The sequence below is a fragment of the Arvicanthis niloticus genome, chromosome 29, assembly GCF_011762505.2.
Source record: "Arvicanthis niloticus isolate mArvNil1 chromosome 29, mArvNil1.pat.X, whole genome shotgun sequence".
Lineage (NCBI taxonomy): Eukaryota > Metazoa > Chordata > Mammalia > Rodentia > Muridae > Arvicanthis > Arvicanthis niloticus.
In genome coordinates, this window is record NC_133437.1 from 19,538,281 (window position 1) to 19,609,860 (window position 71,580).

Here is a 71,580-nt window from a genome sequence, read left to right on the forward strand (position 1 = left end):
CTCCAAACCATTTCTTAATAGTTCTAAGAAATATAAATTGATTTCTAATGCATTTCCGAGAATTCCCATAGGAAGGAAGACAGCCTTATTTTTTTTTTTTTTCTGCTTCCAAAACATTGGTGCAAACATACTCTGGTGCAAACATAAACTCTGTAATTTATGTCCTTAGGGAGATCTCCTACATATTTCCCTAAAAACCAGGTAGCTCAGATAGCTGACACCTTGATTTTGACCTCCAGTCACTAACCATGGGAGAATACATATCTGATGCATTAAGTCATTTCATTTATGAAACTAATAAGCTCAAGTTTACATAGCCTCGTTAGGAGCTAGGTCAAAATTAGCAAGAGAACAGCTCGATATATACACTGGGTCCTAGCTGTTCTGGGATGCAGTGTGCCAGGACACTGTGACATCACAGAAAGTTTCAGGATCTACAGAGAACAACCTGAGGGATGCGGAGGACAGTGGTGAGGGATGCCATCACAGTACTACAGCTGATAGAGAACTTCATGGAGGTGTTCCTCAAGGTGTCTCACCCAGGCAGACAGTATGACATCAAAGGACAGTTGAATAAAACCCTATGTGGGAACCAAATGAAAGAGAGCATGTTCCTGTCAACTGACAATAAAAAAGGACTTGAATGCTATGGACAGCCATACCCAGCACACAGAAGTGAAATGGACAGGTCCCCAGAAGATCCAAACTACCAAAACTGTCACAATAATAAACAAACTACCTAGACCTGAAACACATGAAGAGATTTAACTAGTACTTTAAAAAATGAATCAATTTTATTCTTCAAAGATGGGCAATGCTCTTCCCAGAAGTCACAGGCTATTAAAGTCCCAGTACCAGGTGTGGGATAGCTCCCTTCAGAGTCGTTGGCCGAGCAGGTCCGAGAAGCCCCCTTGAAACAATACAAGCTGTTGCCTCTGCTCTTGGTCATCCATTGGTAAGACCCCGTTGCTGAGGCACCACTGGCATTGGTTGCAGGACATGGAGGAAACACGGAGCTGAGCTGGGAGTCCCTCCTCCTGGTTATCTCTCTTGTGCCAGAAGGTGCTATGTGGACTGTTGTAGGGGAGAAAAGATCAACAGTCTTATGCATCTGTGAACCCTGTGAGCTACAGTTATGAACTACTAGGCAAGATAGGCTAATTGGTACACTCTTGGCATAACTGTTATAAGGGTAACCTACTGCTTTGTGATTAGATTCGAGGTCCGTTGCAAAGGGGTGAATGCCTATTTGGTTCTGTAAACCGGGGCAAGAGTCTGCGGTTTGGGAGGTCATAGGTTGTAAGCTGGAACTAGGACTACTGTCTTGCTACAGGGTCCCATGGTCAAACTTCTTCTAAATCCTCGTGTTTATACCCATAGATTAATGCTGCACCCAGCCTTTGGGAGAGAATCTCTTTATGGCAATGAGTAGTGGTTAATGCGGAAATGCAGCCGTGATGGTGGAGTGTTCAGCCCAAATAGGACCACTATATCATCCCCACCAAGGACCAGAGAGCATCATCCAAGAGGAGGCGAGAACACAGGAGCCAGAGGAAGAGGAGGTGTGTAGCTAAAAGATGTCTTCTGGATACTTTGTAACCATTGCACTCCGTAACTAGCTGAAGCTGTGGCTATTTATACGAAACCTTCAGAAGACTGGGCCCAATACCATTTCTTCAGGGTTGTGGGCAGGACTCATGAGGCTCCACCTCTTCCTGTCTTATGGTTGCTGGGAGAAGCAGTCCGTCACTTTCTTCAGTGATGTTTTCTTCAGAAGATACTCGTGCTCCAGTAAAAGGTCCCACCCACATTCATGCCAAGAACTCTAAGGAAACTCAGTGGGTGGCCCACAAAGGCATGAAAGAGAAGCACTTGGTAGGATGAGGGTGTCAGTAGGAGAGGGGTGGGGATGACGCAGGAGAATGGGAGGTTGAAAACGATTGAAACTCAGAAAAGTGTGAAAGTATCAAACAACAATAAAACGTGTCCATACGGAAATGGCAAGACCCAGACAGCCTCCTCTGTTTACAAAAGATATTCTTCACCATTTAAGCATTTTCTGTGTCTTAAGAAATCTCCATAAATAATTTTCTCAAGCTGTTTTTTTTTTTTTTAAATAAAGATTGCACAGCAGATTTTGAGCTATTTCTGGCATGTATCTGGAGTATTAACATTCTGCCTTAACAATGAAATTCAGGCCTCTACTCTTTGCCAGATTCCAGAGCAGCAGACAACAATGAAGGATTTTCTTAAATGAAAATTAGATGCTATTTATATATTAATAGAACAATAAAAGTTAGAGGAATTGACCCTACAGATACTGTAAGCAAGGTGAAGTGAAGCCACCATGTTAAACCACTCCTTGGGTAGGAAAGCAGTTTATTGGGAGACAAACTGCTGGGCTGCCTCGGAGATCAGAGAACAGCTTGTTGGGAAAGCAAGCAGGTTCTAGATGACAACAGATGGGAGGATTTGAGTGGGCTGTTCTAGTTAATCAGGAACCACATGGACTTTGCCCAAGGGAGTCGACCACTATGGCCAGAGAGGGGAAGTAACGCTTTTCTGGCAAACCAAAACTTACCTCACTGGAGTTTCTGAAGAATGCTGAGTTTAGGTTTCTTTTTACATGGTAAAAATTCTGGTCTGGGTTGGGACTTATCTCAGGCCATTGTCAGCAGCACTGCCACGGACCTAATAGATATGAACTGGAGAATTTTTGTTTTGGTTTGGTTTGTTTTTTTGCTGGCGCATCAAGGAAAGCAGAGTTTGAGTTATTAGTTATTTTGATACATATTTTACCATTTGCTTTGAAAATTAATTTAAAAGTACCAAGAAGAGAGCTGTCTGACTATAGAAACCGTTAAGTATGGCATCAAAACCAGGAAAGACTTTTTCCTCAGGCCTTAAAAAGAAGCCCCCCCCCCCCCCCACATACACACATCTTGTTAGAATAACAAATCCATAATGCCTGGAGATCAATTCCCACCTCTGCAGGTCTCAAAACTCTATCCCTTTCACATGTCTCTGGCTGTTCTCAGTTCACTGCAAGGCTGGATTCTTCCTCCTACGTCACAGCTGCTCTTACTGGAGCTACATCTCCCTCAGCTGTAATCCTGAGGGCAGCCTTTATGAAACCGAACTTCTACTCCATTCCCAAGGTCTGCTTGTTAGGCAGGTGTCATGGTGTGGGTTTACAATCTCAGCTAATAAGCATGCGAAAGCAGGCGGCAGACTGACCAGGTAATATGGCAAGACTCCATTTGGAAACATCATGAAAAAGATAACACTAGGTGTGCTCACAGCTGTAAGCCCACTATTCTCGACATGGAGACAAAAGGATCAATCGCAGGCTCCAGACCAGCATGGGTTTATAACAAGACCAATTCTAAAAGAGGCGGGAAGGGGTTTGCCAGTGATGTGGGCTTAGCAGGATAAGAGATGGAATCACCAACCCTGATGATTTGAGTTCAATTTGTGCAACCCACATAGCAGAAAGAAGAAACTAACTTTGGAAAGTTGTCCTCTGACCTCTACACACCCCCCCCCCACACACACACACATACCCACACACATACAATAAATAAATAATTTTAAAATCTAAAATAAAGAGAGAACACTATTCTATAAACTAACAAAAATACCATATACCTCACTTCAAGACCAGTCTGATGCCAAATGACTGAACCCTGTGCCTGCTACCATTCGCCTGTAGCCCCAATCTTTTCAATTTTATTTTGAGGAAGAGTCTGGCTACATTGTTCAGGCTGACATAGAACTTGGACTCCTTCTGCCTCTGCCTCAGTTACAGTGTTTGCCACCAATCTGAACTGAAAAATGGATGTGCTGGGCATTCAAACAGGAACACCTGGAGCTGGGGATTCAGCAGAGAAGCCATGGGTCCCATCACCACCTCTGAAACTAAAGAAATAAATGAGACAGACCTCTTACTAAAAGATATACCAAACACAATTATTTCATTAACGCAGGAAACATAAATGAAAAGATGGCTTTAAGTGTATTCACTTGTATTAGATACCTTTCTTTTCATCAGGGTGCTTTTGTTAAAGCAGTGGGAGGCAAGCCCACTCCATGAGATGGAACCCCTACTTTTAAAGATGCTAAGAACCTGAGACTACCGAGGTCATGGCCCAGAGACAAAACCTACTACTACGATTCTGCTAAATTAACACAGCAATAAAACAACTCCCAATGGCATATTTTTTACAGCCATATATGAAATCAGTACATCACACAACCTTCACCTTCTTGCAGTAGACGCTAATCAACACACACCCACAGCTGGACAGCTCACAAGGAGTAAGAGACTTTGAAGCATTCTATCCTAAAAGGAATGTCCCCATCACATCCTCCCCTCTCCTCAGGGAGCTATGTGGGAGAGGAGGTGGGGACAGTGTAAGAGCAAACGGTGTGGCTGACTCGGAGGAACCCTATATTCCAGACGCACCAAGGCTGACACAGGTGACACACAGAGACTGTGACAGCATGTATAAGACCGGCAAAGGGGCAAGCCAGACCAAATCCCAGCGAGAGAAGTGGGTAAAGTCCCCACTCCTAACAAAGAGCTGGTTGCAATCTACCCCTGCAGGGAGAAAAAGGGAAGGTAAATTTTCTCCAATGGAGAGATACAGTGTATCAACCACACACCAGGGCAGGCCTGATGCTCAGAGTAGTTGGCCAATACAAAACTGTCTCCATGTGTGATGGCTATTCTTGGTTCTCAACCTCAGCGCATCTGGAACTAACTAAAACCCCCAAAATGGAAAACACACCTGTGAGGGATTGTTGCCTAATTTGAAGTAGGAAGATCTACTTTTTTTTTTTTTTTTTTGGTTTCTCGAGACAGTGTTTCTCTATGTAGCCCTGGCTGTCCTGGAACTCACTCTGTAGAGCAGGCTGGCCTCGAACTCAGAACTCAGAAATCCACCTGCCTCTGCCTCCCAAGTGCTGGGATTAAAGGCGTGCACCACCACCGCCCGGCACTAATCAGAATCTTTGAGGTAAGAAGACACACCTTTAATCTTTTGAGCCTGAAAAACCCACCCTCTAATCTGGGCCACGCCTTCTGCTGGAAGCCTATATAAGGACATGGAAGCCGTGAGCTTTTGCTCTTTGTCTCTGCTCGAGTCTTGCTGGCAAGCTCATCAACATTAGAGCCCACTTCTGCGGGATTACAGCCTCTACTGAAGAGCAGCGGAGACATCCAGCCTTGTGAGCTGAACAGCTACTGGATTCTTGGACTTTCCGTTCATAGGCGGTCACTGTTGGATTAGCTGGAACACAGCCTGTAAGTCATTCTAAAAATTCCCGTTTCTATATATATATATATAGAGAGAAATTCATTCTGTAAATTCTGTTACTCTAGAGAATCCTAATTTTTTTTAAAAAAAAACTGGTTTGCTGGATTTAAAAAAAACAATCAAAATATATTGTATGAAAAAAAATTAAATCAAACTTTAAAAAAGGGTAGGGACTCTAATAATGAATTTCTCCATTACAAAATTATTCCTTTTGAGATACCAAACAAGATTTTTCTTTCCTCTGAAATTCTTGGCATAGTAAAACGTCAACAAATAAATCTATCAGGTTAAAAAACAAACAAACAAAAACGTAAGGAGGGTTATAATAATTGATCCATGGTAAAACGTGTTCTACATGAGCAAGGCCGAAGGTTCATCCCCAGCACCTCCTCCATTCGTAAACCACTTGAACCAAAGCAGTTAACATGGACTGTCTTACTTACAAAATAATTTCTTGTTTCTTTTATTTTTACTTTTTATTTTATTTTATTTTATTTTATTTTATTTTGCTTGTTGTCTTCTGGCTAGCAAGGCTTCGCGCCCATTACTCATGTGACTTACTTTGACCAATAGAATGTGAGCAGAGCAGTACGTGGGCTAAAGAGGCGATTCAGTGGGTTTTAAAAAAAAAAAAAAAGTCAGTTACGGACGAACGGACTGATCCATCGCCCTCTTCTGGATTCCACTGACACTGCACCCATGCATGCACAGACCCACCACCACCACGCCAAAGCACTAAGCTAAAAAGCAACAAATTAGCGAGGGTTTTGTTCTTGTATTTTATGAATGCAGAATGGCAGAATGTGCCAGCTGTGCGTAAGAGCTAACTGGTGCATTGACTTTGGCAAGTCACTTCCTTACGACTATTTGTAGATTAAAAATCTGTATGGTGGGGAATATTTGTACGGCTGGGACAGCAACCGCTACACAGCAGGATTTCCCCTCAACCTGCAAAGCCCCAAAGCTCTCATCCAGGCGGGTCTTGAAAAGGTTTCTCTTTCCACCAGGAGCGTGGAATCCAGAAACCCGCTTTAGAACGCAGCTGCTGGCGGCTGATGTAATTGTTGTAAATCACGCAGACGCTGTTGCTGACTGTAATGAAGACAAAAGTAGTCCCCCGTGCTGGTGGTTTTAACACCCTTTCCTCCTTAGACCTTGATTGCAAGGACTTCTGACTTATGCCACATCAGAGGCCTTAAACTGAAAGAATGCGAGCGAGCAGTGTGCCCAGCTGAGGATCTGGACCAGCTGAAGCAGGTCTTGGAAGGTTAACGCAAACGTGCAGAGGCACGGTTAAAACGGTTCTGGCATCCCTGAGCTAGTATTGCACCATTTAAAAACAAAAAAACAAAAAAACAAATTTCAATTCGTTAAACTAGTTCTCCATCTGTTACTCTAAACCCCTCCCGGACCGGATGGTTTAGCAGGGGCGCCCCGGCGTCCAGACCACGCGTCCCCGCCCCCCTGGACGCCCCCAGACGCGCGAATTGAGCGCTGTGTCTTTAAGGGGGAATCGGCTCTTTCCGTCCGTCCGGGACAAAATGTCTGCGAGGAGCGGGGAAGCGAGGGGCGACCATCGCGGCGTCCGGGTGAGCGTGGCTGGCTGGGGCTAGGCGGCCTGGCGTAGCGGGAGCGACCACGGGGGCACCGGGGGCTGCAGTGGTCTCGGGGGTCCGCGGGCTGGAGGGGTGCGGGGGACCGCCACGCGGGGCCGTGGGGACTCCGGGAGCCCCCAGGCCGTGTGCTCCGGGATCTGCGAGGGATACCTGCCACCCCGGCTTGGCGGAGAGGCCCAGCCTGTGGGCTTCCAGAGCCATCTGGGGCTTCCTGGCTCTCTGTGGTTAACCCTCTCCGGAGGGAGAGGGAAAAAACTGTCCCCATAAAGTTGTCTTGGGTGAAGACTGACTTTGAGCCCAGCCTTTGGCTGGATGCCTACCAGGGACTCCAGCGCTCGTGGGGACTTGGTTAACGTTTCCCACCTGTGCGGGGGAGAAAACCGGTGTAAACCAGAATCCCCTCCTCCACTAGACACAAACAAAAGAGTTTGCGGATCCTTTCCCTGCACACTGGAGCCTTTGGTTGTGCAAGCCTTCTGTGGCCGGCTCAAAGCGTTACTAAAAAGAACGGAATGGGTTTTCCTTCGTTGGAAGTAAAAAAGTACCTGACATTGCTGAGCTCCAAAGAGAAGGTGTTTAGAACAGCTGTTGAATTAGTTTCATAAATTGAGATATTAAAGACAAGGTCTCACTGTGTCCATGGGAGACCTGGAACTGGCCTGTGTGTAGACCAGGCTGACCTCGATCTCACAGAGACTACCTGCTTCCCAAGTGCTGGGATTAAAAGCATGGGCCACCATTCCTGGTAATTCTTGTACTATATTATTAGTACGCCCTTTAGCCTCCAAAATAGTTCAAAGGAAGTGACCGTAAAAAGCATAGGGAATTGTGGGGCTTTTAAAAAGTGTTTAAGAATCCATACCAGGTAATTCTCAAATGTTTTTAAGTTACAAAAGCGATTTATGTACATGTACATATATATTAATATAGAGCTGAAACAAAGGCGCATAGCGCGTTGTTTTAAAATGCATTACTAGTGCTTTGGTGGCTTTTAGCTAATGGTAGGGATAGCTGAATTCAGCTTAAAGCTTTCAGGTAGTGTTTTTGCTTCACTAAATAGCTATGGGTCCAGTACTTTTTGTGTGTTTTTTCTTAACAGCCCATGGAAAACCTTTTTTCTGAATATTTCCCACGTAACCCTTTGTTTCAGAATACTTTGCAGTCATTTTTACTGACTTAGCCATTTTTTTACGTGCATGCTCACACTCCCACCGGGTGTGTGCATACACGAGGATGCCTGTAGAAACGGGTGTCAGGTTCCACAGACCTGGGGTTACAGGCAATTAGGAGGAGCAGCTGGACCTGGTTGCTGGGAATGGAGTTCTGGTCCTGTGGAAGAACAAGCGCTCATGACCACTGAGCCATCTCTCCAACCCCTTTACCAGCTTTTAATTTCACGGATGCCTTCAGGCTAATAATTTTTCTAGTTGTCTGGGTCTGTTTATGAATGTGAGTCCATGGCAGGAAACTAATAAGGTGAGCAGAACTGGACAGATGATAGGTGAGTGGATTATGGCTCCTTGGCACTGCAGCCCTGAAGGCTAGTTACTCAATTATGTTTGCTTTGAATCAAACCACTGTTGGATGAGATAAACGCAAGTGCCGTTAGCGCTCCACATAATCTGTGAATTTCATAACGTCAGTTTTTCACGTTAGATCCAGGCTCAATCAACACACCCCTGTTTATTACTCTGCCTGGTAAATCCAACTGAAGTGATTGCCCTTGACTACAGAAGGACAAAGGGGACTGCACCTCACTTGGTTCCTGGGTTCTTCGGCCTCTAACCTACCCAGTTCTTATGTGTGCAAACATAAGTCATGGGTGGTTTGTAGTGACCATATGCATGAAACAAAGCAAGGTAGGTCTGAAATAAGGTGCTCGTCACAGCAGGAGGCTTTAGAGTGAATGGAAAATGAAGCCATGGTGCCTGCCCCTAGGGATGGTTGAGAAAGTTTATTGTGGACCTGAGAGCACAGCCAGAGGCAGCTGGAAGGCCCTAAATGAAGGGATCCCTGAGTGAGGAGTGAGGAAGAGAGAGGCACTAGGGACTAAGAGCCAGGAGGGCAAGAGGCCAAGAGACTTGAGTAGCTAAAATGGCCAAGTTGTATAGAAATCGGAGGCGGAGGTGGAGGCTGGGGGAAGGGAAGTCCGGCCCTGGGGCAGGAGCCTCTAGGGTAAGGTGCTAGGTACTGAGAAGAGCCAGGACTCTTAACAGGTGTTGGGGAAGCTGATGGAGACGAGTGGCCATGGTCTGCTTGACATGTTAAGTCAGCCATTTGTCCTGAGTTTGAGACAGAACAGTCTTCTTCCTTTTTTCTTTTCTTTCTCCATTTATAGGGCAGGAGCTCAGTGGTAGAGCACTTGCCTAGCATGTGTGAGATAGTGGGTGCAGTCTACAGCAGCACAAACAAAGTAACCAACAAAAGAATTAATAGAGATAGTACATCTGCTTGTCTTAAAATAAATTTTATAGTTCTATAAATATACCTGTATAGTCATACATATTAGTGTGTAAGACCATAGTTACAGGTTTAAGAGTTTTGCATTTGTGTACTCGTGAGTGCCCATGTGTGTAGAGGCCAGGACAATCTCTGCTTCGACCATGTGAGTCCCAGCGTTCAAACACTGGTCATCAGGCTTGGTGACAGGTCCCTTTACCTGCTGAGCCATCTTGATGGCTCCATATTTTCAGGTTTTAATGGCTTCCTTCAGCCTGTGTTGGTATTTGGGGAAGTCATACTGAGGAGTCTGGATTTAACTTGATAGGTTTCTAGTGAACTTCGAGATAGTCTCAAATGTGGGGATGATCCACCATGGGAATCTGTTATCTCCCACGGACAGTTATCACTCCTTCCAGAGAAGACCCCCCCAAGTGAAGTTCAGCCATGGGAAGGTTTAGAGGCACAGTGCCGAAGCCGTGGTCTCCCTTACCATGAAGGCTTGCAATTAGTATTTTCACCTCGTACTTTCCTCTCTGAAATTGGACTCAAAATTGTCCATTAGTAAGTTGATTTTATCCTAGCAGTACTTTAAGTAGTTTAAATGTGTTTAATTTTAAAACAGGAACTCAGAAGCCTAGTTATTTTGCATAATAATGGTTATGCATTGTTATCTGGTGCTAATTAATGGAGATGTGGACATCACCCCGCCTGGGCTAGCCCACCTTCTCAGCGTTCCTGGACCTGAGTGAGGTCTGTCTCTATGTGAAGGTCCATGTAGGAAGTGAAAATAGTTTGAGGAGCCATATCCTGGGTCTCTGATTCTTTCTGGTTTGCTTTGAGCATTATGACTCTCTTAGGATTCCATCCTGGGTGTCCACCAGGAATGCCACAGTGCTGCTCGGCCACTGCAGTCTCAGTGCAGGTGCACCTGAGCAGGGGTGCCAGTCGCTCCTCTCTGGTTCTCTGCATGATGCTGGGAGGTTAGCCAGCCCCCATCTTAATTCAGAGAGATGTACCTATGGCAAACGCAGCCAGGTGTCTGCTCTGTCGAACAGAGGAACAGGTTGAGCTCTTAATCCTGTCACATCCTCTGTTTCTTGTGGTCACAGAATCTCCTGCTTGAGCAAGGCACAGGGGAACCATGTCCTCCCTCCAGATGGCAACTCCCTGTGCATGTGGCTCTCCAGGTGTCTCCTCTCAGCAAAGGCCTTGCCCTTGAGACTGTCTTCCTCCAGCCTCCTTAGTGTCTGTTCCCACCTGAACTCATAGCTGAGATGCCAAGGGTTGTTTATTAAAAGTTGCTTTTTATTTCCATATCGATCTTGCCACATACATTGTGGTAAGGCGTAGGCGTAGACCCCATATGCTTTCTTGGAGGGTTTCTTTGGCTTTTTAATACTTCCCCTCCTCCACCTCTCCCATCGCCTGACACCCCAGCTGTTGTGTGTCTCCTTACTTTCTTAGCCTAAATCTGTGGAGACGCCTCCATGTAGGAGTTTTGGGCACTACGATGGGGTCCAAGTGGTAGGCATTCAGTAGAAGCCACAGTTTGAATTTTGACACGTGACCTGGCTAGCAGCACACAGCACGGGCAGCTGGGCAGAAATGTCAGGCGGCAGCTCTTGGGAGCCTTGCCGTCATGAGAGGAAACGGCCGATGCTCCGTAATGCACTGCAGTGCTGGGCCATGACTGGTAGGCTAACTGTATTAAAGCCAGCTTCTACTTGCAGTATTCTCTGTCTGGTGGGTTCATTAGGATGTAACTACATCATGATTAAAGAACATCTGCATCTTTATTTTTAAGATTTAGTTATTTTATTTATATGAATGAGTACATTGTAGCTGTCTTCAGACACACCAGAAGAGGGCATCGGATCCCATTTCGGATGGTTGTGAGCCAGCATATGGTTGCTGGGAATTGAACTTGGGACCTTTGGAAGAGCAGTTAGAGTTAGTAGTGCTCTTAACCACTGAGCCATCTCTCCAGCCTAAATATCTATCTTTACAACACTTTACGACACTGTAGTAATCTGGTATTCTCTAGAAATGATGGGATTTTATACACACTTTACAGTATCTAGTGCCCCCCCCCCCAAAAAAAACCTTCCTCTAGGACACCTGGCAGATTTCGCATCCTGTAATGACTGCAGTAATATCCCCTGCTACACAGACATTATGTACTCAGCTATAGTTCCCATTCTAAATGATGATGAAATAACTATCCTACCACATATGACTTCATGTTGTGGTACCTTTAGTTCTATGTTTAATGTAGAAAGTTCCAGATGGCTTTCCTCAAAGCGCACAGATCTTGGTAGGAATCGAGTGTGCCCGTTTCTGCCCCCTTCCCGACTTTGAAGGTTATGCTTGCCTACCTTGGTTAGGGTGGTGATGTAAAATGACACCCTTGTCTCTTGCCCGCATAGCGTTTCCCTGACAGAACTGCCTTTCCACAGACATTTGAATTGGCCCTGAGGCCATTTGCCTACCCAAGTTTCTCGATTAGTTTCCTATTGGATCTTTTGCTTTTTAAAAATCTCATTGTGACAGCTGGGCAGTGGTGGCGCATGCCTTTAATCCCAGCACTTGGGAGGCAGAGGCAGGCAGATTTTTGAGTTCAAGGACAGCCAGGGCTACACAGAGAAACCCTGTCTCAAAACAAACAACTAGAATCCCGTTGTGAGAACTCTTGGTGTGTTCTGTGGCGACGAGCAGCTAGGTGGGTGAACCTGGGCTTTCTGTTGTGCTCCAGGTGAAGCTGAAATAGGCTCGGGCTTGTATGTATTGCAGGGCTGGACAGGTGCATGGACGGGGTTCCACCCTAATATAAAGTCACATCTTAGAGCCAGGATGCAGCCCACTCTGGAGGACTGAGAAGGTGGAACAGTTCCATACCATGCTGGCTTCCATTGGTTAAGGCCTCCAACATTAAAGGGCTGACAGGCAAAGAATATCCTCTCCACCACCGTGGAGGGGCAGAGCTGTGCTGGCCCACACTGTAGTGTTGCTTGTCCCCACTCTCAGGTGAGGAGTACTGTGAAAATCCCATGTTCTCCTGCGGTGCCCACCTTAACTTCCAGCAGACCACACATGTGCCTGGTGATCTCTCAGCATCCCAGAACTTACAGGAAGCCCAGCTTGCAGCTCATAGGGGTGTAAACCCTTGATGGGTCACCGCTGGCGCTGTTAGAGGGGCATAAGCCGTGGGGACCCTGAACCCTCCACACAAGTGGGGAAAAAAAAAACACCTCACAAGCTCACATGCCTGTCAGAATGGCAAAGCAGTAATCAAATCATTTTAAATTTATGAAATAAATTATAGTCACTATAATAGCATCCCATCCTGTGTCTGGTAATTAAAAAGAGCCCTGAAGGATAGATCAAGGCAGAAGGAAATGGAGTTAACAGATAGGATATATAGGAAATCTTAGATAACGCTAGATATTAAACTGTTTCTAATATACAATCTTGTTCTGTGTACTCTCTAGAATACTTGGGTGAGGAGACGTGGGTTTCCCCGACATCTCCGTGCATAGCTGTATCTCCACAGTTTGTTCTTTCTCTTGCCCCCGCCCCCCATCTAGCTGGTCTCCTTTGCCCCCTAAATGGTTCTACCTTCTGCTCCTATGATGTGTGAATTCCGTTACCCTTTTCTTGTCCCCTCCCTAGCCCTTTAGACTCTTTTTCTCTTTGTACATTCGTGTCCTACAGATGCATACACTGTGTATAAACTTTACTTTCTGTATGTGAAGGGGAAGTGGCATTTGTCGGAGTCAGGCGTAATTCACTCTACATACAGCTCTTGGTTGCATCCACTTTCCTGTGATGTCATATTGTCACTTGTCTGTGTGTGTGGTCCTCTACCTCATCTGTTGATAGACATCTAAGCTGGTCCTTTTTCCTTGTGTGTATATGGGTGTGTGTGTGTGTGTGTGTGCGTGCGTGCGTGCATGTGTGCGTGCGTGCACACACAGAAGTACCCCGGGAGCTGGTTGTCGCACAGGATGAGGCTGAGAACTTAAGTTCTCTGTGAGAGCAATATGTGCCCCTAGTGCCCCTAACTGCTAAGTCGTCTCTTCAGCTCCTGGTTCTGTGTCTTGACTATTCTGAATAGTTCAGCAAGAAACATGGTGTGCAAACATTCTGTGCTGTGTTGACCTTGACTTGTTCAGGCATACTCCCGTGTGATTCAGATAGATCATACACTATTGATTTTCTCAGTAACCTCCCCAACACTCCACACGTGAGCAAAGCTATCCCCAACAGCCTTACAGAAGGATTGATGCCTTTTTCTCCATGTGGAGACAAATAGCCACCATTTGTTGGTGGTTTCCTTCATGACAGCCATTTTGATTTAGGTAAGGCTCAAAGCGGTTTTAATTTCCTTAGTGGCTGTGAATGTATGTTGAACGCCATCAAAACATTAACTGGCCATTTGTATCTCCATTCAGTTTATTAACTGGATGCTTTTTTGGCAATTTTTGGAGTTCATTATGGATTGCAGGTATTAATCTCCTGTTGGATGTGTAATTGACAACGCCTTTCTCTTCCCCTGTAGGCGGTTTCTTCACTCTGGTGTCGGTTTGCCTGGTGGTGCTGAAGCCTTAGCTTCAAGCAGTTCCAGTCTTTGGCTCTGGCATTGTTTCCTGTGCCATAGACCTCTCTGAAGTCCTAGCTTATACTTGTCTTAATGTTTTCCTCTGGCAGCTCCAGGGATACTAAGATCTTGGATGTGTTGTGAATTGAACTTGTGCACCCGGTGAGAGACGGTCCAGTTTCATTCTTTGTACGTGGATATGCAGTTTTCCTAGCACCACTTGTTAAAGAGGCTGTCTCTTTTACAGTGTAACGTACAGCAGCTTTGTCAAAGATTGCGTGGCTGTAGCTTGTGGGTTTGCTCGATCAGTCCTCCATTCTGCTCACTGTTCTACAGAGCTGTCTGTGGACCTACTGCACTGTCTTGTTTCTATGGCTCTGTAGTTCTGTAGTATAGGCCAGTGCTTCCAGTGCTGTTCTGGTTTGCTTTGCATTGAATTGACTATTAAGAGTCTTTTGTGTCCATATGAATGTTGGGTGTTTGTTCTCTAGTTCTTGGAGGTGATTGCATTGACTCTGTAGATAACTTGATGACACAGCCATTCCCACTGTGTTAATTCTGCTAAGCCATAGCCCGGGCACTCCTTATCTTCAGTGTCTACTTCATTTTTTTTCAATATTTTAGTTTTTATTTTATTAATAGAGGTCATTTCACCTTAGGCTTTGGGGCTTTTGTTTTGTTTCTGTTTTGGTATTGAGAGTGGGATATTTTTCCCCCTTGATTTTTTTTTTTTTTTCTTGGCAATTTTATTAGTGTGTAGAAAAGCTACTGATTTGGGATGCTGAGTCTGTTTTCCTCTTACTTTCTTAAACTGTTTTCTGGTGGTGGTCTGAGGGTCTTTTCAAGATCCTGTCATTTGATGAATAATCTCACTAATACTTTTCCTGTTTGTTCCGCCTTTCCCTCTCCTTCCCCACTCTGCTGAACAAGAGCAGAGAGGATGGGCACCGTCTTTAGAGAAAGTGCTTTTAGTGTTTCCCCATTATGTATATAGCATTGGCTACTATTTTGTCCATATATAGCAAGAATGATTTAACATAAAAACTCAATACATGTAAGATACATAAAGTAATTAAAGTCAACCACATGATCACTTCAATAGGTACAGGAAAGACCTTTGAGAAAGTTCAGTATCCCTTTACCACAACGCCTTGAAGGAATGAGGGACAGAACACACCTCAGCACGTGTTGCAACCAGGGATATTGGTCTGTAGTTTAGTTTCTCTCTTGTGTCCGTATCCAATTTTGGCAGAGAACCTGCTGCCTCTGTAGAGAGTTTAGTGGTGTTGCCTTTTCTGTTTTATGGAATGGTTTTGAGCACATCAGCATTAGCTTCTTTTAAATGTTTGGTAGAATTCAGCAGCGATCTGGCCCCCCTTTGTTGGAGACTTAATGCTATTGGCTGTTCCAGGGCTGTTGAAGTTGTTCATTTCCTCCTGCCCTTAGATCTGGCAGGTCATAAGCAGCGGGGAACTTAGTCATTCCTTGTAGGTTTCACAGTACTTTGGAAAACATTTTAAATATTTGCTAATTTCACAGGGTTTGTTAGCATCTGATGTGACAACCTTCAGTTCACCTCTGGTTTTATAAACTGGGATATTCTCTCATTGTTTTGGTTAGATTGGCTGGAGGGTTTTCAATCTTAAGGTTTTTCTTTCTTCAAAGAACTTGTTTTTATATATTACTCATTTAGCTTAAATTTCATTATTGCTGTCCCTGTCATAACTTCCTGCCATCTACTCCTTTGGCATTTGACTTGATCTGTTAGACCCGGGGTACATCACTGGTCCATTTATTGTGACCTGTCTGGATTTTTAATGTAAGCATGCATAGCTATAAGTTTCCCTCCTCAAGCTGCCTAGGCTGCACCCCAGAGCTTCTGGTGACTTTTGCTTTCATACTCACTTGGTTCTAGGGATTTTTAAATTTCCTTCAAGATTTTCAAAATCCACTGTTTTTGAAAATGTGTGGTCTAATTTCTAACATCTGGGTAGTTTCTTAGTTGCTCTTGCTGTTTTCTTCACTGTGCTCTGCTGATTCCTTTGTATTAAGGTTCAGTGGGCTACTAAAAAGAACTTAGAGCTCATGTCTTTCGGGTGGATATTCTGCATGTGTCTATAACTTACAGTATAGTTTAACTCTGAAATTACTTTGATCTTTAGTTTGTGATCTGTCTGAACATGGGAAATGGGTATTGGAAAAACCCACTGTCATTTCTGGCCTTTTATGCCCATTTTTTGTTTTGTAAAATTGGGAACCCAAATCTCTCCCTGTATACATATCATGTACATATACAGATGTTATATTTTCCTGGCCTTTGTCTTCAGTTTTATTGATTTAAAAGATTCTGTAATTTTATAATCTCTACTGCTCCCCCCTCAGCCTGGCAGAATGAGCAGTCGCTGGCTGGCTCACCAGGCTTGGCTCTCCGTGGCCATGATGCTTCCTGAGATAAGTCATCAGAAGAGTCAACAAGTCTTGAGCATTCTGTTTAACTTTCAGATATTTGTCTAGATCCACACAATCTGGTCCATTTCCGACTTGTTCCAACTTATTCCAAATGCCACTTTTTACAGTTTTTTTGGGTGGAGGGGCAGGGAGTTGTGTGGGTGAGTTGTCTTAGTCATTGAGCCAGTGTGATGGCTCAGCAGGTAAAGTACTTGCCATGTGAGCCTGGTGGCCCGAGTTCAATCCCCAGAACCCCTGTAAAGATGGAAGGAGAACACCAATCCCACAGGCAGGTTATCTGATCTCCACACCCATCCTGTGATGCCTACACACGTATTCGAGACTTGGCGATTACAGTCCTGACTCTGTGTTTGGGTCCCTCTTGTGTAGATACTTTAGCAGACAAAGCATACACCATTAGATTTCTTCCCCAGTCCTGTAACTGAAGTGTCAACCTTTCTGTCTTACTATGAGAGGGGCCATTAGTTAGGATGAGCAGTAAAGACTGTTTGCGCATGTGCTGGTACCTATGAAATGGTCAGGAATAGAGGGGCCTCGCTAGGCATCCACTAGTCATTTCCTGCTAACTAGGCTGTTCCACAGCACTTCTTGTGGGTGTGTGTCGTACAAACTCCGATATCATCCCGAGGCATCCTGTACACATCTTTCTACTTTGGAACCTAGGATGTTCAGAACCTCAAGGTCATTGAGAGAGACCTGGCCGAGCATCAAATGTAAAGGCACACGTCTAAAGGCTCTGCCTTACATGCCTACTTCCTAAAATGTACATACTTCGAAAGCTTATGGTTTCCTGTATGACCAGTTTTCTTATAAGTACATTGTATAATCCCCACTCTCAGTATGTGGTGCCGGGATCAAATCTAGTCACTCGTGCATGCTGGGCAAGCAAGCTACCAAACTACATCTCCAGCATTTAGCTCAGTTTCTTGATACACGTGGTACACAGAGATACTTGGTCGGAAGAGAACGCTTAGCACAAGGACTAGGTATTTCTAACATTCTTTTCTTAGACATTGGCATTTAATGTTTAGTATTAAGGAGGGGAGGAAAAAAAAAAACATATCCACAAGGTTTGTAGCACAAAAGAAAGGTAGTTTGTCCTCAGCTAATGTTTATAGGATCAGTGTGTATTACAGTATTACAGTAATGATTACTGTTACTCTCCCCACCCCCATGCAGACACTGCAGAAGGAATGAAGAATGAAAAGGCCCTGAAGATCACCATGGAAGACAGGTGGCCTGATGACCCTGCAGAACAGGGAGGCCCCTGTCCTGTGCCCGCGGGGCCATCATACTCCGAGGCCTGGGGCTACTTCCATCTGGACCCGGCTCAGCCTAGGCACCTGATGATGAGCGCCTGGGCCACCTGCCGCCTGTGCGGGGAGCAAGTGGGCGGCCTCCCCAGCTTGCAGATGTGGACGCGGGCGCTGTGGCGGCACCTGAGTGATGCGCACCTGCGGGAGCTGAAGAAGAGCGCTGCTCCGAGCGCGTCGCTCGCCGCGTCCTGCCCGCCGCCGCCGCCGCCGCCGCCGCCGCCGCCGCCCAGCCCCACCATGGCTGCCGAGGGCGACTGGGCACGCCTGTTGCAGCAGATGGGCGCGCTGGCCATGCGGGGCAGCCGGCGCGAGCTGGAGCTGGAGCGGCGCGAGGCGGCCCTAAAGCAGGCGGAACTCGAGCTGGAGCGCAAGCGCCAGGCTCTGCAGCAGGAGGCCCAGTCCTTGGCGCAGGCGCGCTGCCAGCTACTGGAGGAGCGTGAAGCGCTGAGTGAGTGGATGAAGAAGCAGAGCTCCAGTCCGAGCTCCAGTGCACAGGTCCCGGCGCCATCCTCTCCTGTGCTTCCCAAGGAAGACCCGGACACCCACGACGACAACGACGACTGTGATCCCCAAGGCCCCGCTGTAGCACAACAGCTCCATGTGTAAACCTAACCATAGGGTGCAGGCGTGGCAGTGCCCCCAAATCCAGTAGTCTGGTTCGGGTACACAGGATGGTCCTTACAGCTACCTCCTAGTAGTGCCTTAGTCCTGAAGGCTTTTTAAGCCAGAAGGTTCTCTAAACACCAAAGACTCATCACACCACGAGCCTGTCAGGGGAAGGGGCATGAAAACAAGGATAAGGTTATCCAGGAACTCGTTCCACTCCTTTCCAGATACATAATCTTGACCCAGCACCACCATGTTCAGAAAGGAACCTTGAATATCACTGACTCCATGGCTCCCTGCCTTCAGCATCTATAGAACCCACACCGGGCCAGTCCCAAGAGACCCCTTTTCCTGTCCCTCATGTGGCTAACCCAAGGCAATGCGCACCCTTTTACTTAAATCATCTTTCCCTGGATCAGACCCAGTGACAGGCGCATTGTCCCATTTTCTTGTCTTGCATCTTGATACCTTATCAAGACATCTGTCCCTAGGGAGAATAGTTGCTTGCCTCTATTCTGACCTCCCCCTGAGCCAGAAGAGACACCAGAGGCCACACCGCCCCACTGCCTTAAAGTCAACCCCGGTCTCATTCCCTTCCCTTCTTCAGCCCAGTTCCTGAAATGCCTACCCCTGAAAGTCGAGAACTCCTCATTGTTCACACTTGCCACTTCGCACCCCACCGTGTTTGTCTCATGTCTTATTGCATGCTAAGCTACCACCCAAAAACCAAATATGGTTTCCCCCAGCCCTTGACGTTTTTAAGTCCCTCCTTTTGGAGGTGGAACATGCTTTCCTAAAGTTGTTTGTTTTGTTGAGATAAGGTCTTTTTTTTTTTAGGTATATTAAATGTAAATGCCTTAATAAAAGTTTGGAAGGGCAATCTGACCATTATATTTTATAAAAACCAAGTACATTCTAGAACACATCTCTGCATTTGACTTGGGAAAGAAATGTGTTTCTGACTGATATATAACACTGACAAATTAATTTCATGAAATACTTTCAATTTTGCAACATACTCTTGGGTTTTTTTAATATGTATATTCATTGGTATTTTGCTTGCACGTATGTCTGGATGTGAGGTTTGGGAACTACAATTGTGGGCTGCCACATAGGTGCTGGGAATTGAACCTGGATCCTCTCAGAAGAAGCAGTCAGTGCTGCTAACTATTGAGCCATCTTTCCAGCCCCAGTTTTTTGTTTTTGAGTTTTTCTTTGTTTTTGCTCTGTAAAGCTTCTATTTTCCTGAGTGAGTTTGAAAACTAGGGTCATCCTTGGCACTTGAGCATAAGAAAGCAAGTAAAGTAAATTATTGAAGGTACCTTGTAAGCAAAGACACAAGTAAATAGGTGAGTGAGTAACCTTTAAAAATGTTCTGAAAGTTTCACCATTTGAAGAGTAAATGGTGATTCTTTATATTAAGGTTTTTTCTGTCCTGAAACTCATTGTGCAGACCTGGCTGGACTTAAACGCAGATCTGCCTCAGCCAAGATTGCTGAAACTAAAGGTGTGAACCAAATTCCCAAACAGTTTTTACTCAACTTTCATCCTCAATTTTTTTTTTTTTTTTACCTTGAACAATCTAGGAAGACTCGAAAGGCTATCTGGACATGGACATAAATGATAGTTTCTGAAGCATCCTGAAGTATTTGAGATTTGTTTTTATGATCCATCTTCTACATTCAGCTCCTGGTTCATTTCCCCAGAATTTCAGTAACTTCTGCCAGGAGCTTGCTAATCCCAGCCTTCTCTGTTGACCTGGGTCTGGACTTCATGCCCTGTTGCCTGTCTTATGGTTTCTCCCACCACATATCCGCCGCGGCTGACACCTGACAACTAGTATTTTCTGGGCACTTGAGCAGTACCAAACACGCAGCAGCTCCACGGTGAGGTATCAGTACTGTGCTTGCTTTATAAACAGTGTCATCAAGGTGTCTTATTTAGGTGAAGGTGCCTGCTGCCAAGTGTGAAGACTTGAGTTCAGTCAGGATCCTACCCACATGGTGGGAAGAGAAGCAATTCCCGCAACTTCCAACTTCCACGTATGCACTAACGTGTACACACAGTATTAAGGAAAAAAATACAAGATTGAAATGGTCAAGATGAGATGCACGTGGCCAGCTGTCTGCAAGCTGTCCCCTGAGTGCTGACACCTATCCTGTCCCTGCTTCCAGTTAGTAAAATGGTGACACGTTTGCTGAGCATTCAGCATGCGTCACAGCTGTTCGAGATTCATGGTGATGCATTCCTGTAATCCCTGCACTTAAGTAGAAGCAGAATCAGGTGTTCAAGGTCATCCTGGCTACATATCAAGTTTTAGGCCATCCCAGGCTACTTGAGACCTTGTCTCCAAAGACGCCACACAACTCAGCAACCTGATGACACGCTCACTGTGTAGATGAGAAGACATACCCAGCAGCTTTCCCCTCTGGTACGACTGCAGTGAAGCAGGATGCTGTGGGGACCCATTCACAGAATCCTAAGCACAGGCTTATTTCTATGAAATACGGCACCCTCCTCCCACCATGCTTGAAGAGTGTTCTCATTCACCTGGGATGTATCTCGTTATTGTGCTCCCAGCCTCCTGTCTCCACTTGGCCACAATCAGTACTGCCCCAGTTTGCCTTCCTCTAGGTCCCTTAGGGGTAAAAACTGCCACCCAGGGCTGGGGTACAGCTCAGTACCTGTGATAAACTCCCAGTGGCAGGGAACGGCACCCGTTTGTATGATTATTAATCTTCCTCTGAGGGATTTTTCCTTCTCTGAATGGGCCAGCCAGTATGGCTGCTTGGGGTCTTGCCTTCCCTCCTGAAAGGCTTGAGCTGAGTGGGGTTGGAGGGAGCAGTTCACCCATCTGTGCTTCCAAGCATGTGAGCCGTCTGGTGCACTCTAAGAGACTTTACAAGTTGTTTTGTAGTTAGACGGAGAACTCATTTTAATTCTCTAAAATTCCCAACAGAAAATTAGCTTAACTGGAGGTAACTTTTTGTTTTATATTTTAACTGGAAGTAGCTTTTTAATTTAATTTAATTTATTGGTTTTTCAAGACAGGGTTTCTCTGTGTAGCCCTGGCTGTCCTGGAACTCTCTGTAGACCAGGCTGGCCTCGAACTCAGAAATCCGCCTGCCTCTGCCTCCCAAGTGCTGGGATTAAAGGCGTGCACTACCACCGCCCGGCTAATTTTATTTTTTTTAAGAGTCTCATTAGCCATGAGTGGCCTGGAACTTGCTATGTAGACCAGGCTGGCCTCATAGAGATCTACCTGCCTCTGCCTCTGGTGTGTTTAGATTAAAGGCATTTGCACCACATCCCTGTTCAATTTTTAAAATTTCTTTAGCCAAAGGAAAGGATTTTAAAGGTGCTAGGTATTAGACTCTCAGGCCCCACGCTGTGGGGAATGGTTTGGACTAGTCCCTCTCCTTACACAGGTCATGCGAATGTCATCCCACGGTCTGAGAACAGACTGTTTCCCAGCAGCCACATGTCACTAGCCATTTGCAATTTCTACGTTAGCCTAATAATGGCATTTCTCCTAACAACTGGAATTTAGCTTCAGGTCCATTTATAAATGAGACTGTTGTAGCAGTAGAATTTTAAAGATCTGAATTTGTATATTTTAGAAGCAAGGAAGACTGAGAGATGTTACTCTTTTTTTGTCTCACCCCATGATCAGAGCCATGAAACTAAAGGAGTCCATTGTAGAATTATGCTTTTAGATTCTTTACAACGAAGAGAACACTGGAGTTAGGATCGGCAGAAGGGGCATTTTCAAGCTCAGAGTTGGGGGCAGGGCCAGAGCACACTGCTCACAGGAAACTGCCATTGCTGGCTGGTGATCAGGACAGTCTTGCGTGTATCCACAAGGCTATCTAAGGTGACAGGGTTTGCTGGTGACATCACTGGTGCTGCAATGAGAGGAGGAGAATATGGGCGATTGGAATTACAATTTTCCTGCGGTGCTGTTTGCGTGCAGTCTACATCGGAAGCTGGTGCAGAAGTGTGAGCAGAGATAGTGGGGCGACCATAGTACCAGGGCTGTCATCCTTGGAGGCAGGTCGATTTGACTGGTATGTGCTAGGTTTCCACTGTGACTTCTGTGCCCTTAAAAATCCCAGAAGGGAGTCACAAACACTGTTCTGATTTTGCCGTTTGCCTAAGATTTTGTTGTGTTCTCCCTCTGGACCCTGCACTACTATATGCCTTTAACTGTCAACTGGACTCAGTCTAAAGTCATCTAAGAAGGGAGTGTCAGTTAGTGATTACTCAGCTGAAACTGGCCTACGGGCAGGCATTTCTGCTAAGGATTGTCCTCATTATTGGTTGACAAAGGAGATCCTAGCCCACCGTAGGCAGCACCATTCCCTAGCAGGTGATTCTGAGCTGTGTGAGAAGCTGACAAACCATGAGCCTTTACGTGGGCAGGCAAGTACCATTGCTTCTGATTTCTGCTGCTGGTTCTTGCCCTGGCTAGCTCAGTGACTGGCTGTGCGCAGAAGGGAGATAAACCCTTTCCACCATACACGGTGCTTTGGGCAGAATGATCTATCATAGCAACAGGAAGGAAGCTAGAACAGAGAGCTGCACTTCAGAAGGTTTGAACTTTGAACCCTGTAGCTACCTCAGGGTACCTCTGCCTGGAAAAATGACTGAGCCAACCTCATTAAAGTCCCCTTGGCTCTAATCTGCTACAATTAGAGGGAAGATATGAGATAGTTCAGCGAAGCAATTGCTTGGTTAACTAGATTTTCTTATCTGCATTTAGGAACAATGCTGTCTCACAGCTATACTTCTCAGTAAAATAATTATTAAATGTAAAACTGGTAGCCTGGTGGTATTGGGGCACTCTTTTAATTCCAGCACTTTGGAGGCAGAGGCAAGTGGATCTCTGAGTTTGTGGCCAGCCTGGTCTACAAACTAGTTCCAGGATAGCCAGGGCTACACAGAGAAACCTGTCTCAGAATGAATGAATGAGTAAATGGTTTGGTGGCTCATGCCTGTAGTACTAGTATGTGGGAGGCTGAGCCAGGAGGATTGCTGTAAGTTCTAAGCCAGCCTGGGCCACAGAGGTTGAAGACAGCTCAGACTAGTGTGAGATCCAGTGTCAAAACACATATACACACACACACACACACACACATATACCAAAAACACTGTTCACAGCACTCTACAGGCAGTGGTAGCTAGAACTGTCTTGGCTGACCAGCTCTCTGCCAGGCTCTCTTCCATCCCATCTCACTGTCAGCACCAGGAACTTGCTTTGCTACCTTGAGACTTGATGTCATGCTGGCTATCCCCACCCATGAGCTCTGGTGTTGAGGGTGCACTGCGCTCTCAGTGAAGGAGAGGTTGGCTTTGTCCTGTACCATCTTAGTGACTTAAAACACCAAATTCTACTTAGAGTTCTGCAAATTCTGAAATGGATCTCATGTGTCAGCAGGCCTGTTCCTTCTAGAAGTTCTAGGGGAACATCCAGTTTTCTCATTTCTGGCATCTAAGGGCTTCATACATGGACTCACAGTGTTCTTCCGTCCAGTCCCAGTTGCCTCTATTGCATTTCCCTGCCTCCCTCTCCTATAGTTAAAAGGCGGCCTTTATGTTAAGGACAGCTGGTTAGCATCCTAACCTTACCCAAACCTTAATCTTTCCTTCATCCATAATCTACTGACAGGTTCCTATGGTTACACAGACATCTTTAAGGGGAATTCATGCTCACATTTTACCACGGGCTAAGGTGGGTGTGAAAGAGGAGAGGGGCAGGTGAGCAACTCTCCTGGAATTGATGCCCCAGAGCGGTCTAAGCCACCCCTTTAGACATCTTTTTGCCCAGTGCAGGGAACACTCAGACTTCTGGGACAGATATTTTGGAAGGAGAGTGTCAAAAATGTCTCTAGAGAGAAATTAGAGTCCTCAAGGATCCTGAAAACATCTGTGACTGTTGACCAAGTTAAACAGGAAAACCGTGTCGTGGTGTATGTGCAGTTACCAACAGGTTGGAGTGAATGGGCGGGGTTATGGCTCAGAAGCAGGGTGATTGATTGGCAAGCTTGAAGCCCTGAGTTTAAGCCCCAGTATCATTTAGGTTAAAAAAAAAAACAAAAAACAAAAAACAAAACAAAAACAAACAAACAAACAAAACCAATCTGGGGCTGGAGAGATGGTTCAGCACTGACTGCCATAGTCCTGAGTTCAATTCCCAGCAACCACATGGTGCCTCACAACCATCTGTAATGGGATCTGATGCCCTCTTCTGGTGTGTCTGAAGACAGCTACGGTGTACTCATTTATGTATCATATACATAAATAAATCTTTTTTTTTAAAAAAATCCAAACTTTCTGCCACTCAATGCTGTTAACCATGCCAACCCCCTAACTCTGGGCCTCAGTCTGCTCATCTGTAAGATGGAGATAATACCTCATGGGGGGACGGGGTGAGGCAGACAAGTTAGCCAAATGGTGGCATATGGTTAGGCCCACTAACTGGGACTTCTATTTCTTACTTTATCTGAAAAGGAGGCCAAACGCAACCCTACATTCATCAGCAAGGATAGGCTCCCTGGGAGGACTCCCTGGGAGGACTCCTAAGTGAACGTGCACACAAGCCACAGAAACAGTTTGCAAAGTCATCCTCCCAACTCCAAAGGAAATGTTCCCTCCCGCCAAAATTGTTACCCAAGATTACAGGTCACATGACCAACCTTCCACCAGTTGTCTCCTCATAGTGCCCTAGGAAAGTATACAGTTATTTCAGAAGTACTTCCTTCCCACAAACGCCTCATAGAACGGCCACCAGATCTAGCACAGTTTTTAGGACATCCTTTGAATTAGCAAAATATTCATCTTTTCAGAAACTTTTTTTCATGTTTAAAAATACTGCCAGAGCCGTCAGCTATGGCACGTGATCAGCCAGGTTAATATTTCTGACTAATAAGGTGAGATTATAAAGAAGCCACGGTAATTATTTTTGTGTGACTAATAAGTCGGTTTGACAGCACCATAACTTAGGGTCAAATAAGGCAGCATAGTTACGGAAGAGATTAAAGCTAGTTTTAGTTGGTTTATGAAGTGGAACACTGGCAGCCATTATGTACTTAAACAGTATTAAATGATTCTTCTTTTGAAAACCTTAATTATGACATTTCCAAGATCAAACTTCATAGAATTAAAATAAGGCTTTAAGGAAAAAAAAATGTTAAGTGGTAACGAGGGCTTTGTTCTTGCAGAATGATTCTCATGGGATTTTGGTCAAGATAAGTAATGTGCAGGTGAATGAGCTGGTGACCTTCCTAACCTTTGAGTCTGTTGGTAATGGGAAGTTAAGTAATTCACTCTCACCCGTGCAAATCCATCTAATAACATTCCACCAGCTACTTCTGCCTTCTGCTCGCTGAGGAGTGCTATGCCACGGCACTTTCTCACAGATGAGGAAAGCTCGCTTCTGCGTGGAACGACTTTGAGAGCGCTTTCCTTCTGAGCAGACAGGACCAGCCTTCTGTCCACACACACAGACCTCGCCTGCACTCCTTTGGCCTCAGGGACCGCCTCCATCAGCCTCGACACCTGGCAGCTTGATTCACAGCTTCCGTTTTGATTTTTGGTCTGTTCATCATCTACTGCTCAGGTTGAGAGGGATGCAGCCCACAGTCTATGCTGCCGTCAACTACAATTCTCCGGCGGTGAGACAAGATGCACTGTCAAATGAGGGCCTGAGGCCTTGGCAAGACTTTACTGTCATCTTCATGTCTCAAAGCTCAAAAAGATGAGTAGTTAACTCAAAAGAATGGTTAAAGTCTCAAAACTTAAAAGAATAGTTAAAGACAGCGTTCATAAGACTCCTCTAAGGAGGTTTGAAGACAAATCCGAAAACACGAAAGAAAACTTCTTCTTACGGTCCATCCCAAGAAATCTACCTTTAAAACTTGGAAATGGGGGGACTAAAGAGATGGCTCAGTGGTTAAGAACACTGACTGCTCTTCTTCTAGAGGTCCTGAGTTCAGTTCCCAGCAACCACGTGGTGGCTCACAACCATCTGTAATAGAATCCAGCAACCCCATCTGGTGTGTCTGAAGACAGCTACAGTGTATACACATACATTAAATAAATAAATAAATGTATGTATGTATGTATGTATGCATGTTTAAAAAACTTGCAAATGAATAGAGATGACTTTTGCTCATCATTTGGCCTTTGCATTTTTGCCTAATTCTACCTGAATATAAATGTAGGCTCTATGAACAGTAACAAGTTGTCTGTGTGCCCTTGCTAACTGTGATCTCCCTAAGAACCTGAAACAGCACCGGGCCTATGCTAAGCACCCAGAGCTGCTTTCTGTATCAATGTATGCTGCTCAAATACAAATTTCTAAAGTCTTAATTGTCTTTCTAAAGTCCTGACAAATGAACACCTCCTCTGAGGATGGTAAAGATCACCTATGATCGCTTCCATCTTTTCTCCCTATCTTGCACACTACTCAGTCTCCAAAATGCACCAAGAAACTCAGTTCCTGACTCAGTCTTCTTGACTGCACCTACTGCCTCCCACTGTGGGGAAGCAGTCCCATTTCTAATCTTCCCTGGGGTCAGTAAACACACGTCCACTGCAGGACTCAGCTCCTTACACACACACACACACACACACACACACACACACACACACACTCCTGGGGGATCGGCAGCACAGAAGGGAACAGTGCTGATACTCAGCAAATGTTGAGGGCCAATCTCATTAACCATTCCCAGTAATTACAAGGAAATACCAAGGTGCAGAGATTAAATACATTTTATCCAGTGGTCATGTAGTTCAGAGGACTTGAACCCAGGTCCACTGAAGTCTTTACCTTGTGTTCTTCACCATCCCACATGAAAAGAACAAAGACTAACATCCCAGCACTGTAGAGACACACTAAGGGGGGGGGGTACACCTCTCCCTGGGCCACTGGGCCTGCACTAAGCATGGTTACGACCTGTAATAATAATAGCTAGTGCTACTTATGAATTGTCCTTATTCTGAGTGCTGCTGAAATTTCATTTTCCTGCAAACGGGGAGCAATGTTAAGGATGGAATAGTAGGAAGTTTTCTTGTTTAACCATTTATTTATTTATTTATTTATTTATTTATTTATTTAATCTTCTGTGGGCTTGCTCATGCGTGCCATAGTGCGAGCAGTCAGGACAACCTGCTTTTATTCTCGTGTGAGCATGCATGCCAAAGTGCAAGAGGTCAGAGAACAACCTGCAAGAGTCAATTCTTTTCCTTCTACCAAGTTGGTCCTGATGGAACTCAGGTCACCAAGTTTGGCAGGGGCACCGTTACCTACAAAGTCATCTCAGGCAGCTGGGATGGGGCAGTTTGTTTCCCTCGTTAGCACCTGCTAGCTCACTCTCTCTTGTCCTGGATGCCTTGAACAAAAAAAAAAAAAAAAAAAAAAAAAAAAAAAAAAAAAAAAAAAAAAAAAAAAAAAAAAAGACTGTCATTCTAACAGTCAACTGGGACCACCCTTATGCCAGCACCAGACATTATAAATATTCTGCAGATGCCTCCAAACACAATGATGAGCTGGAATCTCAACTGAAAAGCATCTTCAAAAGACCTGGCTGTAGGTCATTTTCCTAACTAGTGATTGATACGGGAAGGTCCAGCCTATTGTTGATAGTGCTATTCCTGAGCTGGTGGTCCTGAGTTCTAAGACAGCAGGCAAGCCAGGAAGCAGTGCCCTCCGTGGCCTCTGCATCAGCTCCTGCTTCCAAGTTCCTGCCCTGGCTTTGGGCAAAAGTGTAAGCCGAATAAACACTTTCCCTCCAACTTGCTTTTGATTATGGTGCCAAGTAGGAGGTGGCCTATTGCTTGGCACCGCAACTGGTGTCGGTCCACCTTGGTCAGAGGAGTAGCATGCCCCCTGGTGGTCTAACAGAAAGCTGTCACTGGTGCCTAGGGACAAGGCTGTGATCAGTAACACCCCAAGCATCCCTGACTGTAACTGGTGCCAAGGCAAGTTATAAGCTAGACTGTCCAAAACAAACGGTGATGGTGCACACACTCCCCAGCTATACAAGCCAACTACTCACTCGGCAGGTCAGCAGAGAGGCACTGTCCTTCGCTGGCCCTATGTCTGCTGCAAAGCAGGCCCAACAATAGGCTTACTCAGAATGGTCTTATCTACTCTCAGTTTGAGCCCAACAATAGGCTTACTCAGAATGGTCTTATCTACTCTCAGTTTGAGCTTGGGTGTCGGCAGGCAGGATAGAGGGAGAGACAGCAGAGGCAACAGCACCCGGCTTGTGCCTCCTAAGGCAGGTACCTTAGCTGGCCCAGAAGGAGCCGCTGTGTGTGTGTGTGTGTGTGTGTGTGTGTGTGTGTGTGTGTGTGTGAGAGAGAGAAAGAGAGAGAGAGAGAGAGAGAGAGAGAGAGAGAGAGAGAGAGAGAGAGAGAAAGTGGAGAGAGAGAGAGAGAAAGTGGAAAACTGAGCCTAAGGATAAAGCACTGTAAGGACCCAGAGAAGAAAAGCTATGAGCCCAGAGTTCCCAGAGCTGTTGATGACCAAGAGTATTAGAACACAGGCTGAGAGCTGTTATCACTGGCCACCAGTTGAGTATGGGAGGGAACTTGCACAGGGACTGTGACATAGCTTCTGCCCACTCCAGTGGCCCACTGTTGCCAGAGTCAGAGACCAGCCAGCACTTGACATGTTTTTTTTTTTTTTTTTTTTTTTTTTTTTTTTTTTTTTTTTTTTACTGCTTCTATACCTGAGGTTCCTATCCAATTAAAGAAAAAGAACCCTCAGCCAGCAGGGTGGGGTATTACTGTCATTTCCAGCAAATAGGTGTTTTGATCCTGAAGAAAATAAAGCCCCCACTTTTTTTTAAAATACAGGTCATACTGTGGACCTGCCCCAAGTTCCCTGTAAAAACAAGCAAACAAAAACCCTCTAAAGTCTAGGTTTTCTAATTCTTAGTGTTGAGGGTCACGGACACAAGTGAAGTATCTAGTGCAGTCGCTGATACACAGTCAACATGCACTGCATCCCAGATATAAATTACCAAGGATTGCAAAGCATCTACCCTGAGTTAGGCTGAAGTGAAGGACCAGCTGTGACAAAAAGGTTTGCTGCCCTCTAGCTCTGCACAACACTCTCAGGAACTTGAGGATCTGCTATACAAACTCTCAGTCTCCAGCCTTCCTCTCCACCCTTCAGTTAAAGTTAGCCATCCTGCTGAGGGTTGAGCCAAGGAAAGCCTTTCCCTGTTCAACTATCAGTAGGAGTCAGGGTGCAACTCCATAGCAAAACACGTGTGCAGGCATGCATGAGACGCTGGACTGTTTCATACATAGAAATAATTAAAAGGAAGGAGAGAGCTGCATACCCCTTGGATCACTCACTAATAATTCCATATGCGTGCCTGTTTGTAAAATAAAAAGAAGACAGAACATTCTACAATTTGCCTTTAAAAACCACAAAGTGGTGACAGATTTTCCCAAGCGTGTGGAAGTCTGTATTTAAATGGCTACAGAGTCAGCAGGGATGCCTGGTAGTGTGGTTACCTAGGCAATGGTTATCGGCTTACACAGCATCTATTGCCTCGCCTCTGGTGTCCAGCAAACCTCACCAGGGTTCTGACGATGTGCTCAGCCCCAACTGATGTCTCACGTATCGGCTTACACCAAGGGTGACCACCTGTTACTTGTTTTTAACAGGCCTCTTGGAGACATTAAGAAGTTTCTTGGGGACATTAGGAAGTGGGCAGTGTCAGCCGAGGTCCCTTGCTTTCCTGACAGAAAATAACTGGTGTCTAGCACCACTCTTGCCCAGTTCTCCCTTAGACAGGACTATGGCCAGAGCTCCAAAAGTCACTTTGCCACAAGCCTGATGAGCAGGCACACACAGAAACACCAATCTCACCCCGAGGAATCCAACAGCACCCGACTTGAAAGTCTGAAAAGGCAAAGGAAATGTTCTGATTCAGACTTTTAAAGCAGAAAGGAAGGTGACGCTGTAAGAAACACACATATGGCCAGATTGTTGGGAAACCGCATCCCTGTGTCCCTGAGGACACCTTAGGGGCTGGGTTCAAAACTGTTCCCAGGCGCCCCATGTGTATCCTTCCTATCCCACAACTTTATGAGTTCCTCTCACCTTAGGTTTCCTTTGTTTGGGATTTGTCCCTTCCAGCTACTCCTGGGACACAAGCCAAACTCATAAACGGCTCTCACTCGAAAAAATGGATGCCTGAGCTGGGTGAGGCAATGTGGAGTTCATAATCAGAGTAAACAGGAAAGGCTGGAAGTAACCCTCTTTCAAAAACTAGCAACATCATCTCTTTAAGTAGGAGTACTCCCATTAGCTATTTAATACCGGAAAATGGAAAATGATTTGTTAATGTAAACGGCCTCTTCAGACATCACAATAAACAGTAAATTTCTCATTTTCTGACCTAAAGATGTTAAACTGCTTAAAATTCAGCAACTTGTAATTCAATTTAAACAAAGGACTTAAAAGTTATCTATAAACTAGCAAATCTGCACATAATATACTACTTAAAATTTGCATTTAAAACAATTTTGTGCATAATCCAAACTGTACCTACCTCACACTTAGGTTTCTAATCCAACAGAAGTTTGCGTGTTTACAGTTTACTAATTGGTTACACATAAAGTCTTTTCCAGACATTTATTCAATACATCACTAACAGTACAGCCCTGAGACTTAGATCTGCAGAGGTTTAAGGATGCATATACTCTGTACATATATTTCAGTCTTTGACCACGTTTTCTGGTTTTCCATTTTCTTAGCAAAAAGACCTATGAAAAACACCCCTCGAAAATAGACTAAAGGTAGAAACAGTACAGCCATTTTACTAAGCACTCGAGGGAGACCCATCAGCAGAGCCTCTTTTGAAGGTCCTGCTGTTACCTACTCAGGACACCAGCACCAGGATAGAATTTTCATTTCTCTTTTAGAGAAAATAATGCAGAGCATTCCTGCTGCCTCCAAGTGTGTGTGTGTGTGCGCGTGTGTAAGAACACAAACGCTATTCAAATGAGGAATCAGGGGCTAAAGTCCCGTCCCATCCCCCCCCCCCCCCCCCCAGCCCACTAGGGACTGGCTAACTGGTCCTTCCTCGCCTTTGGGCATAACTGACTCTTCAGCACCCACCCCACCGCACTCACCCCGCACAGCTGGAGGGTGAGCTCCGCCTTCCATTCTGAATTACATCCAGGGCTGCATAGCTTTCACCATTAGAAACTCCTGCACTTGTTCCTTTTTTGCAGATGGGGAGCTGAAGTTCATTCTTACTGACAATGTCAACCCCTGTGAGCAGCTGTCAGAAGGGAAGGGGTGGACAGTAGTGAGCTGTGGGACAGCAGGCCCACAGGCTTCCTGCCACTCTTCTGCCGATTCAAGGGGGACAATTCTGTTTGGGTGCAAATCCAAAGGAGACCAGTATGTTTACATCATTTATTCAAGAAATCAAGTCTTTAAAAACGTTTTTTTATTGCATCTGAAGACATTTCCAGTAAATGTTTGAAGCCGTGGCTTAGTAACCCGTCTGCCCCAGCCATCCGATTCCTCGAGCACAGTCCCATTGCCCGCAATGGTATTTATCAAAACTAAAAATGCTAGCACACCGAATATGCCAATACCGCACCCAGTTGTCTATAACAAATACTCCATCAGCTAGGAAAACCCAAGGCAAATGCTGACTATATAGTACAAACCAACATTCTTCACAGAAGAAAACAGTGTGAGACTAATTTCTACAACCTGTCAATCTGCCATCAATTCTTCAATATTATTACTGCAGTTATTTCAAGGATAGTAAAATTAGGCTCTGCTATCTGTGGCTTCTCAACTTTTTTAAAAAACCTAAGTTCTAAAAGGTGTAAACAAGTGTACACACAGAATTGTTTCTATAAACTTGATATTTGATATCTGTGTGTCATGATGATGACATGGAGACAGGACACGTGTGCGGAAGTTATTAGTGGTATGTGCACTGTGCTCACATGGTCAGCTGCCCTCCACAGGGTGGGTGACAGGCTATGACAACAAAGGTCTGGCAGCTCTCCTGTGCCTGTCACCCTGAGCTCACTTTCTGCATGAGTCCATTCAGTTCCTGCTCGACATAAGAACTGCTTTCTACGTCCCCACACATGTATGGATCAGGGACCATATTAAAAGTTCCCTCCTGTTACTGACTTTCTAGGGACACAAGCTTCTACATTACAATTTTCAAATTCTTTCTCTTAGGAAGCGCCAATCTCCCGTGACAGGCCATTACTCTGCAGTCCCTGTCACCCAAGGCACGGTCCCTGGGGCTTCTTTCCGAGGTTTCTTTTCTGTGAAGTTTTCCGCAAACCGCTCCCGTGCTTTGTCCCAGTTCTTTCTGCTCTTACTTTGGAGAAAGGGAACCTCATCGATTGAGGACGGCTTCCCTGTCCCCAAGCCTGCATGTGTCCGGCGAAGCTGAAGCTGGATCTGTTATGAAAGTTGAGAGAAGGGACTGTTTTAGAACCTAAACACACCAAACTGGGTTGTGCAGACATTTGACTATAGTCCTTTGACTTGTTAAAGACTCATGCAAACAAAGCCTGTCAGTCGCACCAACCGCACACAGAGATCACGGTCTACTCCCATGCAGCTTAAGCGCCTTTTGTTGGCACTGTCTTGGCAGACCCAAGTTCAGCCAACTCTAAAACACCAACGTTGCCTTAAACAGCCATCCTTACGCCCTGATGCTTGTCAATTGTGATGTTCTTATCCACAAACTTCATGCTCAGAAACTGCAAGAGTTACCCAAAAAACAAACAACAAAAAGTCCCACTATGCTTTATGCATGCTTATGTCTGTTTGGGCTGCACTCATAGCTATGTGGGACAGCTCGCAGCCCACAGACACAGGCTGGACACACCTGAATGACACACAGTCTATCAGTCCATTCTAACCAGAAGTAAAAGGCCATCTAACCCTCCAGCCCTAGCCTCATGCAAGCAAATGCACAGAAGACCAAGCGCATTAAAATAGTAAGAGGAGGCCTAGGAAAGTCACTGGAGCCCAGAGTGTCTGCCTGGCATGTACAAAGCCATAGACTCACTGTCCAGTGCTGTGTGCACAGAGTTATGTAGAGAATCTGACTGTTGCTTGTCTTCCTACAAAGAGATGAGGGCCTCTCATAATGTTAGGAAGTTACCAGAAACTGGTGCCTTCTGCAGAGTCCAGGTGGGGTCTGCAGGACATTCTTGTCAGTTCTTACCGTGCCCACCTTACATAACCAATGCAACGTCAGACATTCTCTGACAAAGCTCACACATGCTAAGGTCTAACTGTAAGACCTCCTCTCCGTCATGCACCAGTGGAAACGACAAACCAGCACTATATGCACGCTGGCGGTCCATCGGCTTGGGCAGGGTGTGTGCGTCTGTGTGTATCCACGTGTGCGCATGTGTGCACACACCAAAGATAGCTATTACCTCCCATCAACTATGGGGCTACAGAATTTAACCAATGCACTGTGCTCTAGACATTATTCTCTGTATTGTACATAAGATGTTCTGGGGCTCTTGAGCGTAACAGATTCTCTAGATAATGCAGAATCTGCGTACGTGTAAACTAACATCAACTGTTCTTTCAGTGTTCAACACCAGACTAGTAAGAATTTCATCTAAAAAATTTAAAATGGCCAGGCATGATGGCATTCACTTTTAATCCCAGCACTAGGGAGCCAGAGGCAGGCAGATGTCTGAGAATTTGAGGCCTTCCTGGTCTACAAAGTGAGTTCCGGGACAGCCAGGGCTGTTACACAGAGAAACTCTGTTTCAAAACAACCAAAACCAAACAGACAAAGAAATAAATAGATGAATGAATAAACAGACAAATAAATTGACAAATAATGAATGAATGAATGAATGAATGAATGATGAATGTGCTGAGTGTAGCTTGGCAAGAGTACTTGCCTAACAGGCTCAAAGTTTAAATGGCCAACATGGTAAAGCAAACAAGCCCAAAACAAAAGCTATACAACTAAACAGCACAAGAAAACCTTTGATTCAGAAAATAACACTTTAATAGTTTTGATTTAAGGAAAAAATATCTAAACAAGGCTTTCCCAAACACAAAATCCCAAATAAAAGACACATGTGTTAAGTGGGAACACAATGAGGGCCTTGTCCGAGTCTGGTCTGGGTTATTACTCTGGCCCAGCGCTTGGCTATGTCGGGCTCAGGTCTACACAGAGGCAATGCCTATTGGAAGGAAGAACTTAGGATGGAGGGAATCACAAATCACAAGTCTTACCGGCGTTTTCATTCCTCCACCGTCCTTTCCCAGGCCTTCTCCCTTTTTCCAACCCATCTTCTCCAACATCTTTCGGCCTTTGTTGCTATCTGTAATTTCACTGTAAAGGAAAAGTAAGCTAATAACTGACTTATAAAAGGCTTTTTAGACCATATGTACAATAAACTCATGCATAAAAAAAAACTGGTAAAGCTACCTTAAAAACTTGACAACACTTCATAAGGTGGAGGACACAAATGCTACTCTATAGATGCCACCTAACGGACGGCCACTCGCACTGAGACAGACTGAGGACATGCACAAAGGAAGTTCTACGGCAATGACAATAAGCTGCACGAACAAAGCTACACAGGACAGGAGGGTACAGACACCATGTGACCACTGTCCTGCTCCACTCACTTAAAACTTCAAATAGCTGCTGCTGTCAGGACGGTGGTTGAGCTCGGGAAAGAGACCAAGGCAGTGATGAGCACAGGTCAGAGGTTACTGACACTGTTGCACTTCTTGTCCATGAAATGTATGCTCTTAATGCAGTCTTCCACAGTGTCACAAGGCTGAACAGTCAGCACAGACCAGGATGCCTTTCAGTCTATATGAATGCACCAATACAAAGGGGACCTGGAGCCCATGTGTCCGGACTTGCATTTGTTGTCATGGGTGTTCTACTGTGACAGTTTTGATTCTGTAGCTTTCTTATTTCCTCGGCTGTGGACATTACTCTAGCTTCCTTTATAGTAACCAAGCGGAGCAGGCCAGTGTGCTTCAGTTTGTGTGTCTGCCTTCTCATTTAAATCTAATGTCATCTCCATACTGTTCAGTATCAGAGAGGCTCTGTTTTTAAAGAATCTGCCCTGCTGCCTGCTGCACCTAACTTGAAACTCTCACTCCATGTCATTAGCTAACTCTGTGGACAGTAGGATGTTCTATTCTACCATGAGGAAAAGGTACCACCAACTGTTAATTATAAAACTAAACCTGGCAAAAATACTATAGTTTGGGAACAAGCGAGAAAAATCACAATTGTATAATTGTATAATTTTCATATCTACACAGAAGATTCAAATTGACTCAACCTAAAATAAAAAAAAAATGTAGCTAATTTAATATGTAAGTGTGGTTATATTACAGGTTTCAAAAATCACACTTTTCATGTTGATTAACAAAGCCATTTTACCAAGAGAAAAGAATCACTGAGTAAAAAGGCTCAACGAGAAGTCGTCAACACTCACGAGTGAACAGATGCAGGGGCATCATCTCTCTGGAAAGTTCCTTCACTTCCAACTTGCTCTCTGCGTTTTCCAGCTCTGTCTTTGTATTTAGGATTCTTCAATGCTTTTTCATCTTCATAGTCTGTATTCTTAACAATCGCAAACCATTGATTGAGAGAAAAGAAAGCAATTAAAATATAACTTAGTAAAAAAAAAAATATGGCTCAGTGTGGCCTCTCTGGACATGAGTAAAAACAAGTGGCTACATCTGCTCCACACTGTCAAGTTAATGTCACAAAATAAACAAAAAGACAAGGAGATGATATGCTGACAATATGCTGATAATATTCTTCAGTTACCGTACAGCTTCTACTGTCATATGAACCAGTGTTCGGTGACTCAGTGGGTAAAGGCACTTGCCATGCAGGCCTGGTGACCTGAGCCCCAGAACCCCATAGCATGGAGGAAGAGCACCAGCTTCACAGAGGTGTCCTCTGCCCTCCACACAGTGGCCTGTGCGCACACACATCAGGGATGCACACATAATACTAAGACCTGAACTACTGGGACTGGGAGAAAAAAATCTGCCCCCCTTTTCTCTAAACATTCCAAAGAACCCAACATGGTTTGATACTGTTTCTTGGAAGGGAAAAATAAGGAGTCATTTTAAAATGAGAAAATGGTTCACCCTGTTCCTACAAGCAGCCTTTGCTTTAATATAACCCATCTATATGACTCCTTCACTACCCAATACATATCATAGGATAAAGAGTGGGCTAAACCCTGGGTCAGGGGATGGATACAGAGAATGTAATGATTCCTCAGGAAAGACAGACACTTTTAGCAGATGCAGCATGGCACACTCAGGATGAAGGCACACCCAAGTGTGGCAGTGACACCTAGGTTACACCTGTTTCAATGGCCCTCACTTTTTAATTGGTAAATTGTACTCCACTATAAGACTACTACACTACTACATGGTTTGTTTATCCATATTTAAAAGACATTTGAATCTCTCAGTTTGGAAGTACTACTAAAAAACAAGTACAAACAATTGCTTACCAGTCTTGGTAGAAAATTGTTTGTACTTCTTGAAGGCAAATGCTATGAACTGGTGCGATAGACACCTCCAGCCCTTTAACTAAAATTTATCACACTGTTTCCCAACGTGCCTGCATCAGCCAACATTCTTGCAGCCACACATGAGCTTCCGTTTCCTTATGACCCTTCCAGTGTTCTGTCAGTCAGTTTATAATTTCCAAGTAATTCTACAAAAGCTTCCTGATATCTCACTGTAGTCTCTCACATTCCCACATTCCTTACTGAACATTTTCCATGTGTTTACAACTGTGTAACTTCTTTGAGAAGTGTTCTCTACAATCTACTATTTTTTTTAACATGGTGTGCTTGTTTGATGTCCCCAGTAGTCAGTGCTGTTTGAGAGCCTTGCTGGAAGGAGTATGTTCCTGGGAAAGGCTTTGGGAGTAACAGCTCTGCTCCAGTCCCTGTGCTCAGTTGCCTGGTCCTGCACCTGTGGCCTTTCCAACATAATGACCTCTGTCTCTCTGGAACCTTAAACTAAAATAAACCTCTGCTCTTTTTTGCTTTTCTTTTTAGTTGTTTTTTCCTTTGTTTTTCAAGACAGGGTTTCTCTGTGTAGCTTTGGCTGTCCTAGAACTTGCTCAGTAGACCAGGGTGGCCTCAAACTCACAAGAGATCCACCTGCTTCTGCCTCTCAGGTGCTGAGCCAGCCTAAAATAAACCCTTTCTTAAGTTGCTTTGCCCTAGTATTTTCTCATGGCAACAGACATGTAATTAATTATACACAGTAGCTAAGGCTGGCCCTGAGTGGACTGAGGCGTGTGGTGTTATATACAGCAGCCTCCTTTTAAATGTACTCGTTCTCTCATTTTACAGTGTTCTGTACATTCTAGATCACTATAAAATCTAGATCTATAAATTCTAGTTTCTTATCAGGTACATGATTTGCAAGTTTATTTCCCGGCCTATGGTTTCCTTCATATTCTCTTAAGAGTCTCTGGGCAAGCAAAATCTTACATTTTGACAAAGTATAGCTCGTCAACATATTCTCATACATTGTGACTTTGGTGTTAAATACGTCAGAAAATTTGCCTAAACTTGTGTGTATGCGCATAGAATCCTCCACCTTAGTTTCTGAGAGGGGTTAACTGATTCAAATAGACTGGCCGGCTAGGACCCTCAGGGATGCTCCTACCCTACCTCCCTGGTGAGGTCACAGCACACGGCACACTGACGTTCAGACGGGTGCTGGGATGGGAACTCAGGCCCACATAGTTCCCTGGCAAGCATTTTACCAGCTGAACTGTCCCCCACACCCACCTAATCTATCTATGTCAGAGACGAGATCTTGCTATGTATCCTTGACTGTCCTGGAACTCACTATATGAATTATTTTTCCTTCTAAGAATACCCCCTGGTCTCAGGCTGGCCTTGACCTCAGAGATCAGCTTGCCTCTGCCTCCCTTGTGCTGTGATTAAAGGGGTGCAGCATCACACCCAGCAACCTAGTCTTTTCTCTTTCAGAAAGATTTCCTTAGGTCAGGGATATAGTTCAGGGCAAGAACCCTTGAAAGCACACCAGAGACCCTGAATTCAATAACTAGTACTGACAGGGAAATGTTTCTACAAGCTTGAAGGTTGTTTTGTTTCACAGTTTAAAGATGTTCTTAGTCAGCCATTCTGTGTGTATGCATACGTACACATGTGCCAATCCACCCATGGAGGTCAGAGGACAAGTCGAGAGAGTCAGTTCTTTCCTTGTACCACGTGGGACCTGGGAATCAAACTTAGCACCCCAGTCTTGGCAGCAAGTGCCTCTACCTTGCAAATACATGTTTTACATTTCTCCATTTACACCAATAACACACTCTCAGGTCACCTCTGTGCACTGACTAGACGAGACTACTTAGCACCCTCCCTTACCTGCAAGCCGTACCTCACCCGGATCTTCTTTAGTGCTTTTCTTCTTTCTAACTCTTTTTCCTCTTTACTTAATGCTGGACCAACTAAAAGGAAAAACTGAGTTTGAAAATGACAGACTTTACAGAAAATTAATACTAAAAAAAAAAATAGTTATCTTAGTATATTAACCAGTTCAAACCATTTTCCTGCAAATTTCATAATCTCATTTTTCACGATAGTAGAATAAGATCCCATTATATGTTTATAAACCACATTATCATTATTCATCAGCAAGTGGAAAGTATTGTGCTGAGATATCTAACCCAGGCCCAGAAAGACAAACGTCATATTCTCACATTTCACATATGCTGTGTGAAGATGTAAACTGGTGCACTGAACCTGAAGTGTCTGCAGGACCTGGAAGGCAGAAGGAGCCCAGCAGAGGGGGAGGGGAAAGTAGAGCTTATGTACTATGGGGATAAACATTTCTGTGGGGAGCTGGATTAACCAGTACTAAGGACTGTTAAAAGCCCTTCTGGAAACCCACTGTTTTGGAAGTCAATGTAAAAACAGTTTCTACAAAGGAGCTTGACTAGAGGTGGCTGCACATGTGGACAACAACAGATGTGTCAGTCTAGCCCTGCGGTACTACACACAACATGCAATGCACATGCAATGCACCTTGTCTACAACCTACCAACTAGACACAGGCCGGTCTGCTCAAACACGGTGAGACATGAGGGTGGGAGGTGGGGCTCACTGGGACAGGGAACAGGGGACGGGCCACTGCTCCACTTAAATACTCGGTGCGTCAGTCCTGTAGCATCAGCCCCACGGCACTTGCTGCCTCACATACCTAGAGGCTCCTCTCTCCTGTCAAGGCGGAGGTGAGCTCTGACCTGCCCCGGCTCACAGCCATCGCACGTCTCACTGCCGGGGTGAATGTGAAAGGACAGCACAGTCTCCCCTATCTTCACTTCATCGCCATGCTCAAGGACGTAAGGATCACATTTAGTTTTTGGCTAGATGAGAAATTTTTAATGAGACAGAAATACAAAATAGCCACATGGTTACATTATGCCTGTGGTAGAGAAAAGTTCAGAAAAGGTGCACACTTCTACACTTGATGGACAGACCTTGAAAAAGACTACCAGGATTCTGACAGTAGCTCAGTGGAAGAACACGGACTTACCATGAACCAAACTCTGGGTTCCACCCATCATCCCTTACAGTACTCCAGAAAAGCTACTTATAATTTTGATCTTATCAAAGCCCAACAATTTTCTTACCACCAGTCCACTCTGGACTGCAATCTATTAGCAAAACCATAATCAGAGGAAAGTTATATGTTAAGAAGTGATTGCCTTTCTTCCTCTTTAAAAAATTGCTCTGTGAGTGCGTGTGTATGTGTGTCTGTGGGTGCATAAGTGTTACATGGGTCCTGGGATCAGAACTCTAATCCTAATGATACCACGGTAAATACTCTTAACCACTGAGCCACCTCTCCAATTTTCTTATAATTTCTTTCTTTCATTTTTAAAGCATAAGAACAAGGCGTCCCTGGTGGTTTGTATTATCAACATGACAGGATCTAGAACCACTTATGGACTCTGAGTGCACACGGGAGTATCTGTAGTTCAAGGTGACCTCTGGGCATGCCAGTGAGGGATCATCTACATCAGGTAACTGACGTGACACAATCCACCGGAACTGTGGGTGGCCCCGTGCTATGGGCTGGGTCCTAGACTGAACAAACAGGAGAGACTGAGCTTCGTGCTAGCGTCTTCTCCCTTTGCTTCCTGGAGTCCAACAGAATGTAAGTACCTGCTTCACAGGGACCTGCTCCACCAGGTAAACAACTCTTTTCCTGTCCTAAGCTGCTTTGTCAGGGTGCTCTGGTATTCAGAAAATTCTTAGTTTAGCATTATTTTTATTAAGACAAAAAGGGGCAGGTTAGGGGATCAGCAGGGAGAAGTGACTTCATCCACGAAGCTATCCTCCACATGCAGAGGTCACGCATACACAAATATCTAAATAAGTTTTTTTTCTTTGTTTTGTTTTTGTTTGTTTGTTTGTTTGTTTTTGGTTTTTCGAGACAGGGTTTCTCTGTATAGTATAGCCCTGGCTGTCCTGGAACTCACTCTGTAGACCAGGCTGGCCTTGAACTCAGAAATCTGCCTGCCTCTGCCTCCTTTAATCTGCTGGGATTAAAGGCGTGCGCAACCACTGCCCAGCCTAAATAAGCTTTATGATACAGTCATACCTAAAAGTAGCAATACAGATGCTGGGGACAGCGTACCATGACAAGGACTGTCTGCAGTAGGCTGGGATGTAAACATCTCAGAAGCCCATGGCAGTGTCTTTAAAAAAAAAAAAAAAAAAAAAAAAAAAAAGGCATCTGGGACCCCGAGAAGCAGGAGGCACATCCCTCCAGGGGACCCGCCATCTGAAATAAGGGACTGCCACAGCAGGCTGGGATGGAGACATCTCAGCAGCTGTTTGTAAAAAACAGTTGTTCCCATTTCTCCTGACCTTAGCCCTGGACAACGGCTGTACAGATCTCATTTGTGTGTGACTGCTTTTCAGTTGTCCTTGGTGTGCACAATTATTCTATTATATCTGACTTTCCTACTTCCTTCTCCTTCTGCTCTGGTGAATTCTGTGAAATTAGGTGTTCCTTGATGTAATGATTCTTAAACAATTAAAAATTGAGGCACAGAACAGCACAGTTGTAATGGCCCAGGTGTTTTCATCTTGACAATGCAATAACTGCACAATGGTAGCTCCAGATTAATGCTTGACTTGCAAAGAAAGTTTGAAGAAATTATTAGAAAATGAAATAGAGCCAACATTGGGACCCCGAGAAAGGAAAAAAACTATTGAAGTTCTGAAAGAAGTTTTGCACAACATTTAAGAGTGGTTTCTGGATAAGCAAGTATAGAATATATAAAATCTTACACAATAAATCAAAATCAAAACACTGGGACTCTGAGAGTCATTGTGTGCAATATACAGAAGCAGAAGGCTAGGGGAACCATTGAGTTAAGAGTTAACTTGATTCTTTTTGGCCACTGCCTGGGAGCTTTGTCCATGTCATTTATCATTAGAGTGTCACAGGAAAATGCAAGCAGCTGACCTCGGAGCACTGAGCTCTGAAGTATAATAAGTCAGAAGTTAAAGTTTAAATAATGATAAGTTTGCAATTATTATTATTTTGGCTATAGGCCTGAAAATAGGGGAAGCTTGGAACTTTGGGGAACAATTGTAATTCTTGATTCTTTGTGGGATGTGGTTATTCTTTCGAATTTGATTTGGCAATGATTATACAATGTCTTTTTTCTACCTGCTTTTGGAGCATCAATAAAAGACTGGGGCAAGAGAAAGGCTAAGGAGGGAGGGAGGGAGGGAGGGAGGGAGGGAGGGAGAGAGGCAGTGAGAGGTTGAATGAAAGAACATGTGAGGTGAATGTAGAGAGAACATGAGAAGAGCATGTGAAGAGTGCGTGAAGAGAGAATGTGAGATGTGTATAGAGAGTGTGTGTGACTGAAAGAGTGCATGTGGTGGGATGTGAGAGTGAAAGGGGAATGCACAGGTATGTGGAAGTGTGGGAGTTCCAAAAAAGAAAAGCACACAGGAGAAAAGCAGAGTGCACAGGAGAATGCAGAGTGTGTGTAGCTTCAAGCTGCAAGTGAACGAGCAAGAGAGAAAGCAAGCAGAGAGTGAGAGAGGAGAAAAACTTTAAGCCTTGAAAAGTTGCCTGTCAGCTTGTACCCAAAAAAGTAGTCTCTGTATGTATTTATCATGCGCCTTCCAGATATCCTTGCTTCCAGCTAAGAACTCCGATCCTCTGTCAAGGCTGGACCCTGACACACACATATAATCAGAAGTCAAAACTCAACACAGCAGTATCTACTAAATATTTTTTCCTAGTCCTTTCTGGAAAATTCCAACCAAATTATAAATCTGTGCTTGAACTCTGATCTAAACCAAATGGTATCTGTAATGACTAGGACCTAAGATCAGACAAGGAAGTGCAGGGGACAACACAGTAACTCACCTGAAGAATCTGTTTCCCGTTGACAATGGTACCATTCTGGCTGCCCTGATCCACAAGAACGTAGCTTTGCAGGTCATGGTCGAAATAAACTTCTGCATGGAACTTACAGAAAAGCAACCAAGCAATTACAAAGAACTCACATCTTCAGCCCAGAGCTGACTTCTCTACTGTGCAATGGTGCAGATGTCAGTGTCCCATCATTTCACCTCATTTCTCTAATGCTTGTGATACAAACTATCACAAGTCTGATAGGAATATGGAAGCTGTTTCCTATGCTTCCAACTTTAACTGAGATGAAAAATTCTGTATACATCTTGCCTCTTCTACTTTTAAAACATAACATTATACTGTACATACAATTTGATTTTTTTTTTTTTTTGCCTAATGTAAGTACTATCATTGCCTATTTAAAATCATTACAATTCTCAATACATACTAACTTGAAACACTCAAGAAATTCTTGAGGAAGCAAGTCTCCAGATGTTCAAAGCACAGGACTGAGCCCTCCCTCCCTCCCTTGCTGCAGAGCATGCTGTCCACACACCTGCAGCTCTGCTTCAGAGGCAGGACTGAGCCAGCCAGCCAGCCAGCCAGCCCTCCCTCCCTCCCTCCCTCCCTCCCTCCCTCCCTCCCTCCCTCCCTGCAGAGCACGCTGTCCATAAGCCAGGCAGCTCTGCCGCAGAGGCTTAGCTGATGCCACACAGCTGTCTAAGCAGTGGGTACAACTGGACCTCATTCACCTATTCTATGAGGAAACCCCACAGTCAAGGCTTGCTGGGCATCCAGGCTTTCTAAAGATTTTAAAGCAAAATCTTTAAGATTTTGCTATGGTCAGGCTGGAGAGATGGCTCAGTGGTTAAGATCACTGGCTGGTTCCCAGCACCCACACGGCAGTTCATCCACACAGAGGCTTATAACCATCTGGAACTCCAGGTCCAGGTAGTCCATCATTTTCTTCTGGCCTCTGTGCACGAGGCACCCACAGTACCTTTGACTCTCTCATCTACTGATATTGCAGTGGAGCTGGAGAGAATATATTTGTACAAACCCTACATACATCTGTCATAGCTTTGTGATGGCCACTGCCTGCCCTTTTAATTTGCTTGACACACAAGAAGCTTCAAACTTAGTCAAAATTAGCTATGTATAAATTTTACTGTATTTTTAAAACCTCATAAAGCCCCCTGTTCAATGCTCAAGTATTTGTTTCTGTTTTCTTCCATGTTTTCTCCACTATTTTAAAGCTACAATTCTGTTTCTTTTGAAAACTCAACTTTTTATTGCTACAACATGAAGCCACTGAAAATGTGAGAAATCCTGAGGTAGAAAAGGCTAGATTATTCATGAATGGCAAAACATTTAGATTCAGATCAAGTGTTCTGAATCAGTGTTGGATTTATTTTTTTTTGAATTTGCTGCAAAACATAGCATATTTACCTCAGTTGATAAATGTGTTGATTGGATACTATTTTACTATTCAAGTTAAATAAATCCGTGGTTTTTTTTTTTTGTTGTTTTTTGGTTTTTTTTTTTTTTTCGAGACAGGGTTTCTCGGTGTAGCACTGGCTGTCCTGGAACTGACTCTGTAGACCAGGCTGGCCTTGAACTCAGAAATCTGCCTGCCTCTGCCTCCCAAGTGCTGGGATTAAAAGCATGCACCACCACTGCCCCAATCCGTGTTTTGTAACTTATGCTTCAGACTTGTAAAAAGGACATATGAGTCAGGCGTGCTAATACACACCCATATTCCTCCTAATTCAGGAGGCTGAGCCCAGATTACTTGAGCAGCCTGGGAACCAGGAGAGGAAGACCCTGTCACAAAACAAAACAACATAACAAAAATCCTGGCCAAGCATGGGTGACCCATGTCTATATAGCACTTAGAAAGTAGCTGTAGGAAGATTGGAAGCTTACAGCCAACCCTGATACTTAGTAAGTTGGAGGCTAGCCTGGACTACAAGAGGCCTTGTCTTAAACCAAACCCAAACCCAAAAGTCCCATAATTTTCAAACTTTGAAAAGGACTTTTTGTCAAACTCCGAAAGAAACGAAGAGGCACCGCTGTTACTGTTACCATACCATCAGCCCTCCTGTTCAACAGAAAGTCTAGGTTTTCTGCTAAAATGATTCTACGTTTCCTTTTTGTTCAATCTGGGTTTTGTATAGGAACTTGTTGTGTAGCCCAGGTGAGTTTGGAACTCACTGTGTAGTCAAGACTGTTCCCAAACTCTTAGTTCTCCTGCCTCTGCCTGGCTCAGGCACTGAGACACAGACAAAGGACAGCTGCACACACTTCTCTCCTAGGCTACAGTGCAGAGTGGAGGCCTCACCTTACTGACAGCGACTTCAGGGATACGCACAGTATGCTCCATGTCCTTTTCTCTGCAACAGTAAGGAGAGTGAGTCAGTAATTTGGGAACAGAGAAACACAGCAGTGACAGTGACAGGGCACAGTAGGCTTCACCAGATGATGCTCAAACGGAAGCCTAGCAGCAGCAGTCCCCCAGCTGTGGATTACCCTTACTGACAACTCTAGAGTTCCCATGCTTCTACACAGTATTTGTTGACATCATCTTTCTTGTTAAATTGTGCTTTCGTTGGTTAAAGACATTGCTTTAGCCTTTTTGTTTCTAGAACAATGCTTCACATTACTAATATACATAAATACAATACTGCTCCTCCACCTTCCTGAGACAAGCAAAAGCCCTTCAGATACAGCACGCAGCATCAGCAACACACAGCATCCTTACCTCCCAATGGTGGCTGGGCTCACAGCTGTGATGATGAACAGCGAGCCCATCTGCAACACTGGAGATCTAATGACAATCACCCGAATACAAGGGGGCCAAATTTTTTCCTCATCTACCAAGATAAGAGGTACATAAATATTAACTTAAAGTTCTATAAAAATTAATTTTTCCATACAGATAACTAGGAGACCAAGTTCTCAGCACAAAGGAGATTTATTTGCCCTAGAAGAACAAAGGACAAGGAATAAGAGACAAAGACTGGTGACAGAGGACAAGGGAGAAGGGAAGGACATGGGGGGTGGGGAATAAAAAAGACAGGGCAGGGATATTTGTCCCAGAGAGGGGACAAAGGACTGCCTCTGGATAGAAAAAAGACAGACATGGCCCAGAGGCAAATGAGTTTATAAAGCTAAAATGACACCCCCCCCCCATGTTAGGATGAGGTGTTTAATTTAATTGGCATGTTAATTAGGTGAGCCAAAGGGAGCTTTTCATTTCTGGACTTCACTATTTTGATAGCTGGACCTTGATGGTCAGCCTCAGGAGGAAGTGGCCAAATACGGGGACAGACTTGGTGGCTAGCTAGCTTTAGGAATGAAGTCTAGGATTTTAGTAAGGGGGAGGAAATTGAGAAGGGCAGGGCCCGAGAGAGCCACGCCGGCTACCCTCGAGCTGGCCAGAACCCCTTCATTACTCGTGGTGCAACTCAGATCTGGTCTACAGATCTATCCGCTTGTGCCCACATCTCCCACACGGACCTTCAGAGGCTGGCGCTCTCCACCCACAGCGGCTAACCGATGAGCCTCCCCAACTCCCGACCTCCCTGACTTCTGGTGCACATTCTCTTCCGCTTGCTGCTGCCTGCCACGCTTCCTTTCCCTTTTGGCTGTACTGTCAGAATCCAGTGTCTGCTCTTACTGTCTGAAAACCCTGCCAACGGGTCCCAGATTACCTGGACCTACTGGGGTTTCTCTTAGTGATGGACCCTGGGTGACAACCCTCTCTGTCCCAACTAGTTATTTATATTCTGGGCCTCTCTAGAGATATGGGGATGCCCCGTCTCTTGACTTTGGTCAACCAGCCTCCACATGTGATGGAAGTGCTCTCCCCAACCTGAAAATTTTGTATTCATGGTGTGCGTTAGCACCCAACAACTCTGGCGCCTGAATGTGCCTCTGCCTTCTCCCATCTGCTCTAAGCCCTCTGTGTGACTCCTGCACTCTGACCTTTTCCAGGTGCTGTTGTAAGCCTTTGGCCACTTCATGTTCTATTTAACCCTGTGTGTGCCTGCCAGCTGCTGTGCTGTGCTGCAGCCAGCCCCGCCCCGTTGCCATACTGCACACACTGCTGAACAGCGCGTGCACGCTGCTATGGAGCCCACCAGAGCCGCAGCCTTGGCACTGATGATGCCGGCAGGCCAAGCCCCTTAGGCCAGAGCCATGTTTGCCAGCTGGCTAGCGTTCCTTCAGTAGCCAACATAAAGTATACAATAGATTTAACATTTCTAATAGTAATTAAAAACAAATCTTTTTAGTTGAAAAATATCCTGAACACATTTTTAAATTATTTCAAGTCATAAAACTTTAGTCTACTTTTTAAAAATAAGAGCACTTTCTACTGAGAAAATAACAAATTTGTTTACTATTGTTATAAAATATTGTGTTTTGCGTCTTTATATTAAGTAAAAGAGTTAGAATGACCAAAAATACCTATGCAAGTGACTTCTTTCACAAGCTATGCTTTTAATCACAATTGACTTTTCTTCAATTGCAAAAGCAGACCATGACAGCAAAGCCTTAGTTAGAATTGAAAGTGCAGTGTTATGTTCAGTGGAAGCTATTCAATACACTGCAAGTCAATCCACTGATCGCTCTCTCATGACTCAACTCCTAAAATCTGACAAGGGATCCCTGTCATAATTTTCAATGCCATCAAAACAAGCGGTGTGCCCTTGGTCTGCCTCCCGGGCTCTGGTCCCTTCTGAGTGGAGAGTTTTCCTTCCTTACCTTCATCGTCAGATTCTTCTGAGGATTCCCTGTCCCCACTGCTACTGTCTCCATCAGAACTCTTCTCACTCTGAGAGTCTGTGATCTCACCTTCTTCTGGCTCGCTCTCACTCTCTTGGATTCTCTCATCCTTAGATGAAGCTGAGTTATCATCTCCAGGAGACTCCACAGTGTCTCCACTAACTGCCACACTGAGCTGTAAGGGACTACTTTTGTGAGAAGTGTCTCTTCTGGCCTTCTTTTTCACATTTCCAGAATGTTCATCCTCACTGCAGTTTATATATTCTACATTGCAGCCTTTTTGATCTTCTGAATTTAAATCCTAGAAAGAGGAAGCAGGGAAGTGATGTCAGCATTTTACACCACCATATAAAGTCTCACTGATTTAAGATACAGGATAAAGACAGAACAGGACCTCATATGTCCTGCTTCATGACACCTTCACTCTTAGAATGTTGCATTCTCTGTTGATGCCCAGCACAGCATCACATGGGACCGACATCCAGTGGGAGGCACTCCACAGCCCAGTGCGTCCCTCTGTCTACTCAAGGCCCCATATTCCCAGCCCAGGCCAACACACCTGTTCCCTGGCCTGTAAGAAAGCTATATAATAAAAAATGTAATGCAGCTCCTGTTTATACTTTCAAACTTTCTAGTAGTTAGATTTAAAAACTTAAATAAAAATGTTTATTCACTTTTGGTTTTCTTTCTTGCTTTCTTTTTTTCTTTAGGTTTTTCAAAACAGGGTTTCAGTTTTAGCTCTGGCTGACCTAGATCTCACTCTGTAGACCAGGATCAAATTCACAGAGATCTACCTGCCATTGCCACCCAACTGCTGGGGATTAAAGGTCCCCCCACCCCCAACCCCCGACTGTGTATTCACTTTAATCCTAAGACTTCAGATTCGTACACATACAGGATACCCTCACATACAGTACCTTCGCTTCAGTCCACAGCCACATGTGGCTTATGGCTACCATCCTGAATAGTGTGAAACTAGACAATGTAACTAGAATTCTACAATGAAACTAGACAATTCTAAACATTTGAGTTTTTAGATATGGCAAAGTACACAAAACACAGAAACATTTTAAAGGATAACATGAATTTAAAGATCTAAATATAATCAATGTACCAAAATCAATGTTTTGCCAAAAGTGAACATTTTAGAGTTAGACTGAAATGCACAAAGGTTTAAAATACAAATGTTTTATTTTTATGTCTTTAAGTCTAAAAGTCCAGCCTGTCTACCAATAAGCCTTATATTATTAATTTTTTGGCATGCTTTCTGAAAAATAAACTAAATTTAATTTACCAAATTTAATTACCAAATTAAAAGTATGCATTTTTACTCTGCATACTTCAAGCTATGCAAAGAATGAACGATTAAATCAAGCCAATGAACATGTGCATCACATTCGTTTTGTGGTCATAATACAAGTTTATTCTCATGATGTCTTTCAAAGATTATAATACATGGACTGGGGTGAGCCCAGCAGTGAGATGTGTGCCTGGTATGAACAAGGTCCTGGGTTCAATCTCCAATCCACAGGAAGGTAATACAGCCACTACGTACAGGCACCATTCTGTACAACACACAATATATTAGTATCATGGAAACTGGCAAGAAGCAAAGTCATTGTTCCTTCCCTTTTGTATGTAACACTCTTAATTTTCTTTCTGCCATGTGCATATAATGGAATTCAGATGTAATTTCACAAAATATGACACCATATTTTTAATAGCAGCATAAATTGAGTTTGGAGACAGGCTGAACATTCAGTGTGAAAAACTATGTATACTCTCAGCAATAGACTCACCAAGGGCAAGAACAAGGGCAAGGAGCTAAAAAGCTGAGCTCTACGGCTATGCAAATTAGATAACAGCATCTAGTTAGCTATGTGCGCGCGCACTGTTTAAAAAGCATGTTCCAATACTGTCCTCTACCATCATTACTTCTGGACAACAGAAAGAAAAATGACCGAAAACTATCAGGGCACTTCTGATGAGGGATTCCTGGGGTAAACCTTTAGGTAAACATTCAGGACAAGAAAGGGCACTTATAGACAATGAAACACACACACACACACACACACACACACACACACACACACACACACGGTGTATGTGTGGATACATATAAACATGTTTTTCCCAATACCTAGGACATGCTGCCTTCCTTCCCATAGCCTCAACTGTAAACACTGAGGCTCAAAGGATCTTATAAAGGAAGGAAATTAGGGTGCTTTCTCTAGTCACTCAGCTTCACGGTTGCCTCTCATGTTCTTCTTACTGCTAGGAAGAGGGCTTCTAATGGGAACAAATCCTAAGTTTTATTTTTATTTTCGAGATGGTTTCTCTGTGTAGCGCTGGCTGTCCTGGAACTCACTCTGTAGACCAGGCTGTCCTGGAACTCACTCTGTAGACCAGGCTGGCCTCGAACTCCACCTGCCTCTGCCTTCTGAGGGCTGGGATAAAGGCGTGCCTCACCAATGCCTGGCTCCCAAAGTTTACTTTTAGTAGTTCACTAGCATACTCTTCTATTCATTTACATATTGTCACTAAAACGAAAACACAGTGAGAATATAAAGTACAGACTCTTAATTCCAAGTGTTGATAGTACGATTTATTACTTTAAGTACATTTCTTTGGGTTAAAGAGAAAAAAACCATGACATAAAATTTCTAAAGTACCAAATAGTTGCCACAGTTCAAGCAATGCAAGTGCAGAAAGCAAGCACATCCTCACTCGTCACCGACCTCAGCCACTCAGGGAGCAGAAATAAGAGCACTGGTAACACTTTAATCAGCGTGGTGTCCTAAGTGATTGTAAAATTGCCTTCGGACTTCATATCTAAACTCCTGTTCCTGCACATGTCATCATGTTCTTAACTGTGAAATGGCAGCAGTCAAACCCAAGGTGCTGCACATGTAACATAAGCTCTCACATACTGTACTACATTCCAGGACCTCACTTCCCCCCATTTCTTATGCCTATATCTGTGTTAATTAAGCAAAGAAATCATCTTTCATTTTTAATTTTTTGAATATAAATTACTAGAAATGAGATTCTCTACCTAGTGCAAACAAAAAACCTTGTGATTATTAATACAGTCAACCAAACCAAAACAAAAAAACAAACCTAAAAAGCAAAACAATAAAAGAAACCCCAGCTGAGCTGATGGCCCGGCAGTTCTGAGTGTCTGTGGTGGACCCAAGCTCCCTCCCAGCACCCGCATCCACTCACAAACCAAACAATTCTAACTCCAGCTCCAGAGATCTGGTACCTTTGTCTGGCCTTCATGGGCACCTGCAGGCCCATGCATGCATGCACAAACATACATGTGCACACACATTCACAAAATTTATATCTATATACATAAACAATAAATCTTTTCTTTCTTTTTTTTTTTTTCAAAACAAAACAGGTTTCTCTATGTAGCTCTACCTGTCCTGGAACTTGTTCTATAGACCAAGGTGGCCTTGACTCAAAGATCCACCTGCTTCTGCCTCCAGAGTGCTGGGATTAAAGGTATGTGCCACCACTGCCACCCAGCAACAGTAAATAAACAAGAACAACAACAAATACCCTTTCAATCATAGTATGCACCCCACTCCATATTTACCAGGAATGCATTTTTAAGTTTGCAATTTAACAAGCGAGAAACTACTTGATTAAGGAAGTTGAATCTGTATGTCCCAATATATAAATTATTTTTCTTTTGTGAACTATAATAACCAACTTATTAATCAATGTCTGGATGTTGTCTGGATGTTTTTTTCTGAATTAGACATTGTAAGATGTTTTATATATCCTAAATAAATACTTCCTTCAAATTTTACAGCACACCTACTTCTAATGACTGAGTTTATAAAAAGAAAAACCATTCATTTCACCTGAACCTTTCTTAGTTATAGAATAGAAACCTAAATATATTTAAATTCAAAGATATAGAATGATATTTACATTATAAAATTTGTGGCTTAATTAAACTAAAATACTGTCAAATTTAAAAATTGAGAAAGCATTACCTTTTCTTCGTTTACTATACAAAAACCCGGCCCCTTTCTTCTCTTCTTCAATCTTCTGTCTCTGCTGGGTTTTGTGCTAGAGGTCTGGTAAGGCTGTAAATCTACTCGCGAGTGAAATTGGTATCGACCACTCTCCACATCACAGTAGTAATAAATCCCGGTGGAAGGGTCATAATACAGTTGGTTTTCCTTTCAAAGTAAAGACAGGAAGTTTCATTCATGTATAATGAAGCAAAAAAGAAAAAGAAACAACAAAAATGAATGCTAAATATATCCAAAGATAGTGGATACGTTTGTTTTTGTATTTTCAGATGAATTAGAGAAATAGAGAAAATACCTTTAAAAAACAAAAAAATTAATGTCTGCTCTTCTTCCCACAGTGAGAAAAATTTAATCTTAATTGCATCAAAGAAACTGCCAGTATTTATGGTGTTTTACTTTATGTGAAATGGCAATTTCATATGGTTCAGATGACTGTATTAAAAAGAAATGAAGGAAACGTTTCTGAAGGCATGAACACTAAGGTGTGGATGAAAAACTGCACAGGAAAGCAACAGTGTCCTGGCTCTGGATCCCAAACCTCGTGACACTACAAAACACTTGACTTTTAACGGTTAATGATAAACTAAAGAAACTGGGGTTGGGGATCAGATGTAAGAAACTGGTAAACAACTATGTTTATTAATTTTCTATTCTTTTTTTGTTAGAAAATTGGAGGCAAAAGTTCAAAACAGGAAAGAAGAGTAAGGAGACAAACACTAAAAAATAGAAATACTTGATATGAAGGATATCTTCATTTATAGTCAACAAAATGTTACAAAGTCCAACAGACATGACCATTAACAGACCAGAGCGTGGGAAGAGTGAGTTTCGGGGATGGACCACTACTTGCTGACCCTCAAGTCCAACTTTAAAGCTGCGAAGTCTTCCCTCTCTTACTTCAGCTGGGACTTACTTTTTGCTATGAGGGAGCTGAAAACCTGTGAGTGTAGCATTTGGAAGGTCTGAGACACTTACAGAATCATAATAGAAACCAGTGCTGTGGTCGTAATACAAGCCCGTGCTCTCGTCGTAGGTAAAGCCGGTCTGCGACACAGCAGCTTCCGCTGCAGCTCTCAGGCTCTCGGCGAGCGAGGACCCTTCCAGTGCCGAGCCTTCTGCTAACGCGGAGGCACTCTCCTGCAGAGACATGTCATGTCACCAGGTGACACACACCATCAGCTAAGCTGGATCCCAGGAGATCCGAAACCACACGGACTTAGGATGCTGTTTTAGTTTGTTTCCAGTTTGTAATAGAAACACATGGCCATTAATTATAATCAGAACCATTCTTAAAAATATTTTCAAGTGTTTTCCAATTTAACCTTGGCCCTGAATTTTGTCTTTTTGTTTTTGCTGAGGACAGGACAGAGGCCTGGACATGAGGCCAGTGCTGTACCACAGAGCTGCATTTATCCCCAGAATCCTGTCTGACTTTTAAAGAACCTAAAGTAAGATGATAACAAGTATTCAAAGTTAAATGTGTGGAAACACAAGGAAGCAACCATGAAATAATAACTGTGAAGTATTGATAAAACAGGTGATCTAATTGCTCAATATAGACAATGAAAGACACTTCAAAACTAGAGATGGAGAAACTACAGATTAACTGTTCATTCAGGAAATCTGAGTAGTGATGGCATTTCATACACAGCCCTGGGATTGGCAGGGAGGGGAGGGGAGGGAAGGACTTTTCCTTCTCAGTGTGGCCAGCCTGCGTGTGCACACACAATACCTAGCAGGCTCAGGTGGGAGGACAGTTTGTGCCTGAGAGCCCGTGTCAAAATAACAAAGGGTGTAAACATGTAAAACTACATTGTTCCTGTGCCCAAGGCCCTTAAAGCTTCCATCGCGTGTGACTGTTCCTGTGCCCAAGGCCCTTAAAGCCTTCCATCGCGTGTGACTGTTCCTGTGCCCAAGGCCCTTAAAGCTTCCATCGCGTGTGACTGCGGACACTGAGTGCCACCACACACACATGGGTCAGAGAAAACCGTGTGCACTTGGTTCTCTGCTTCTACCTTTATGGAGGTGCCAGAGTTAAGAACTGAACTCAGGGTGTCAGGCTTGTGTAACAAACACTTTTTACCTTCTGGGTCACCGCACTGAGCTCCGAGGTTCATGGGCTGAGTTAAAATATACTCCTTTAGTTCATATAATCATAAACAGAAAAATCATCACAACTATAAATACATTCCCACTTCTGGTTTTTAGCAACCACAGCTGAGTGTGTCAATACAACACTCTTAGGTACAGGAGGCTGAGGTAGGACACTTGAACTCAGGGATCAAGGCCAAACTGAGCAACAAAGCAAAACTATTTCAAAAGACAGAACAAGACTGGTGCTCTGTGCATCATACATTTTATAGCTCATTTACAACTACTTATAGTTCATGTATGCATTCAGTAGATCAAGGAATCCTCTCTTTCTCCATAATTCCTAGACCTCGTTTCATGGTTATTAGCCTTTATTACCTGTGACTCAGAAGTTAAGTGATCCTCTTGTCTATGGTTAACACATTCTGTTACATCAGTAGCAGCGTTATCATCATTGTCAATTTGTGACTCATCTTTAGAATTAAGAGTAGAAGCTTGAACATATTGACTCTGTTGTGCAGATAGTTCCGTCTCTTTACTGGGAAGACTATCATCATTATAATACGTCTGATAGTAATAATCTGTAGAGAAAAGTAACAAACAAACATCTGGTGAGTGTATGGGAAAAGTTTAATTCTTAATTGTAAAATCCAAATAGCAAACACAAAACAGCACCCATTAAATCTGGCCACAAGGCCAAGGCAGGTTTAAGAGGGGTGGAGGGTGGGGAACAGAAGGCTTATTGACAGAATTACTCAGTATAATCAGTATGGGGTCCATGGGAGAGGATTTTCCTGGCACTGAAGAGCCTGAGGCGTGAGACTGAAGCCAACCTGGGTTCCTGACCACCTTTATCTCCATACTGAGAACTGACTCAAGCAACAAGGACAGAATACTTAATGCAGTAGTGAAAACAAACACAAGCATTAAAGAAATTTAATTCATTTCTATTTTGCCATCCATAAATTGACAAAACAGTGACATAGAAAGAAATCTCTATGATCAGATTCTTCATATTTATATATTTGATCTGTATTTTTTTTGGGGGGGGGGGGCGGAGTTCGAGACAGGGTTTCTCTGTGTAACCCTGGCTGTCCTGGAACTCACTCTGTAGACCAGGCTGGCCTCAAACTCAGAAATCCACCTGCCTCTGCCTCCCAAGTGCCGGGATTAAAGGCGTGCGCCACCACCGCCCAGCCATCGGTATTATTTTTAAAGGAACACTACATCAGTGCATCATGAATGTTCCAAGGGTACCAGTGCACCTGTACTAGACACAGAATACCTGAAATTGACCAAGGAGCATGGTTCTCTGTCTGTACTTCTACATCAGACTTTTGATTATCTTCATTTTTCCCACAATGGAGTATTTTACTAAGTTCTTCTACCTGAAAGAAAACAAAGCTTTAGAAAAATAAGCTATAAAGCAATTCAATACTACACAACACTCTACCATCCTCAGAACATTACAAGGCACTTATCTTGGTAGAACTTTTAAACCTGTGCCCAAAGCAGCTGGTTCCTTTTTCAGCATCCATACAACCAGTCACAAGTCAAGGCTGACCTCTGGGTTTCTGTAGCTCATTCCTTCCTTCTAACACAGATCTCAGTATTCTGCAAGCTGATAATAAACTCACAAGCTCAAATAAGCCTCTGGCTTCAGCCTCCCAGATAGTTAAGACTAACCACGCATGCCACTGCGGCACACAGTATTGTCATACTCCTAGGTAAAGACCCAAATCATTGCTGGGCATAGTGGTGAACACCTTCATTCCAACAGCTGGATGGCTGAGCTCAAAGCCAGACAGGGCTACACAGTGAGACCCTGCCAAAGGCAGGAAAGCAGGAAGGCAGGCAGGCAAACCACTCAAATCATCCCTAAAAAAAATCTAGGGATGGAACTAAGTGGTGGACATGCCCAATAATCATGAAGTCAGTCCTAGGCTCAGTCCCCAGGACCACAGAAAGAAAAGTCCAACTGAAGACAGTTCAAATACAGGCAAGTTCTACCCTTACCTCGGACAAAAATAAAAGGTTTATTCTCATAGCCTCCAAGGCCAACAGTTCTTGCTACAATTTAAAACTACAATTTCCATCTGAACTGAATGTCCTACCACCACTCAGAGACTCAGTTATTCACTTCAATATCTTTAAATGCTGTATGTACTTTTTCTTTGTTCTTATCACTAAATAACTTCAGCAGAATGGAACAAGAACTTGGCAGAGATGGCATCTCTCCTCTGTGTACTTTGAGCACTGAAGCACCTTAAAGGATGTTGTGTAGCACATGCCCACAAGTGAGTGAGAACTGCCTCAATCCATGCACCTCTCCTGTCTGACAGGATCTCAGTCAGCGTACTTAATGACCAGTAAGCTTAAACACAGAAGGGGCAGGGAGCCCTTACATACAGGTTTATCTAGGACTTTATGGACTGGGTATCTCTCTTACTACGAGGACCAGAGACAAGAATTAGAGAGAATGTTGAGGGGGTACAAGCTCTCAGGTTCATCGCTAAGTCTGTCATCCCTTACCCTGGGAGGCCCAACACCTTGCCCTAGTGCTGCCTGCCTGCCTGCCTGCCTCCGGCGCTACCACTGCCATGAACTGGAATATTTAGCATCCACATTCATACAGGAACTTTGAGTAACATCTTAATCTACACAATTACCTTACAAAACAGTTGTCCTGATGCCAATGTTACATGAAATGTCTTAAACAAAGTAACTTGTAATGGGTTTGTTAATCCCCAAACCAGCATACATTATGGCTGTTAGGTTACCCTTTATTTACTGCTCCAAAAGAAATGTATTCAAAGACTTGGGACCAACAGATAACTACACTTTACTGTCCCAGGAGGGAATGCTGACTAGAAGGCTAGAAGGTAATTATAACTATCAGCAAAATGTAAGACTTCTTCTACTTTGGATTTATTATTATTGTTGTTATATTATTATTATTATTATTATTAATACTATCACTACTACTGTTGTTGTTGTTATTATTATTATATTGAGGGAGGGAGGTGTTGGGGATTATATTATTGTTATTATTATTATTATATTGAGGGAGGGAGGTGTTGGGGATTATTATTATTACTGTTGTTATTATTATTATTATTATATTGAGGGAGGGAGGTGTTGGGGATTATTATTATTACTGTTGTTATTATTATTATTATTATATTGAGGGAGGGAGGTGTTGGGGATTATTATTATTATTGTTATTATTATTATTATTATATTGAGGGAGGGAGGTGTTGGGGATTATTATTATTATTGTTGTTATTATTATTATTATTATATTGAGGGAGGGAGGTGTTGGGGATTATTATTATTATTGTTATTATTATTATTATATTGAGGGAGGGAGGTGTTGGGGATTATTATTATTATTATTATTATTATATTGAGGGAGGGAGGTGTTGGGGATCCAACTCTGGGCCTTCTACATACTTACAAGCACTCACTCTACCATTGGCTTCCATTTTCTCTTCCTTCCTTCCTTCCTTCCTTCCTTTCTTTCTTTCTCTTTTTAAACAGGTCTCTCTACACTGCCCACACTAGCCTCAAATTTCTAGACCAGAAATATAACTCTAAACAATGGATACAGAGATCATTTCAACCCAGCAGTTATTTTCTGAGCTCATTTAAGAACAGTATGTCCAGGACTGGGGAGAAAGAGCAAGAGCCAGAGAGCGAGAGAGAGAGAGAGAGAGAGAGAGAGAGAGATTGAGATTGATTGATTGATTGAGATTGCTGGTTAAGAGCACTTGCTGTACATCCCATACAGACCTCAGTTCGGATCCCAGCACCCACAGACAAGCTGGCTTGGTCTCCCGCACATCTGTAACCCCAGAACTGTGGGTGGTAGAGACAGGAGTTCACTGAGGATTGCGGGGCAGCCAGACTAGCTAAGAAATGTCAGGCCATGGTTAAGAAAGACATCTTGTCAAAGGAATAAGGCAGAACACAACAGAGGACACACTCTCTGGCCTCCACATGCACACAGGTATGAATTCACCACCCTCACATTATACACACACACTATATAAAGAATAGGATGGCAAAGTCGGATGACATTTCAGTGTTTAGCCTAGAGATGTAGTTTTATAAAATACTAAATTATGGAGAAAACATTAGGTTAAAATTAAGGGTCTGAAAATAACTTGTTAGGATAATATGCAACTGTTCAATGAACAAGGTAAAAATATATTGTTTTTTAAGCATTACTGTCAAGGATTTGTCCTTACTACAGATTGTGAAAATGAAACACACTCCTAGTATCTGTAAGAAAGGTAGGTGAAGCCGGGCGGTGGTGGCGCACGCCTTTAATCCCAGCACTTGGGAGGCAGAGACAGGCGGATTTCTGAGTTCGAGGCCAGCCTGGTCTACAGAGTGAGTTCCAGGACAGCCATGACTAAACAGAGAAACCCTGTCTCGAGAAAAAAAAAAAAAAAAAAAAAAAAAAAAAGAAAGGTAGGTGAACACCTTTCAACAAGTGAACCCAAGAGAAACACTGAAATCACCTTACACACAGAGTATGATCAAGGGAGTGTAAAACCACGCCGTGTTCCTGCTTTCCAACTTCACTGCCGGACGCTATGCTCACCCAGACTCTATAGACAACAGGGACCCTCAATATAGGCAATGGGATTCTAAGTTTAGCTTTAAGCAAACTCAAAAGGAGATGGACGGGTTCGTGAAATCCCAGCCTAGGAGGCTCAGACGGGATTGCCATGAGTCTGAGTCAAACCTGGGCTACATCGTAGGATATAAGATGATAAGCTGACCCACGGAGTGAGATTCTGAATTGAGAATCCCAAGTCCGGTTGGGAGAGAGAGATGCAAGCCCCCAACCTCAGCACTTGGGAAGTGGAGACACGGATCAAAAGCTAACTTCAAGGTCATCCTCCGTTACACAGCAAGTTCGGGGCCCAAAATGGAGACTTTCGCCTTCTTATCAACCAAAACAACAACAATAAAAACCCAACCAACCAACAAAACAAAACAAACATCAACAAAAAAAATAAAGACCCCAACCAACCAAAAACCAACCAAACAAACAAACAAAAAACCCTCAAACATGACCTCCCTCACCCCCAAATAAATGCCCATTGCCAGTAGGAGAGGAGATCAAGACCATGTGGCCCATGCTCAAGCTCATTCTCGCCTGCCCTGAGACAAGTGTCCAAACCAATTGGCTGGCACTGCCTAACTGGCTCCAAAGGTACTCGGGATTTTGAACAGCTCCGGGCTTTAATGACTTCACGGAGTCCATAGAGAAGCCTGGCTCCGGCAGACCGCGCACCTGCGTGCGGAGCTCCTGGTTATTGCTCTCGGCGTTCCGGTACAGCCGCTCCGTGTGATGCAGCAGCTTCTCGACCTCCCGCACCTGCCTCTTGCAGCTCCGCAGCTCGCGCTCCAACTTCTCCACCTTCCTCCTTAGCTGCGCCAGCTCCGGCTCGGGGGAAGCGGGCGGCGGCGGCGGCGAAGGCGCCTCGGAGGCCATGCGGCCGTGGACGCCGAGTCCGCGGGTGCGGAGGGGCGGCTTAAGACGACACCGGTGCCCGCTGGCCCAGGGGCCACGGGAGCGCGCGGGCTGCGAGAGGCTGCCTCAAGCTCCGACGACCGCAGCGGGCCCCGGCCATGTCGCCCCCAAAGTCGGCGGCCGGGATGGCGAGCTAAGGGACGAAGCCGACCCCGCCCAGGCCGTGTGGCCGCGAGCACGGAGAACCTCCCGGTGACCGCCTCGGAGGAGCCAGGGGACTAGAGAACTAAGGAGAACCAAGCAGAAGCGCTCTAGTTCCGGGCTCAACCGGAAACGCTGAGCCGGAGGTGGGCGGGGCCAAAACGGAAAAAGGAAGCGACGGGAAGCTAGAAGGGTCTGTTAGCGCTGGTACGCCGAACCTTCTTTTCGAAGGGATAGGCGCGGTTTACAAGTTGATGTTTATGTACCCGAACAACGGTCTGTATTTTTTTTATTTCCTATTGTTTCTCTGGTTTTGTAGTGTAGGATTTTGAGTCCGATTCATACAATGTTTCCCCACTCAAAACCGAGGGTTCTTCCACTGTCCAAGTATTCTTACAAGTACACTTGTAAGTTTGTCTTATAATGTGAACTTTAATATTTAATTCTCTTCCCAGACTAAAGGGATTCACACGCCATCGTTTTGTTAAGAGCATGCCCCTTACATAGCTTTGCAAGATCATCATTGTCATCTGTCCGGTTCCTGTATCTATATAGAGGACTACTTCTGAGCTCCCCACCTTTCCCATTTGAGTATTAGTCTGTTACCATAATACAACCCTACAACCGCTTTGGTTCTGTAGGATGCCTTTTCTAAAAATACGAATAAGAAAACTTAATTTTTATAAATAGTCAATATGTGACCCAGCAATTCCACTCCTGACTCCCAAGTCAACATATCACGGGAGAGACCTGGTGTACTAATTAGAATAGTTAAGCTACAGAACCAGACAAGATGACTAACAACAGTGTTGTGAATTAAAGAGAATATGGCATATATACGCAATGTATTTTTAAAACAATAAATAAAGATAAAATTATTTGTTAGTGACATGGTTTACATTTGCAAATGGATAGATACATCTGGAGATAATCATTAAGCCAGTTCCAGAAAAGCTATTATCACGTGTTTTCTCTTACACATGGTCCCTAGGTTTTATATAGATTCATAAAATCATTTATCTATGAAATTATCTGATCTGTTAATAACATATAAATATATAAAGATAATATCTTTTATGACCTGACAGTAGCAGCAAAACTGTCTAGGGGAAGAGAAGAGATTAATAAGGGGGAGAAATGAGGCCAAGGTAAAGGAAAGAATATACTTAATGTAAAAAAAGTATGAAAATACCCTTATGCAATATAGTACTGTTAGTATTCTGTCTAAACTCCACCCCCACAGTTACCTGGCAACAGCCAGGTAGGCCTGGTCTACCATAAAAGGGTCTGCTTGCCCCCTCCTCTCTCTCTTACTCTCTTAATCTCTTGCTCTCTTCCCTCTAGCTTCTCTGTCCCCTTGCCCTTCCCCCACTTCCCTTCCCCCTCTCTCCACGTGGTCATGGCCGGCCTCTACCTCTCTCTCTCTCTCTCTCTCTCTCTCTCTTTCTGTGTGTGTGTGTGTTTGCCTCTATTACCCTCATGGCCCCCCTCTCCATGCCCTGAATAAACTCTATTCTATACTATACAGATGTGTGACTGGTCCCTCAGGGGGAAGAGATGCCTCTGCATGGGCCCGCTGAGACATCCCCTTCCCCCATACCTCTCCACACACCCACAGAACATATTCTTTTTATCTCTTTATCTTTTTATAAACACTTCAAGTACCATGCACAATGAATATATACAATGAAACTTTTTTTTTTTAAGTGGAGGGATGTATTTATTTTCATTTTGAGAATTTTTCCAATGTTCAGGTACAAAGGTTGAATAAAATCTTTACTCAAAACTACAGAGTCACATGTGGAGATACCTGCCTGTAATCCAAGTACTCAGAAGACAGAGGCAGATGAATTGACAAGCCTGAGACAGAGCAAGTCTCTGGCCTGCTAGAGCTGCATAGCAAGAAAAGCTGAGGCAGGAGGATTCTGAATTCTTGTCCGAGCCCAGGCGGCATAGCAATATGCTATCTTGAATAGCAACCGCAACAATAAGAAACAGAGTTGGGCTTGGGGTTTAGCTCAGTAGTAAAGCTTCTTGTGTTATCATAAGTGAGACCCTGGGTCTGATACCCAGTACCAAACACACACACCACTTTGGAAGCAAGTTTATTTATGTAAGACCAATCCAGCAAACTCACACTTTATACCTGCCATTTTCACACAGGAGAGAAATAAAAGACCATTATTAATCTCATCCCACATATTATTATAACAGACATAGTCCTAACACCTGTTTTTATCCAATAATCACGAAAATCATATGTCACAAGCTATAAGGTCAATTTATGTTTCTTCAAACAATAGGACTATCTGTGCATTAATTTTACCAGTAATGTGAATGGCTCTGTGTTGCCTACAGGTTGATGTCAATTTCTACTCTTCTGGGAGGGGCTGCAGACAGGAGTGAGTCACATACTCAGGTGACTTCTTGTGAACCAATCCCCTAATGAATAAAGGAGCCAATCACTGGGCGAGTAGGTGGGACTTCTGGGTTGGATAGGTGAAGAGAGGAAGAGGAGAGAAGAGAAGCCTTTTGGATAGGGATATGGAAAGGGCAAGATGTAGCTGCTAGTGAAGAGGAACTTTGGAACACTTGCCCCCCACACACACACCAAGGGAGAGGCTGATTAACATTCCTCAGGGCACAGGGGAGGGAACCCACCTGTGGGTGGGGAAGGCCCAGAGCACTTAGACACATTCTGAAGGATTGACAAACCCTTGCCACCTGCAGACAAGGGAAGTCCCTGCCACCTCATTCCCTAAAGACTAATCAATTTTAAAAGTCACACTGTTCTGCCAATCACATTGTGCCTAATGGCTGCTTCCTTATAAATTACAAAAACTGGCCAAACAGGCTGCCCAGGGTCGCCACTCCAAGTTCGGTGTAGGATGATCCCAATGCATTGGATCATTAAAATTCCTCTTGCTTTTTGCATAGATTCATGTCTCCACATGGTTCACTTAGAGGGGTCTCTGGTAAGCTGAGGCTCACAAGAGTCTTACACTAGGTATCTCAATTTCATGGTAGATCCACCAGGATTCGCCACCAGAGGAATTAGATTTAATATGGCTTACAAGTGTAGAGTGAAAAATTATATAAAATATATACAGGCTTTTTCTTTACCCCTAGACCTGAGCAAAAGAATGCAGGTTCCAGAAAGCAGAACTGAATGTAAGATTTCAGGCCTTCACTCTCCCAGGATACATTTGGGGAAGAGTAACCCACCTGTGGGTGGGGAAGGTCCAAAGCAGGAAGACATATTCCTGACCACAAAAAAAGATGCAAGTCATCTAGGTGGGGCTGGGAAGCTAGTAGCCACGATGACAGGGCAAGTGACAGGGTAACAACTGAGAAATAGTTGAATAAGTGACATGGCAAGACCACATTTTTGTGAGGAGTGGGTGTGCAGAGTGTTTTCCACATAACCCTGATTCACTTAGGTTGCATTCCTCTGGAATTCTCCTCTATTTTTATTTATATTTCCTTAGCAACCTTTCACCCCCTCCTCACTCTCCAGGTTTGTGGTTTCCCCCTTTAAAAACCCTTTCTCAGACTGACTGGCTTTGTCAATTCAACTCCTGCGTGAGTGAACCGAATTGACCTTGGCTAGCCAACTCTCCCTAATAAACCTCTGCTGATTGCATCCAGGTTCGGGTTGCCATGATTTCCTGAGACTTGAGTAAGGGTCTCCCGAGTTTGGGGGTCTTCATAAGATTAGAATTCTAGTTGTTGTGCCCAGAGATTGAGTTACTATTGTTTCTGAACTAAGTTTGTATGATGTTTTTCTTATCTTGAAGACTCGACTGGGTTCCAGAGAGAAAGGCAAAGTGTGGGTTTGCCTGATGTGCACCACAAAGGCCATGGGGGTTTTGAAGCATGGGGCTGGCATGGTAGTGACCTGCCAGTGGGAACTTAGAAAACTGGGTGGAGACATTTCAGGAACCACCAGGCCAGAAAGTCTGCCTAGATAAGAAAACCCTGCTGGTGCCATGTGGCCTGCTGGTGCCTGGTGTAGCACAGGAACTTGCCATTCTTTGTTTTGTTTTGTTTTGTTTTGTTTTGTTTTGTTTTGTTTTTCGAGACGGGTTTCTCTGTGTAGTCCTGGCTGTCCTGGAACTCACTCTGTAGACCAGGCTGGCCTTGAACTCAGAAATCCACCTGCCTCTGCCTCCCAAGTGCTGGGATTAAAGGCTTGCACCACCACTGCCTGGCGCCATTCTTTTTTAATATCTCCCGAAACACAGTAAAAGTCTTTTTATTTAATCTTTCACTTTCAATTATGTATATATGTCTGTGTGAGGACTTGTACATATTAGTGAAGGTACTTGGGGAGTCCAGAGGCAGGAAAATGAAATCAGGTCTTTGAGAGAAGTGCTTACTTACTCTTAGCTGCTGATCCGTTTCTCCAGTCCTTCACCGACTTGTCTTTTTGTTGAAAAATTCATTTTACCAGTGTCTTAGTTGCTTTTTCATGATAAGATTTCACGGTCAAGACAACTTATAGAAGAAAGCATTCATTGGGCTTTACAGTTTCAGAGGATGTGTCCATACCCATCATGCTGAGGAACATGACATCAGGCAGGCAGACAGGCATGAACACTGAGAACTTACACCTGATGCACAAACATGAGACAAAGAGAAAGAGCTAACTTGACAGGGCCTGGGCTTTTGAAATCTCAAAACTGGCCTCCAGTGACACACCTCCTTCAACAAGGCCACACATGCTCCCTGAAGTCTGCATTGACACTTCCCCAAAGCAGCTTCACAGCCTCTCAGACACAGCGTGCTGGTTACTTCATAGCCAGGTGCTTCAAAAAGATAGTTTCACAAATATATGGCATTCAAAGGGGAAAGTAGGCGCTGGAGAGAGTTCAGTAGTTGAGAACGTTGACTGCCCTTCCAGAGGACCTGAGTTTGGTTCCTAACACTGTGCTTCTAGCTCCAGGGCATTCAATGCTCTCTCTTGTCTGACCTCCAAGGACTCTTTGCATACCTACACACACACACACACACACACACACACACACACACACACACACACGGCTCAGCAGTTAAGAGTGCTTGTTGCTCTTTCAGAGGACCTAAGTTCAGTTTCCAGCACCCAAGATGAGTGGCTCACAACCTCTAACTCCAGTTCTCAGGAATCCAACACTCTCTTCTGGCCTCTGTGGGCACTACATGTACATGGTACACATACACACACTCAAGAAAATACACATACTCAAAAAATAAGTAGACAAGTCTTTTTTAAAAATGAAAAAGAAAAAATTTAAAATAAATGAAGAGAAACAGCAAATTTCAGACAAATGCATCAATTAATTGGCACGGGAAGGAGGAATGTGAGATAAGGAACTCTTGGCTATTTTGTTGTAGAATCTGTGTGATCCAGAACCTTAATGACAGTCTTCTCTGGAGTTCTGTTTTTACAGGCAGTGTGGACAGGGGACAGGGCATGTCTCTGCAGTCAAACACCATGACTGGAGAATCTTGGAACATACCACAGGAGCAGGCACATTCCTGTTTCACAGTCTTCCACTCTCAAGGATTGGAAGGAGCCTCCCACCCACTTTGACACACTCTGCACTCATGAAGATGGCTTTCTTGTGGTTGCTGACTCTCGTGGCACATGTGTTCCTGGAAGTCCTCCTCTGCCAAAGTGACAATCTTTCCTTTACCCCTTCTGACAAAAAAGAGATACCAAGGCCTCTCAGTGCTTCAATCTGAGGTCAACTGGTGTCATCCCATGTGGGCCTGTGAGCATATTGGATTCTGATTATGTTCAGAAGTCCCAGCTCTAGAGTTTCCCAGACAGGACCTTGACCACATGGCACAGCCAAGATCACTGGAGGAGTGAGCCCCACTCGCCTCAACTGGATCACAGCTCGTGCTGGCAGATGAGGGATTTTATTATTCGCTATTTCCGAGAAAATGTAAGACTTTGGATTCTGTCCCTGACAATGGCACATCCCACAGAGCAAGCACATTCCAGTTTCACAGCTTCCCACCTGTCTTCAAACCTCTTTCTAATGGTGCCAGTAAATAAGTTCCCATGGCATCGGTAATCTATACTATATCTGTAACTGGCCCTGTGCTCTTAAACTTGTTCAAAGTAGACTGTAGGATCAAGAAGGCACTTCCTAGTCACAAACTCGAGAATGTTCATGTCAAGTGTCTTCCAAAACCCCATCATGGGTCAGGCCACCCCCACTAGCTCTGTAACATGAAGAGGGAAAGACTGCAAAATTCTCAAGGCATTACAAATATTGTGTCAATACCGGAGAGGTGGCTCAGCTGTCAATAGCACTTGCTGCTCTTGCAGGGAATGTGGGTTTGATTCCCAACACCCATGCGGTTGTAACTCCCGTTCCTAGGATCTAATTTCCTCTTCTTGCCTTAACAGGCATCAGCTGGCCGGAACATGGTGCACTACACAGATGCAGGCAAAACACTCATACACATAAAATAAAGTCCAAGAACTCTGCTTGGGCTATGACCAAGAATGGAACTTCACTTTGATTTTATTGATCATGTTTTGGCTGCAGAACACCATCTCAGATGTTCAGAAGGAAAGGTACACTCTGGAAGTGGGCCTCAAGTGGCAGAATCAGATCTGGGTGAAGAGCGAGTTCTAGGGATAGCACCTCACACAGCTCTGTGCTAACTAGGCAGTGGGCAGCTATTGAGGACTGCAGAGCTGCATAGGAACAGGGCCCTGATCTCATGGGGTGGCTGCTGCTGTTGCTGCTTGCCCCAGCCTGCGGGGAATTCAGTGAGTGACCTGGGGTGGGGGTGGAGGGGCGGCGAAAGAATGAAGGGACAAGAGACACAAAGATGCGCAAGTCTAAAAGTCTTGATCAAGCGCCTAAATTTTAATTTTAGGCGGCAGGTTATAAAGACATAGCAAAACGGGAGGTTTAAGCAAGGATCATTGCTTAAGGCTATGCTACTATCATATCCTCATTGCCTAAACCATCCCACTGCCATAACTGGCTCCCAGGAAATACTGGACATTCTCGGTCCAAGTACTAACTAAGGCCAGCCCTGCTTAGCTTCTAAGATCAGATGAGGTCGGGCAAGTTCAGGGTGGTATGGCTGCTTCTTTCTTCTTCTTCTTCTTCTTCTTCTTCTTCTTCTTCTTCTTCTTCTTCTTCTTCTTCTTCTTCTTCTTCTTCTTCTTCTTCTCTCCTTCTCCTTCTCCTTCCTTCTCCTCCTCCTCCTCCTCCTCCTCCTCCTCCTCCTCCTTCTTCCCCTTTCCCTTCCCCTTCCCCTTCTTCCCCTTCCTTCTTCTTCCCCTTCCCCTTCCCCTTCCCCTTCTTCCCCTTCCCCTTCTTCCCCTTCCCCTTCTTCCCCTTCCCCTTCTTCCCCTTCCCCTTCTTCCCCTTCCCCTTCTTCCCCTTCCCCTTCTTCCCCTTCCCCTTCTTCCCCTTCCTTCCCCTTCCCCTTCCCCTTCCCCTTCCCATCCCCCCCCTCCCCTCCCCCCCTCCCCCTCCCCCTCCCCCCTCCCCCCTCCCCCTCCCCCTCCCCCTCCCTCTTCTTCCCCTTTCCCTTCCTTCTTCCCCTTCTTCCCCTTCTTCCCCTTCTTCCCCTTCTTCCCCTTCTTCCCCTTCTTCCCCTTCCCCTTCTTCCCCTTCCCCTTCTTCCCCTTCCCCTTCCCCTTCCTCTTCCTCTTCTTTCTCCTCCTTCTTCTTTCTTCTTCTTCTCCCAAGAAAAGTTTGTTTCTGAACCTGTTTCTTTAAGTGAATTTTTTTTTTTTTATTTAAAAATCATGATTCGGGGCCTGGAGAGATGGCTTGGTGATTAAGAGCATTCACTGCTCTTGCAGACAACCTGGCTTTAGTTTTGACTATTGGTAACAGGCACTTGTAACAGTCTGTAACTTCAGTCTCAGGGATCAGATGCCCTCACCTGACCACACATACAGACAAGTATAAGTACATACACATAAAATAAATTTTTATTAAAGAAGTCAATGTCTCAAATGAGAAAAGCAGGCAGCCGTGGTGGTGCTCGCTTGCAATCTCAGTCCTGGAAGGTGGGGATGGAGAGCTTGAGACCTGGGCTACATAGTGAGGCCACCTCAAAAAACTAGGAAGATGTGTTTCTATGACTTCATTATTGTAGTTTTTCATAACTCAGTTTGTTTCTGGTGCCACTTCAGAGTCTTCTTATTTTTATCATCATCTGTTGATCTGAATCATCTCTTTTCCTCAGTCAGGATTCTCCAAAGTAATAGAACCAACAAAAAGAAGACATGGGAGTGGGAGGAGAGAGGGTGAGAAAGAAGAGGAGAGAGGACAAGGAGAAAGGTGTAGATGCAATTAAAAGGGATACATGAAATATAAGTAACGGGCCCCTGGCATCATGGAGGCCAAGAAGTTCCACTATGTGCTGTGAGCAAGCTGGAGATGCAGGGAAGCCAGCAATGGACTGAAGCGCTCCAAGCCTCAGGGTATGTGAAGTGGATCCAACTGGAGACTGAAAGCTGTACACAGTAGTTGTGTGTAGCTTTGCTCTACCCCGCTTTGCTCCAGGATCTGGCCGCACTAGCAGCCCCTCCCAGCTTCCCTTGAATCCATGGATAAAAGACACACACACACAGTTGTTCATTTTCAACTTGCCTTCTTGGCACAATTGCTGGGCGCTACCATCTCCCGCCTGGAAAAGCGTGCTCTTATCAATACTCATAGCTCTGCTCCCCCCACCTGCCCTAGACTTCAGTGGCTAGTCCCATCTAACCCCCACCAAACATCCCTGACCACCGGCCTGCAGTAGTGGCCACAGGCCTCAGGTCCTCCAGAGACCTCACATGGCTGCTGAGTTCTTCTCCCTCCAAACTCTGGCAAAACTCCCCCCTCTCCTTCCTGTGTCTCTCTTCTCCAGGGACCCAGCAGCCCTGCCTAGCAGTTGGCCCATGGCTTTCTTTACTGACAGACCAACTGGGGAACAGAACCTTAGCATAAAAAACCACTCCTACAGACAGTGGTTCTCAACCTCCCTGATGCGGTGGCCCTTTAATACAGTTCTGCATGTCGTGGTGACCCAAACCATCAAATTATTTTCGTTGCTATTTCATAACTGTAAATTCGCTAATGCTATGAATCATAATGCAGCTATCTGATATGCAGGATAGCTTACATGTGACCTCCACAAGGGTCACGGACCTACAAGTTACGAACTGCTGCCTTAGGATCGGCAGTGTAGTCAGGATGCTTGTGCTCCTGCTGTAGCAGGCAGGCTGAGCAGGAGTCCAGCCTTGCCCTGTCCAGGCTGTCGATGGCTTGGCTGACGCTCTCTGGCATCAGAGTGCCTACAGGAGTAGCTTCACTCAAGTAGCTACAACAAATGCCGACCAGTTCTGGAAGCAACCTTACACATACCCCGAAACTCACATTTTGGGAGACGTCTGGGAATCCCATGACGAAGCTCATGTGAAGCTGACACATGCCATTAACTATTGCACCTTAGAGGTTTTCCGAACGGTTTCAACTTGTTTTTGTCCTATATCCATATTCTTTGCCACATGATTTTGTGATTTCCCTCACTAAACAGGGAGAATGTCCCCTCCACCCAGTAGAATGAGACGATATCCCAAAACAGACCCAAAGCAGGTCTCAAGAGGCTGGAGAAGTAGTGCCTGCTGCCTGAATGTCCTGCCATGGCTGTGGACAGAATAGCCTCAGGCATGTCCGCTGGTCTCAAGAGAAAGGGGAGTGTCAAAGGAACAGTCCTGTTCCTACCAAGATGTCCGTCTATGCCCAGCTAGTACCTGGAAGACCCGGGAAACATTAGCAGTGCCAGTGGTGATCAGCCTGCCTCCATGTCACTCCCAGGCTTAAGAGAAGTGAGTGATGAGAGGCGTTGGCTTGAATCCACTGAATCCACTGGGGTATGAGGGGTTCTACAGACAGCAATGGCTAGCAGATGCTCCACACCTGATTGAGAGCCGTGGCAGGTGCCAGTGAGTCCCACCAGATGGAGTCCAAACAGCTGAGATTCCCCAACAGAGGAAAGCTATCCACCCAACACAGCTTGATTTATACTAATTCCACTTAGGGAGTCATGAATTTGGAATTTAACAAATAGTCACCTGTAGTGACTTATATTGGATCCTGTGGATAGCCAGTTCTCCCCTACCAAGCTTACTTTTTGATGTCACATGAGGCTGTCTGGGGGACCATAACATTTCCATAGAAGTGATTAATGGTTCCATATTACTTTGGTCAATTGGCCATTACCACTTTCTTTCCCTGGAAGTGTAAGGGAAGAATGGATGTGTGTAACGTTCAACGCTGGAGTAAAGATGATGGAAGCCACCCAGACGACACCTTTGTTATCCATACGTAAAGTACTTACATGTTCACATTACGATTTTATAAGGGTTTCAAATTTTACCAAGTTGAAAGCGCTGGCTCACACACCTTAGGGCAGGGACACGCCATGGTCTATTGAAATATGCAGGCTTTCCACTTAGCTTAAGTTTATGAAGATTTGATATGAAGCTGTGTGTATAAACGTTTGTTGTTTGTTTATGTATTTGTTCTGGCGAGTAGCTCACGTAGCTCAGGCTAGCATCAAACACACTGGAAGTATAATAATATATTATAGTACTGGATATCTAAAATGTTACCCAGAGTGCGCCACATTCTGTGTCTGAGCTCCGCTCTTCAAGCGGTAACAGAATCACAGACCTGAGCTCAGTGAATGAGTAACTCCCTTCCTAGTTTCCTGCCTGGTGTCCCTGCCCTGAGGTTGCTCAGACTCTCAAAAGAGGCAGTTGCGCTGGCTCCTGCTCTCACAGCCATTGCAGTACATTGAGCTCCATAGAGACAGCGCCGGGTCAAGCGAGAGCCGGATGGGCACTGGGCGACTCTGTGCCTCGCGGAGGAAAACCAACTAAACATGGGCAAAGGAGATCCTAAGAAGCCGAGAGGCAAAATGTCCTCATACGCATTCTTTGTGCAAACCTGCTGGGAGGAGCACAAGAAGAAGCACCAGATGCTTCTGTCAATTTCTCAGGGTTCTCCAAGAAGTGCTCAGAGAGGTGGAAGACCATGTCCGCTAAAGAAAGGGGGAAATTTGAAGATATGGCAAAGGCTGACAAGGCTCGTTATGAAAGAGAAATGAAAACCTACATCCCTCCCAAAGGGGAGACCAAAAAGAAGTTCAAGGACCCCAATGCACCCAAGAGGCCTCCTTCGGCCTTCTTCCTGTTCTGTTCTGAGTACCGCCCAAAAATCAAAGGCGAGCATCCTGGCTTATCCATTGGTGATGTTGCAAAGAAGCTAGGAGAGATGTGGAACAGCGCTGCCGCGGATGACAAGCAGCCCTACGAGAAGAAGGCTGCCGAGCTGAAGGAGAAGTATGAGAAGGATATTGCTGCCTACAGAGCTGAAGGAAAACCTGATGCAGCGAAAAAGGGGGTAGTCAAGGCTGAGAAGAGCAAGAAAAAGAAGGAAGAGGAAGATGAGGAGGAGGAGGGAGAGGAGGAGGAAGAGGAAGAAGAAGAAGAAGAAGAAGATGATGAATAAGTTGGTTCTAGCGCAGTTTTTTTCTTGTCTATAAAGCATTTAACCCCCCTGTACACAACTCACTCCTTTTAAAGAAAAATCGAAATGTGAGGCTGTGTAAGATTTGTTTTTAAACTGTACAGTGTCTTTTTTTGTATAGTCAACACACTACCGAATGTGTCTTTAGATAGCCCTATCCTGGTGGTATTTTCAAAAGCCACTAACCTTGCCTGGTACAGTTTGGGGGTTGTAAATTGGCATGGAAATTTAAAGCAGGTTCTTGTTGGTGCACAGCACAAATTAGTTATATATGGGGACAGTAGTTTGGTTTTTGTTTTTTCTTTTCTTTTGGTTTTATTTTTGGGTTTTTTTTCCATCTTCAGTTGTCTCTGATGCAGCTTATACGAAGATAATTGTTGTTCTGTCAACTGAATATCACTCTGTAATTGCAAAAAAAATGCGGCTGTTTTGTTGACATTTTGAATGCTTCTAAGTAAATACAATTTAAAAAAAGAGGCAGTTGCAGTATAATGTAAATTTGTTACATTTATAACACATAGTGTGCTGTTGGGCGTGGCCATTATCTGGAGTGTGTCTCCATCCTGTGG

General features: G+C 44.4%; 2 protein-coding genes, 1 non-coding gene and 1 pseudogene across 4 annotated transcripts; 3 read left to right on the forward strand and 1 right to left on the reverse strand.

The window, feature by feature from the left end:
- The first annotated feature begins 5,155 nt into the window (after positions 1-5,155).
- Zbed3 (zinc finger BED-type containing 3) lies at positions 5,156-19,244 on the forward strand. Of its 2 annotated transcripts, none has more exons than XM_076927195.1 (2): positions 5,156-5,305; positions 17,622-19,244. In XM_076927195.1, the coding sequence occupies exon 2, from the start codon at positions 17,636-17,638 to the stop codon at positions 18,362-18,364; it is 729 nt and encodes a 242-aa protein (XP_076783310.1). In that variant the 5' UTR covers positions 5,156-5,305; positions 17,622-17,635; the 3' UTR covers positions 18,365-19,244. The 2 variants fall into 2 exon arrangements, with proteins under 2 accessions (XP_076783310.1, XP_076783309.1); XM_076927194.1 differs by lacking the exon at positions 5,156-5,305 and adding an exon at positions 6,750-6,907.
- Positions 12,240-12,376, forward strand: LOC143440528 (small nucleolar RNA SNORA47). Its single transcript, XR_013108176.1, has one exon. It is a non-coding gene; the product is annotated as a small nucleolar RNA SNORA47 (small nucleolar RNA).
- A 12,556-nt stretch (positions 19,245-31,800) lies between the features above and the next one.
- On the reverse strand, positions 31,801-59,593 carry Aggf1 (angiogenic factor with G-patch and FHA domains 1). Its single transcript, XM_076927196.1, has 14 exons — positions 59,085-59,593; positions 55,062-55,164; positions 54,155-54,357; positions 52,661-52,822; positions 51,644-51,832; positions 47,613-47,934; positions 45,607-45,718; positions 45,187-45,238; positions 42,858-42,959; positions 39,657-39,822; positions 38,822-38,904; positions 35,879-36,006; positions 34,650-34,749; positions 31,801-32,834 (listed from the first exon to the last, which is right to left on the reverse strand). The coding sequence occupies exons 1-14, from the start codon at positions 59,283-59,285 to the stop codon at positions 32,634-32,636; spliced, it is 2,124 nt and encodes a 707-aa protein (XP_076783311.1). The 5' UTR covers positions 59,286-59,593; the 3' UTR covers positions 31,801-32,633.
- A 10,712-nt stretch (positions 59,594-70,305) lies between these two features.
- Positions 70,306-71,086, forward strand: LOC143440289 (high mobility group protein B1 pseudogene; annotated as a pseudogene).
- Positions 71,087-71,580: the final 494 nt, after the last annotated feature.

Bases quoted from the DNA above. Each gene is read 5' to 3' on its own strand.
- Zbed3 (XM_076927195.1), top strand. From the start codon at position 17,636: ATGAAGAATGAAAAGGCCCTGAAGATCACCATGGAAGACAGGTGGCCT.
- Aggf1 (XM_076927196.1), bottom strand. From the start codon at position 59,285: ATGGCCTCCGAGGCGCCTTCGCCGCCGCCGCCGCCCGCTTCCCCCGAG. The intron at 55,165-59,084 runs GTGCGCGGTCTG...GTTTTCTTTCAG, and splicing joins ACCAGGAGCTCCGCACGCAG to GTAGAAGAACTTAGTAAAAT. The intron at 45,719-47,612 runs GTAAGGAAGGAA...TTATCTTGGTAG, and splicing joins AGAAGAATCTGACGATGAAG to ATGAGGAAAAAATTTGGCCC.